We start from the raw sequence: 53741 nt of genomic DNA, 5'->3' as shown, positions 1-53741 counted from the left end.
GGGACAAAATATCAAAATCAAAGACCACGAATTTGAAAACGTCCAAACTTTCAAATATCTAGGAAGTACTATTAATTTAAAAAATGACCTACTAACAGAAATAAAGGAAAGAATAGCAGCAGGCAACAGGGCATTTTATAGCACCCACCATTTACTTAAGAGCAAAACGATTTCAAGGAAAACCAAGAAAATAATATACAAAACCATAATAAGACCAGCAGCAATGTCTGGAAGTGAGACCAGGACATTGACAAAGACATCTGAAAATTTACTTAACACTTGGGAAAGAAAAATTCTTAGGAAAATCTATGGTGCCATACAGGATGAAACAGGGTGGAGGACAGCACTAACCATGAGTTATATCAATTATATGAAGACCCATCAATAGTGAACGAAATAAAAAAGAACAGACTACGTTGGGCAGGTCACCTTGAAAGAATGTCAGATAACAGAGGGGGGAAAATCGTATACAGGCAGAAACCAAAAGGCAGGCGACCCAAAGGCAGACCCTGAATGCGATGGATAGATGACGTGGAAGCAGATCTGAAGCAGCTTGGGGTTAGGGCGTGGAGAAGAAAGGCCCAGGAGAGATCTGAATGGAAGGATGTGTTAAAGCAGGCCAGAGCCCTCCATGGGCTGTAGTGCCACTGGGATAGATGGATGGAAGAACTGACTACTAAGTAAGTATGGCTTCTTAGCAGTGTGGTCTGTGCTTTGGTTGTCATTACAATGGCCCTGGGTTCAAACCTGTCATCCTGCAGGATGTTTGAACTAGGAGGTAATATGCTAAATTTCTGAAGAAAATATATATAAAACAAAACTAACCCAAGACTTATAATTTATCTAAATTATGTTAAAGATTTTAAAAATATTTCATCAAATAATTTCCTGGCTCAGAAAGTGGTCAAAACATTTTCTAAGTTGGCCCAGATTGTTAACAATTTGTCTATTGCAATCCCAAGCTAGAGCTTATAAAAATAATGAATGATGATAACTAGAACAAAGTATTATGTGAATGAAATCTTACTTCACAGAAACTATCTGATATAAACTTTTCACAGGTAAATTATAAGTGAGTCTGGTGTGAATGTACATTTTGGTTTTCTATAGTTATAATGTTTTGTTTGAAGTAATGCACAAATTGTAAGACAAGTGTCTTTACGGATAACAAAGATTATTATTATTATTTCATATCCACTGTACATTGAACACTAAAACATTTGGCAAGAAAATATAGAATGTTTCATTTCTGACAATTTTTCTCACATAGCCAAATAATTGTGAGGTGGAAGGAAGCATCATCTTTAGGGTTTAATCCACAAAAGTGAAGGGGGGCAAGAGATCCTTTTTAATACCACCAGTTTGGAACCTACACATATGAGAAAGGCTCGACCCTTCAAAAGTCTTCAGAACAGGCAGCAGATCAATTCCAGCAGTAGCTCTAAAGTCTGACAATCACAGCCCTTAAACCAGACAAGCATGCAAGAACCATGTAAGCCACAGCTCATTGCTATCCCCAAACACTAGCATATCACCAGTTAGCCTGCAGAGGCCAGCGACTGTCAGATGTTTCACAATGTTAGCTCTTTTCAAAACATTCAAGAGGGTAAACTCCCTCAAGTTACCAGAAGGCACCAACTGGAGTTTGGCAGGCAATGTCCCCCATAGAGGAAGAAAGTAAATTTGCATACATTGCAAATACAATAATTATTCAAAGGAAGTATGTAATCGTTTAGATTTGTCATGTTCAAATGAAAGTTTCTAGATACATGTCTTATAAAGACTGCTTCTCCTCTTGTTTGTTGGGTGGTGACGGGCAAAGCCTACATACATTTGCAATAACATGCCTTGATATCCCTGCTACAATTGAAAAGACATGGCAATGGATTTAATATTTAACAAATTAATCTTGATTTCATATTTTCATAACTCATGAGGAGCATTTTCACTTTCAGTTTTTTGTTTATTTCAAGTATTGTTTTTTACAAACCAGATGAAATAAGAAAAATGATACAAACATACAAATCTATCATCTGTGATTTTATAAGTATCCCACTAACAAACCATATAGGCTGAAGATAAAAATTCATACGAGGCTGTATAACCCTACAGACTTGTGTTTAATCTGACCACACCAGGAAATGATCATTTTGGTGCTAATAACTGGCTGGTCCAATTACACAGTGACTGGTTATTTCATCCCTCTTACTTTTGGTCAGATCATTCCCAATTAAAAATGTTTTTAGTCATTGTATAATTGTGTTGTTAAGGGTTTGCCTTTAAGCACTCATTTCATATAATATATAAATATTCTTATTTAGAATTTTTTTTTTTTATGTTTTGAACATGTTATTATAGTGTTTATAGTGTTCCCCCTATATATTGTAAAGCAGGGTTTGTATTTAGTTATATAGTTTCTGTTTGTTGTAGGGATGTCAATATTATCCTGTGCATATTGCGTGATGTAATGACAAAAGGCCAAGGCGTGGTGGAAGTGGGGAAAATCTTTTTAGAAATAGAAGTACAATTTGAATAATTATGATCATGCCACTCTGCTCTCATAAATTATCATCAAAGGCCAAGGTGTGGTGGAAGTAGTGTAAATCTTTTGAGAGATGAGAATAGTTAGAATACTTATGACCATATCTCAGATAAAGTATCACCTGACTGCCATCTTTCACTTTATCAAACTTTTTTTTTTAAATATGTGCGTGTCATTTCAAACCCTAATATATAACATTTTATTTATTCTAATAAACGCTGACTTCAAGACATATGCCACACTGGCCAAGAAATTAGAACAATGTACAGCAATAGAAATCAAAAGATCTTCTTCTGTACCTACTATCAATAGACTATCTTATTGATTTCAATTAACAAGCAAAAACAATTTTTATATTGACATTATACTTTATTCTTATTTATTAATGTGTAATTATTATATTTATTATTATTATACTTATTATAATTATTATATTATAATGTGTAATAATAAAAATAAATATATGAAATATTGTTAATTTCATACTTTTTACAATTATAATTTGATGGATTAGAGAATGAAATGACTAGCGGATGAAATGACCATGGGATGAAGTGACCATTGGATGAAGTGACCTGGAACCAATTAAATGATTATTCTATGTGATACAAGAACACTTTGGCACTTCAGTCCTGATTAGTGGACTGGTGTTTAACCTTCGGTTCAATGAAATTTATATGGTTATGTCTTTTATTATCAAGATGGGGATTATCACCGCTGACACTGTGTGGAATAAATAATTGAGTCATGATCAAACTACAACTTTGGAAGACTCCCACTGACACAGTGTGGATCAAAGTAACAGGGAAGTCAGGATTTTACTAAGATCAGTGTAGATAAGACCTACATAACTACACAACAAAAATGGTCATTTAACATTGATACAATATTTTACTATACTAACCTTTGTATTTCTAAACTTCTTCGGAGCATTGGTCTTCTCTGGTGACTCATTTCTTTTTTCTATTCCACTTTGGAAACAGTTGGTCTCTAAATTTCCTAGCGTATTGTATCCTCTAATGTTTTCATAACTCCTTTCTTCATCAAATCAGATTCAAGAATCCTTCTGGAGGGGCTTCTATTCTTCTGTCCCCTCATATCCTGACTGCTATGTACACGTTTAAAGCCAGAGTTGACAGCCAGAAGTTGATTGTTGAAAGTTGTATTGTTGCACAGACTGTGTGTTGTTAGAGTTGGTAGTAGGACTGTCTTGGAGAGATTCCTCAAGTTGACCAGATGTTAAATGACAACTTTCAGTGGCTGAGCTATTGATTAGTAATTTAAATTTTCATATGAGTCTTTTTCTCGCACCGGATTTGATTGATCCTCCAGTATGTCAGCAGGAGAGGTAACTGGTGAACAAGAACATGAACCTGACCCAGTTTCAGGTCGGGATGAGAGGTCAATATCCGGAGAGGATTTTTCACTCATAGTTTCAAAGTTCTGTTTTGGGCTGGACAGAGGGGATAGGTCACATGTGCACTCCACATCTGCACTGACTGGGATGAGCATTTCTGCTACAAGTAGCATCACTGCAGCCACCATCACAGCCAAAGCAGACATCATTAATGTTATTGTCTTGATAGGATGAAGAGTTCTGTTTTGATGCTGGTGTTTACTTACAGGTGAGTGTTTTGAGATAGGCAAGTGCCTGGTGGCAGAAGTGGATGAGTTTCTGCTACAACACTCCTGACGTTTCTTCATGTTGTTTTCCATATGAGTTAACCTTGTCTCTTGGCCATTAGCTTCATCTTCACTTCGATACTCCCCGATTGCAGTGGCAGGTCCCAAAAATTTAAATGTCCCAGGATAGGGTGCATGTCAGTAGGATGAAGCCCTGCAGGGTTAAGTTTGTCTGATGTTTGGGTGTCCAGTGATGCTTCATATGTAGATTGAGATTTGAGCAGAGGTAATGTCTTTCATAGACCCTCTGCTGTTATTCCGACGATGACGAGACTTCCTGGTGCGCAATTTCGTAGGAGACGGTGGTACCAGCTCAGAGCTAGTTGTCATGCTCCCTTCTGTGTTTTTCATAGAGTCTGGCCTAAAGTCAGAAGAGAAATAAAAAGTCTTTATTTTTATTATCTCATCTCCATCTCTTGTTATTCATCTTTTAAAAACCACATATATATTCTAAAATTAATTTCTTTTTTTCTTTGTCTAAATACCATTTTCATATAGGTCTAATGGCAGGTCATTTATCTGTACATAACTCAGCCTGTGCATCTTAATACCATTTGGTGAAGATATTCTTTATGAGTGCTAGTTAATATTTACTTAACAGTGTTATAGATTACAATTCTTTCCAGTTCCTCAATTAATGACCCTGACTTTGACATTATGTCTACCTTGTCATTTCCCTCTGTAAGACTGTGCCTTGTCATTTCCCTTTTTGTCCATAAATCTGTCTCTTTATTTCATTCTATACCTAAATTCTATCTTTTCATTTCTCTTTATGCTTTATGTCTACATGGCCAAGGATCCCTTGCAGTATGATAGTGGAGTGTGAGCTATAGATTGTGGATATAAAGATACACTCACACAACAAGAAAATTTACTTACGTCATGACTTCAGACCCTGACCTACGTATACATTTTTTACCAAGTCGATCTAACTTTTCTTGAGCTTTTATGATTGGTCGAACGATACTCTATCTATGTTTATTGTACAAAGTCAGTTGTTGTTCTCGTCTGATAAAAAAAATATTTCATGATTAAAATTGAATGTTTGCCATGATACAAAATAATCATACAGAAAATATCAACACCATGCATAAGTAACAAGAGATAGTCTCAACAAAAAAATAATAATAATGAATGAAGAGCTGAAAATGATCCAAAATTATTTTATATAACTTGAAATCAATCTTGGGTTCAAAATTCATTTTTAGCATTGAACTTACCAATACTGGGCCTGATTTAAATAAGATATGCACTTCAAGGACCCAAAATCATGTAGTCATTTTTTTTTTTTCATATTTTAACCCAATAGCTTCTATTTCCAGTTAGAAAAAAAAACCTTTCAAGGCCCTAATCAAAGAGGGATAACCCTGAATCCTAAAAAATAAATATTTTGAAAAAGTAATCAAACTTAAGATCTAATACTAAATAAACAAACAACTTTAAAAAATAGAACAATATGTCTAGTTTAAAAAAATATATACTTTTAATACCTTTAGAATATAAAAAAAGCTTCAAAAATACTCATTTTCTCTTGGGGGAGCTACCACCTTCTACCAAGCGCGTCCCCAGGTGGCGGATAGGGGAAAGACCCTTAGATATAAGGGTTAGCTGTGAATAGCAAATAAACAGCTGAGGACCAACTGGTTTGCAGTCATGGAGGATGAGGTGAAGAATTCCAGTGGTTAGAATATTTACTAAAAACATCTCAGAAATCCAGGGAAATGATTGCAAAAAGCGAGTATAGGGCGCTCTAACTTTAAACCCGGGTAGATGAAACCCATTAGCTAGGGATAGCAGTTCATCTAGGAGAGAAAACTCAGAAAATAAACACCTGCTACCTTGCAGATGATCTTGGATGATCAAAGGCTATGGGAGCACACCCAGAAAGAAAAGCAGGCTGAAGTCGGAGTCAATGGGCCTCCTGGCGCATAACACATTGACACGCAACTTCATCTATGTAGGAGTTCAGTAACGATTCTAATAGATGTGGCGTCCTGCCTGTGGAATCCCGCCTCGCAGGTAGGGGGCCAGGCTCTCCCCCTCGAAGGAGCCCACACAAGCGAGCTGGTGGTTCTTCTATCTCTGCCTGTGGAGCCAGGAGCAGGGACAAGAAAGTAAATACTACTGGCCAACACTCCAAGACCAAAAGTCTAAAAATCTTACAATGGAACGCAGAGGGCATCCAAAAGAAAAAACAAGCTCTAAAAATATTTCTGCATGAGAAAGAAATTGATGTAGCTTGCATCCAAGAAACTCATTTGAACAGTAATCTTCGTTTCTCCATTAGAGGCTACACCTGCATCAGACAAGATAGAGAAATCAGACCCAAAGAAGGAATCCCCACCCTCATTAAAAATGATATTCCTACCACAGACATAACTATGCCCAACTCCTCAGAATCAGAAATAATGGGAACTAAGCTAATTCTCCCAGATGGAAATATTTATCTATTTAACTGCTACTTCCCACCAGACAAGGAAATCGAGATTGACCACATACAAATACCTGACCAAGAAGACTGTCTAATCTTAGGAGATATGAATAGTCACTCTCAGAGCTTGGGATACCCAGACCTAAATGCCAGGGGAGAAGAAATTGAAGAATGGCAAGCAGAGAACAGACATATCTTGCTTAATAAACCTGAGGATAAACCAACCTTTTTCTCAAGAGCCTGGCTAACATCAACCACTCCAGATCTAGCCTTTGCAACTGACAACTTATCCAAAAAGTGCACCAGAGAAGTTGCAGACCAGCTAGCCACCAGTGACCACAGACCCATATTGATCAGTATCGATACCTCCTTCAAAATATCAGAAAACTCCACCATCCCCAGATGCAACTACAAAAAAGCCAACTGGCACCTATTCTCAAAGCTCACAGACCCATACACAACTTCAATAAACTGCAAATCAAATCAGGTTAATAAGTCATTCTCAGCTTTCTCCAAAGCAATCCTCCTAGCAGCTAAGGAATCAATTCCTAGAGGAGCAAGAAAAGATTATATCCCCAACTGGTCTGATCACCTTCAACAACTCCACAATGACACTATTGAAGCCAGAAACAGTAGAAAATAACCCTTGTATAGAAAATAACATAAATCTAAAAGAAGCTAACGCAGTTTTCAGGAAAAATTACCTTTCTGCCTTGAGGAAAAGTTGGCATGAAAAAAGAGAACAACTAAACATATATAGAGATGGTCACAAACTCTGGCGTAAAGCCAAATGTCTCAACCAGGAAGAAAACAGAACAACTCCTATAGTAATAGAAAAGGACAACAAACCCCTGAAAGGCCAAGAAGCAGCAAATGAATTCATTAAGTTTTTCCAAAGCGTAGGACAAATACAAATTAATGAAAGTAGAAATAAAGATGTAAACTCAGAAATCCCAGATAAAATTAAAGAAAACAATCCAGCTTACTCCTTGGGAATGACCACTAATCTTAAAATGAAGGAACTAGATGAATCCCTAAAAGTCCTCAAACCAAAACAAGCCCCGGGCTCGGACAAAATATCAAATGACATGCTTCTTCACTTGGGTCCTCAAGCCAAAAGAAAACTGCTACAAATATTCAATGCTAGCTGGAAATCTGGCAGAATTCCAAACATCTGAAAAAAGCCATTATGATCCCTATACTAAAGCACGGCAAACCAAGAAATAAACTGGATAGCTACCATCCCATCAGCCTCACTAGCTGTAATTGCAAACTGATGGACAGAGTGATAAATAGAAGGCTGACATGGATCCTTGAGTCAAATAATCTACTCACTGAAGCCCAGGCTGGCTTAGAAAAGGCAGATCAACAGAAGATCAAATTGCCTTCATCACACAAGAAATAGAAGACGGCTTTCAAGAAAAGAAACCAACAACAATTGTGTGGGTTGACTTAGAAAAAGCATTTGACAAAGTCTGAGAACAAGGTCTCTTGCTCAAGCTAATCCAGCATCACAACTGGATAAAGGAATATCTAAATAATAGAAAAGCCTTAGTTTGCATGCAAGGACAAAGAAGCCACACAGTGGGTATAAAAAATGGCGTCCCCCAAGGAGGAGTCCTATCCCCAACACTTTTCCTAGTATTCATAAATGATCTAAATCAAAACCTACCAAGAAAAGTTAAAAGCAGCATGTATGCAGAAGACCTTGCCATAATTAGCACAGAAGAATATGTAGGAACATCGAAATTTCGATTACAAGATGCTCTTGATAAACTCAATAATTGGTCCAAAGACTGGGGCATGTCCATTAACACAAAAAAGACCACATATACCATATTCTCACTGTCAACAAAACAATAAACAATAAAATTAACATTACATAAAGAAGCTTTAGAAAAAAATGACAGCCCTACTTATCTTGGAGTCACCTATGACCCAAGACTAACCTGGAAAAACCAAATAGATAAAACACAGAGTAAAGGCATCCAGAGACTATCCCTCTTGAAAAAATTAGCTGGCAGAGATTGGGGAGCTAATCACAACATCCTGAAAAAGACCTATACCAGTTATGTAAGACCTGTACTAGAATATGGTGCCACAGCATGGGGCTCAGCAGCCCAAACCAACCTAAGAAAAATAGACAAGGTTCAAAATATTGGTCAAAGGATAATGACAGGAGCAATCAAAACAACACCCATTAGAGCTATGGAGGAAACCGCTGCCCTGATCTCTCTAAATGAAAGAAGAGAAATAAAAATCCTTTCCCAATTTACTAAATTGGAAACCTTGAAGAAGCACCCATTCATAACAAAAATCCACAAAACTGGCACAAAAAACCGTCTCAAAAGAACCAATTTCATACAGGAATCTCTAAGCCTAAAAAAGAAACACCAACTTGAAAAAATTACTCTGGAATCCTCGATACACTATAATGAATCTCCACCCTGGGACGAAGGCCCTCTTCCTACTATAAGGGACCATATTGAAAACATAAAAAGAAAATCTGATTACAGACCAACAGAGCTCAAGGAAATAGTGAACTGTTTTCTACATACCAATTACCCTAGCAATCAGTGGATCAGAGCTCATCCCATAAAGCCACCACAAATGGAGGAGCTGGAATACTTATCGAATGGCCAGATGGAGGAAAACTAGAAAAATCCATTGCAACTAGAAAGCTCTCTGACAGTCACAGAGCAGAAAGGGAAGCACTAGCACTAGCTGCTACCATGCTAGCAAATCATCCAAGTTCTCCTCACAGTCAGATTGTCTTTCTAACAGACGCGAAAACAACCCTCCAAAGCTTGCAAAACTCTGATTCCCCTTATATTAAAAACCTCAGAACAGCACTTACAAAGCTCAACAACAACAGCAAAAAAAAAAACTGTTATTCAATGGATACCAGCTCACATACAACTAGCAGGAAATGAGAAGGCTGACACACTCGCCAAGAGTGGGAGAACAAACTCACAAGTAAACTCTGCACTCTATCCAGAAGAAATGAAGAAATTAATTGTAGATAAAATAAATGAGAAATGGACGAGCTCCCATCCAAATCACAAGAAAGATGACGCTTACTATAAGCTATCCCGACAAGACCAATGTCTAATCTTTCGACTCAGGACCGGACACAACAGAATACAACAACAAATGTACCGGAAGCTCAAAATTGGAACCAGTGAAATCTGCCCATGTGGAGTATCACCAGAAAATTATTATTATTAGCTTTTATACAGCGCTACTTTCATGCTTATAGCATGCTCAGAGCGCTCTGGTCCAATCTCATTTGTGGACCGGTGGGGGGTATCTAGGAGTTGGTTTTCCGTGCTGCCTTTAGGCGCTCAGTAAACGCAACTCTGCCCGAGTCGGGTGTCGAACCTCGAGCCCCCTTCTAGGTAGCCAAGTTCAAGCGCACTTAGCCCCTCGACCACGCTTCCCACAAAATGCGACCATGTCCTCCAAAACTGCTCTCTCTACCAAGAGGCCAGTATAAGACATTGACCCCAAATCACCCCAACAGAAAGAAAATTATATGGAAACCACTGCGCAGTTCATCTCTAGTCATATGAACACTACAACATAACAATGAGAACGACAAAGAAGAACTCATTTTCTCAGGTGGGGGCTTATACACTGGGGTTTATGGGCCATTTCATTTGAAAAATTATTTAAACAATAAAAATCTTCCAGATTTTACTAAAAATAGAATCGATAATCTTCACAATGATTTATAGTCATGCTTGCAACAAGACTAGGAGAAATCTTCTATTTAAAAAAGTTTAAAGCAAGTAGGCCTATATTGAAAAAGGGGATTTTAGAAATGTTCTACAACAGTTTACGACAACAATGACAGGAGAAAACGTTTCAGATTGCAGAAGGAACTAATGGGTTAATTATAATAACAGTTTATCTTAGCATAAATTCTAATACAAAACAGAAAGTGTTTTACAAATTATATATTTTAAATGTAAGGAATATTCTACCTTAAAAATAAGATAAATATTCAGCTAAATTTTTTTTCCAATGTGCAATATTTATATTCCAATATTTGGGAAACACTTATTTAGATACATCTATAATAGAATATACTGTGCTTATGCTGTGGTTCATACAAAACATCTATATCAATAGTAAAATAGTAAGGCTTTCCAAAGTGGTAGTATACGCAACATTAAAGTTACTTTACTTGTATCTAAATGTGTATCCGTTGAAAAAGAACATTTACAACAAAAATTAACATAAATATAATATAAATAAAAATAACTGACATATAATCTTAGTAAAATTTAATTGTACAATATAAAGTAATTTTATTAATACTGCCATAAGAAAGTTTAAAAAAAAAAAGGGACCAGATATGTGACTGCTCCTTGTCAGCAATTTGTGGGAGAGAATTAGACTAAAGCCCATAGCCCAAGACATCACAAAGCCAAAGTGGAGCTGGATAGGACACACCCTGCGAAAACCAGCTACCGATGTTGTAAGGTACGCACTTGATTGAAATCCGCAAGGAAAGAGGAAAGTGGGCAGACCCACACAAACCTGGAAGAGGTCAGTCATCAGTGAAGCTGAGGGTACTTGAATGACAAGTGAAGAAAGCTGCTCAGAACTGAGTTTGGTGGAGAGGTGTGATTGTGGCCCTATGCTCCACTGGGAGTGCACAGGAATAAGTCAAGTCCTTGTCAGCGGGTCCTTTTGTGATATGGCCCACAGGTTGAGAAAAGCACCCCTAAAACATTGTAAAGCATGACTAACATTAACACCAAAGAACATGTCCTTACTTGATGAGCTCCCGTTCTCTCTTTTCCAGTTGCAGCATACAAGCTGTTAATTCCATATACAAATTGTTCAACTTGCTTTCATAATGCTCTCTGACATCCTGTGCATGTTTAAACAAAATAATTAACATATTGAAACAGTTAACACTTCATAGCAACAAATAATGGAAATATCCAAATTTACTATATGTTTAGTCAAAGTCTATATAGATACAAGTCAGGGCATGAGATAATTAAAAATATAATTGTCAAGCTTATATGTCTTACTTAAAAAAATAAAACAAAGTACTTAAAAGTCAAATGAAAAAAAAAATTCAGTTGCATAAATAAATTATCTTAATTTCATGAGAAAGAAAAAAAACAACAAATACTCTCCATACAAAATACCTTAATTCTTCTTTTCTTCTTTTTATAAGCTCTTCTTCTAGCTGGGGTAAATTGGAACCTTCAGCTTTCATTTTTTGGAAATTTTCACAAATCTCTTTCCTCCAAATTTCCTAAGCAAAAAAAGGTTTAAATATTTTCTTAACATTTTTTAATATATATAGAAGAAAAAAAAAGTATCATGAAAAAATATTTAGATAGGAATTGGTTCACTTTAAGAACTAATGACATTAGAAGATAAGCCAGAGCTGGAACAGAAAGGAGTTAAATTTGCTTTATTTCTGCATTAGGTCAAATTATTTCAATGTCATTCTTGGTCAGAATAAGAAGTTTGAATAGAGTCTGAAAGAAGGTCACCATTACTACCATATAGCAGCAGGGATACTTGCAGTGTAAAAGTTTTCTCTCTCAGAGTGTAAAAGAAGGCTAGAAAATAAGAGGCTGTCTCTTTTTTTTTTGTATGAAGAAAGGTTAAGCTTAGAAGCTTTGCATTGGTTGAAAAAAGTTTTTTTTAATCATTCAAAGCACAAGTTCACTTCTGGCTCTAGCATTGTTATCACACAGCTACATTAAGTACAAAGCCAGCTTCTGATGACAAACCAAGATGCTGATACTAGAGTAATATCAATTCTTTGTACCCACCTAGGAGAAGGAAACTTCTGAATTGAAAGCTCTGCTGCCTTGCAGCTATACCGAATCATGGGAAAGGTTTTGAGAGTTGACCCTGAGAAAAAATCAGGAGACCGCAACCCTTAGGCAATTTGCAGAGCCTGCAACACCACTGATACCAAACTGTATCAGCACTTGCCACTCCTTTGGATACATCAGCTGCATGGAGAAAGCAATATCATTCTGACCACAGCTGATGCCCAGGCATTTATCTTGTTTCAATGAGATGATCCATAGTTGCTTTGTGACTGAAGGAGGCCATGATGTATTAAATATGTACTGTTAAACGTTAAATGCCATAAAAAGACAAATTTTCTAGCAGAATATGACAAGTCAGGAAGCCATCTGCTCTTTACTCAAATAATAATATATGCATTATGCACAAAGGCAGGTTTTTCATCTGTATATTTTAATTGGGAAAATGAGAACACCTCAAATCATTTCTTAAGAGTTTCTTGTTGATAATGACAGAATCCATAGTGTCAATCAGTAAAGGACTTACTTGAGATTCAGAAAAGTCCTCCCGACTGAACCGAAGTAATTCAGCAGAGGCAATCTCAAGGTGCATGAGAATTTGTCTAAATGATGGTCTATTTCTGGGCTTTGCACTCCTGAAAAAAGAAAAAGATATTTTCCATTAAAATAATTCTTTGGTGATATATCTTTATTTTTTTAAAGGAGTAGGTTGATGATTTATTTTTAAAATTTCATGTATATAGAGAGTGTGGTAACCTATGCATACAAATTTTTGCCAGTAAATACAAAGAAAAACATTTGAACAGTTTACATTAAGATATAAAATGTTGATTAGATTAAAAACCTGAATAATAGTTATAAATTAATGTAAGCAATAAATTAATGTAAAATATACTACAACAATGCAATGAAGTTGATAACCAGTTCCCACTTCATAAACTTTCCTCAAGATCTTACTGTGTGTAATGTTATTCCTTGATTTATTGTTTGTTTGTTTTAAGTGGATCCTGTTAATTTTTTAACATAATTATACCATAAGAGATTATTAAAGTACCCAGAGTTCCAATCAACAGATCAACATAGCTTTATCTTTTTGGTATAAGGGGCAACTGCTATAGTCAAGGCTGTGAATTTTTTGCCTGATGTGTTTCAAATAATAAAGTCTGCTCTTGTGTAAATGTAAATCTTTTATAGTAACCTTTATTTCAATATATGTGGACTTAACTAAAACCTTTGACACTGTGAACAGAGAAAGTTTCTTGAAGATCATGTCAAATTATTATAAATGCACCAAAAAAACAACAACATTAAACTATGGTGATACTCTTTCGTTATAAATTTGTGTGGATTGTTCTTTCAGAATTGAAGATTACTACATCCTAGCCCAAATCTCCTGCAGGATAGTGGGGGATGGCAGCTGGCAGGGCTCAAACCTGGTCCATTGATATGACAGTTCAGAGCCCATGACCAAACAGTCCTCTCAATGGCACGAAAGCATGTGTTCAGGAGAGAAATTCATCAAATATTGATTTGCAAAACAGTATCCAATGGGTGCATATATACTTAAGGAAAGTAATGTATGGAATAAATATAAGATTTAAATCCTATGATGGTTGTTTCAACTCCAGACATCACAAAGTAGCTAATGATTGTTATGAAGGTTTAATTTACTCAAGATGAATTATCTAATAGAAGATTGTATTAATTTAAAGTCTCGTATTAGTATTATTACTCACAGCTTAAAAATAGAATAAAATCTGCTAAATTTTAGAAACAGTATAAAAAAATCCCAATCAATAAAGTAAAAAAAAGTTTGTTGTACTCCTTTTCAGACGTTGTGATCTATAGAGCAGATGATGTAAGTATCATCTAATTCTATGGCCAACAGTTAACAAGGGTGTCAGGTGGCCAGCACAACAACCAACCAACCAAATTTACTTTCCCCAACTAATGTCAAGTAGGCCTACCCATATGATTATGGTTGGGTGGATTCAGAGGTAAGTCCAAATTTCAGCCTTTACTGAGATTTGAACCCAAAACCTCTTGGTTCAGAAGCCAAGCACATTAAAACTCAGCTACCACACCGCTCAATTATAAAATGTCTAATAAATCTAATGAAAATTGCAATTTAAAAATTAATCTACTATCATATTATCTAGACCTAGATCTTGGAGTATCCTGTCTAGTCTCTACTCTAGATTTTTCTACTAGATCTAGAATCATTTAGATTACATTTCTACAACTAGACCAGACTTGAGACTAGTAATATTTAATATGATTATGAGTATGAGGCTAGTAGTAGTACTACTACTCACTCACAGTACTAGATCTAGTAAGTAGTACTACTTAGTTATTAGTAGTACTACTAGATCTACTTAGTATTTAGTTTATTTAGAGTAACTTACATCTATCGAACACCTTCGTTTTAAGGTACTTATCGAACACCTTCGTTTTAAGGTACTTATCGAACACCCCATTGTATTTTTTTAAATTCTCCTTTATTTTGATGATTAGAAACTAGTCCATTCCTATTGTGCATCGTCCATTTCTTTATAGTTTAGTTATATTTAGTTTCATTTTCACCCGAGGATAATTTTTTTACTTATATTCAAAGTGCATTGGTAATATTGGTATAAAAATTTCACTTTTTTTGACCTCTTGGGAAGAGTGAAGTGAGTCTCGGGTGAAGGGTATTTTTTAATGCCAATGATGTTCAGCTCAACAAAACCTATATAATACGCTTCTAATTAGGCTGAGAAATATTTGCAACAATTTTCATTAAAGTGTCCTTTGCTACCTAAACATGAAAATTGAGGTTTAAAAAGGGGGTGTTCGATAATAGCAGTTTTTATATAAGCAATCTCAGCTTCGTAAGATATCGAACGCCATTTTAATGTTAAAAATAAACATCAAAGGGATATAACCCAAAGAACACAAAATATTTAAATTATATATTTTTTAATTGTTATTTTTAAAAATAATGTAATGCAAAGTACATATATAAATTAGCCATGTGTTACAATTTGTATCAGCTATTTGTGGTTTACCGTAAATGTGCTATATTTTTCTAAGTAAATAGATTTACATCGATATGCACTAATTGTACCCATTTTAAAAGCTTGATTTTATGACACATATAGTTTGATGCTATTATCATCGTTGTGCTACCATAGGTGTAAGGAATATAGAATATATTATGAACAATGAATTTAGAATATATCCAGTTGTGTTTTTTTTTTAGATGCCCCATTCTATTAACTTCTGAATTATGTTTTATAAACCAATACCTAGCGCATGTGCTTGATGTGAAGAGATATTAATAAAACGAAAGGGCTCAGGGGGAGGTATAGAATGTAGTTATGGTATTTTGAAATAAAAATGTCTTTGGTAGGTACAAAAAAAAAAAAAGGGGGGGGGGGGGAGAAACAGTCCAGACACTGTATCAAGAGATCATCAATAATTGATCGACCATTAAAATGTGACGTCAGCCTCAAATACATAGTCAGTTGTGCTTCTCGATCTAGACGTGTGGCGCAGGGTCTAAAAAAATTATATATAAAGTACCATATACCATAAAATATGATAAAGCTCATAATGCGCTACAAAGACACTCCTTTGAAACATCACAAATACTCAAAATAATAACAATAACACATTTAACCACTCTCTTATTGCCTACACCCCCTTACCCGCGCTTTCTTCTTACGCAATTCCACTCTCCAACATTCACTCTTTTTCAGTGCAAAGTAACAACGTAAATTTCAAGACTCAATCCAAACGCAGCCACCAGATTAACACACAACAAAAAAAAAAATGGTCAGTGACAGCCCAACACACAGGTGTAAACCAGGCCACCAACGCAGCCCCAAAACATTGTTCAAGTTGTAGTAAGAACAATGTTGAGGGGAAAGGGGGAGGAGCCATCATTCGAGTACCTAAGGTCAAGCCGCTAATTAGGTCACAAACACTAGGCGTGATAGATATATAGATATGTTGTTTGTGTGTGTGTGACAAATACTAAGCGTGCTCTAAAATACGGTGTTTTTTTTTTGGTCAACCAGGTGGTTTAGGGAGGGCGGATCTATCTACATCTATAGGTAACACAGCTCGCAAGCTACCATAGCTTTTCAGCAACCCCCCCTTCCCCGCCCAGATCGAAAAATATCTAGCACTGACTTTTGGGCTGTTACATACACTGAGCGTGCTAGATCGGCGGCTAGTTACGTAGGACCGCGTACCGTATGTTTTGTCTTTAGGTGAACCAAGTAAACTGTTGTGTCCTGCAATGACTTGGGGAGGATTATCTATTGGCTACCAAAGCTTATTAGGCTCTCCCTCAAATAGATAATATCTGGATTTAATTTATTAATGGCCTTATGACTCAAAATAGCTTAGACCTAAATAAGTACTACGATAATGCGTTACTGGGCTTAGCACCGTCAGTTTCTAAGCAGAGCTGATCAGTGATAGATTATAGATTCCTTCGATGTGGACCATGTGGAAATGACTAAAATCTGTCTGTCTTGACATGGCGTAAAAAGAAAATGATATAAATAAAAAAAAATATAGATTATAACACTTTTGAAACACCATACTTTTCACAAAATTTTAAGATTATTTATAACACTTTTAAACACCATACTTCTCATGTGTTCGATAAGTTCTTAATATGTTCGATAAGATAAGATAAAGGTAAAAAAAAGTGTTCGATAATTTAAGCTTTTGAAATCATCGACCTGACTCACTTTAACATCAAATATAAGTTTAACTTTGAGTAGTAATAGAATAAAACATATCTACTTTTTAAGAAAAATGGATGAGGAGTTCATAGATATAATCAGTTTTTTTCTAGGTCTAATTTTTACGGAGATAAAACAAATTCAAACATAAAAAATGTCGGCGAATGAGCTTAACTTGTTCGATAAACGTAAGTTACTGTAGATCTAGATTAGATCTAGAATCTAGTTACTACTACTAGAGTCTAAGAGTGCTACTGATAGTACTACTACACACTGAGTACTACTCGGAGTACTAGTAGTAGTACTAGGCCTAGCTCAAGAGACTCAAGACGTCAAGAGTTAGTCTAGAACTAAGAAATAAAGAATACTAGAGTCAGAGTAGTAGATCTAGAGACTAGAGAGATGTCTAGAACTTATAGAAGATGATAGATCTACCAATCTACCAGATTCATTTAAAGTATTTTTAACTATTTATAAAAATTTTAGGTTACCGAAATCGTCAGTTAGAATCTGTTTACTAATTTCAATTGCAAGAGAATCAACAGAATCATCTAGATCTAGACTTGATAGATCTAGATCTAGATATCTATATGGGAATTTGAAATCTATCAATTTTCCCTCAATTTCTACGACAAACATTGAGTGTTGCCATTTCCGTGATTTCAAAACAAATGAGTTGACTGTACGTAAGCTTAAAAAAGTTTTTTTTTTGAAAAGCCACGAAATCAAATAAACTAAATTATCAGTTACCAAGGATATTTTTCAGTTTTCTGTAGTTCTATTCTTCTTACATAGATTCTAGATTTATGGAGCAACTAGATCTAAATCTTCCCCACCCCCATTTTTTTCCCCGCGGAAACGCTTCAAAGACCAGCTTAGGCGTCAACTTTCCTTGGCTGACAGATGAGAGCACCTGGTTGCATGCGGCCTCAGAACGAGACAGCTGGAGGTCACTTACGAAGGCCGCGGGATACACATTTTAAAACCAAAAGAAAATCTGCTGTCGAGAACAGACGGCGAAAAGAAAATCTAAATCGACCACCTGCGGACAATGGTTATGCTTGCCCTGGATTTGGCAAAATATGTAGGTCACAGCTGGGACTGCGCATCCACGTGAAATACTGCATTCCTCACTGATCTTCGGACTCGAAGACTAGCCTTATTATTATTAGCAGGATCTCTAAAGAGTGGCCTTTTTTCGTTGTGCAGCCAGCTTTGCTTTGGACGACAATTTCTTTGTGCTCCCTTCAGTGCCTCTCGACTTTCGACCCATAAAAAATGTTTTGGATCTGCCTTTGAGCTGCTTACAAAATTAGTGCTGAATGTAAAGTAAGGATCCTGTTTTGAAAATTTCGATTTCAGCAATGCCCATTGTCCTTTTCTTTTTAAAGCTATATTATAGGCAGCATTACTTAGGGAATTTAGGTGCCCTTACTACCAAGGCATCAGCATGCCTACTTTTCAATGTTTACCTGCAAGTGTTTTATATGCTTGTGAGTCTTGGACGCTGACTGCAGAGCTAGAGAGGAGGATCCTAGCAATGGAATTGAGCTGCTACAGAAGGATCCTAGGTATCACATTTTAAACCACATCACAAAGATATTAGAGGCAGGGCTACTGCAGCGATTAGACCCCATGATGACCTACTATCATAAAAAAACTTGAGCTAAAAATCTATGGCCATATTACAAAGTCTTCGAGGCTCGCTAAGACCTTCCTTCAGGGAACAGTACCAGGAAAAAGAAGAGGCAGACAGAAAGCGATGGAAAGATAAAGTACATAAAAGAATGGATGGCCCTGCAATTGAAAGAGGTTCTAACTAAGGTAAAAGACTAGTAGAATGGAGAAAGATGATGAATAAATCTTGCGTGGTGCCCCAATGGTCCAACAGACTAAGGGATAGGTAAAGAGTTTTTTTCAGCAGCAGGTATCAAAACTCTCATGTTTCAAATTAAATCTCTTTTTACATGTTTTACAACTAAGAAATGAAAATGAAGATTTATCATTCCTTTTTGTAAAATAAATCTAAAAAATTACTTGATATTTGTCTGCATTTAAAGATTCCTTGCTTTGTGGTTCAAATATTTAATTGGTAAAAAGAGAATATTACTTTCTCATTATGATGTAGGTATGAAATTTCAAAACACAAGTCCACCCAGGTCTAAGAGCTATTTGATCTTGATTATTCACACTGCACTGTCAACATAACCTACCCTGACATTCATTAACTATTAACCAGGTATTAATTTCTTAACCTCAAGAGAAGCATGTTATTATTTTTTTTTAAAGCTAAATGATCAAGTTTTGTTTTATCTCAAGATTAGCTTTAATAAAGTCAGTCTGAGGGAACTTAAATTGTGTCTAAGCAGGTATGATTGACAGTTTCATAATGGTGGATTTATTCAAGTCTGGTCATCTATTTAAGAAAAATGAAACAACATAATGAGTTTAATATTTTGTATTTTATTCTCTATACCCATAACTGTTACATATGATCCCTTACAATACATCAAACATGTCCACGTTTTCTATGCTACTAACATTTGAGAAACAAATGACATCACTATTTTGAAAGTCATTGTTAGTCCCATTTTATTTCAGAGATTAAATTTACATTGACTCTGCACCAGGTGTTTTTAGCAATGAACTTGTAAACATGTTTCTTGAATCTTAGCCACATTAAAATCAAATTAAGCATTATGCTCAGTCATTAAATAAAACATTATGTAGCACTGTCAGATGTTGATTACAATTAAGAACATACACAATAAAAAAAAGAGCAAAGTAAAAATGAAATGCTCTGAATGTGGTTAGTTTAAAAAATCTACAAACTTCTATTATGACTGGGATACTTTTTAAATTTCTTGATTTCTAGCACTCCATAAAACACTCCATAAAACACTCTAAGTGCAAGGTGGAGTACAATGGAAGTCAATGAAGGATGAGAAATTTTTACCAACAGCATAGAACCAATGTCTATCATACCCCACCAACAAGAGACAATGTTGATATAGATATCACAAAACAACATTAACATGACATCAATAAAGTAGTACAAATATTTTGAACTTTCATTCACTTTTGATTTCATTTTTCACAACAGACAAGTTCAATTTTTTTTTTGTGGCAAAAACAAAATGGTTAAATGTCTCCACCAGATAAAAAATTGATAAACCTTCAACAGCCTAAAAAATAAAAGTAAAAAATAAAGGCTAGGGCTTAATGAAACTGTACATAAGTAAGTTTTGAAGTACTAATACAATACTTTAGGGGGACCATCACCAGTTGAAACAAATATCAAACCCATTTAATCTTACATTATGATTAGTATAAGCATTAGTATTTGAAAGAGATTAATAGAACTGCTTTAAAAAAGTTAAGTTATTGACACAGTGCAGCATAGAAATCAAGAACAAAAGACTAAATCAAAGGCAGACAATGGATTGATGCATTGAACTAGCAGTAAACAGCTTGTTTATCAATGTTTTTGATTTATTTTAAAATTTTAGTTTGAATTCCAAAACTCTGCCTTAAAAGTCTAGCTGTGTCTACCATGCTATCATTTCCTCTGAGTGTCTATAAATCTTTGCAGAAGTAACATCAAATGGGTTTGAGTATAAATATAACTATTACCGAGGAAAAAATTCTGATCAACAGATTTAACTTGTGCTAATTTAAAACAAAAATTGGTTCAAATACATAAAGATCACACAAAAAATGATTAAGTTGTAATTTCAGGCGAACAGTGTATAATCAAAAAAATTATTTTTTTAAAACTTTTATCACAGCCCTTGAGCTGAAACTAAAATATTCAAACAGCAGATCATTTCCAGAAAGAAATAAAAAAATTACATAAATTAAATGCAGTTGCCAAAGATCAAGTGGAATATTTCATGATACAAATGATTTTAATAAAAAAAGACATTAGTTCTTAGTACATGTATGTAAATACATAAATACATAAGTAAGAACTAAAAAAATGTGGGTTGAAATCTACGTATGTATGCACTAGAACTTTATACCCTAAACATGTAGAAAATAAAAACAAAAACAACTCATAACATAGCCAAAAGATTGTATGTCATAAATATAAATATATGATAACCTCTTAAAATGTAATCAATTCATCTGAGGTGAAACAACAGTCAACAATCTTTAATTGAAATGATTTTCAGTTTCTGTGTCAAATTAAAATTATGTGCTAAAGTTGCTAACATAAAAAATTCTATTCAATATAACTGTAACTAAATTTACAAAAAATACATTTTTTTTCATTCATAACATTTTTACTTTGTAAAAGTTGAATAAGAATAAGTAAATAAAACATAACTTTGATAAATTATGATACAATGAAAGAGAGAGATTAGCTATTTATAGTTAAACCAAGCTGAGTTTTGTTGTCACATGAAATAGAACCTTACATCTGGTACATTCCACATTTCCAACAAATCTCAAAAGCAGGACCATTCACAGCATACAGTAAACCTCCTATAGAACAAAAAAAGAGCTGTTTGACAATGCAGCAAACTACTGACCAAAATCTACAATAAAATATTGATGGTGATATTGTCACATTTTTCTTTGTTTACAAAATAATGAAGAAACAGTAGAAACATAGTTTGAACTTTATAAAATGCTGATAAGGGGAAAAACCTACCAAGCTAAGCACATTTATATAACCTAATTTATTTAGCTTAAAATCTTTATTTTGCTTTTTTTTTTAAGTTCTGGATGTTCCTTCAGAACTAAACATAACTACGTTCTAACCCAAACCTCCTGCAGGATGACAGGGGATGGCAGTGTTAAAACTCAAAACAATCCTGATGAGTTTGAAGTGCATACCACAAAATGTGGCTAATGTGGCCATTAAAATTTTTTTATGTTTTATATACATCAATTTGTTTGATCTAAAAAGAGTGTGCATTCCCCTTTAATTCTATTCCAAATATAACATTTTCTGATAATCAACAAAAAAAGTTATTAAAATTTAATCATAAAAGGGTTGTGAAATACATATGAGCAACGAATAATTCCGTTGCAACCTGAAAAATAATTAGAGTTAAGAATTTTGACATATATGATTGTTTAAAAAAAATAATTTTACTACTTGTAATCATTCCTATAAAAAAATATTTTTTTTATAATCACATTAAAAAGTGTCTTGAAATACATACTATCAAATGTAAAAACTTAAAAAGCTGCTCTGGAGTGGTTAAATATTAATATTTATTTTTTTTAAAATTGTATTCAGACTTACTTGCCAGCTCCAAATTTTTTAATTAGGTGACCCGAACTAGTCATTACAGTAATGACATCTTCAGTAATTGGAGAACTTTGATCCCGGAAGTCATTGTTCTTGCACCTGTACTCCTTAACTCTTTCTCTCCTAATTGACGATACCAGCGTTGATTCCACCAGGATGTGGTAAATAATTACAGAGAGAAAGAGTTAATCCTTAACAATTAGCTCAGTCAAATCCATTATTTCCCCCCTTTTTCTCTGTATAACTTTGATTTAGAGGTTAAGCCTACAAACCAGTTTTGCATTATTACTCTCTTTTTTTTTTATTTTAAAGAATAGAGGACTCCCATTAAAATAAAGAAATCTTTAATTTAGCTCTTGATGTGATCGTTATAGATCTGTGACAGGAAGAAAACACGATCAGGTTCCAACACTTACTGTGCAGTCCATTTTCTTGAGCCTCTGTGAAAAACATAAACATTGCCGCTTGTGTCAATAGCCACACCTCCAATCTGACCAAATGTAATAGACTCTTCTGGCCATGATGAATTGAATATAGGTTTCTCAAAATGAACATCTGAAGAACAGAATGAGTTAAAAAGAAACGAGTTAAATAGCTAATATAATCCATTATATCTATTATCTACCAAAAGTGCAAGTGTTGTTTTTTTATTCCATTTTTAAATGACCTTAACATCATCTGCCCTATAGATCAAAGGTCTGAAAGGGGAACTTAACTTTTTACTTTACTATATTTTAAATGATATTTTGTCTTATTACCATTATCTGATGAAGTTTTGTAACTTTAAACATTTATTGCATCCTAATTTGATTTACTTAATTTTCTTTTTTTTTTTAAATTCTATGTTAAGGTATGATATAAGGAAATCACAAAAAAGAAAACAGTAAACGAATATCATTCCAAAAGTTCTATTGCTTGTGCAATTAATAAATCTACACAACAGGATCACAACTATGCAGCTTCTACATACAACATGTGCTAAATATTTTTTGCTTACAACATTGAATGATTAAGGATCAAGTTAAACATCCACTCTCCAAACAAAATACATGTAGAAAGTAAACAAATGTATCACACTACAAAAGCAAAAGATAAAGGAGAACTCATGTGAGTTTTTAATATTTCTATAATAAGAGAGAGAGAGAGAGACACCAGAGTCATAAGCTAATAACATTGACTAAGGTACATGTAACATATCTAATGGAAGTGAATCACAGGGTCTTAAAGTTGGACTTAAATTTATAGGAAAAGTGTGTATAAACTATCTGCCTTAGTCTATCATCAAGTTACCAGCTAATGATAATTATGAATATAACTAATACCACACCAATCTACATATTATTCCAAACATATTTTGAAGCAGGACACTAAGGAAAACAAAATTAAGCTATTGAAATGCATGTCAGTACTCATTTTCCTTCTATGCAGCAATGGCAAATGGCAACAAATTAATATTAGGGTTTCAGTTCACAAATGATTGATCATTTATATGTATTGAATCAAAGTATATCACAATGAGTTAGCTAATTTAATATCACCCATTGTAATGTGTTCAAACATTATTTAATCTATATTTCACATTTGAAAAAATTATGTTTCTGTTTTATACAAGGTAAATGAAATCTTGCATGTTATTTTTTCTTTCACCAATGTCTTACAAGAACTAGCTAATACAGAATTTCTATAAAGTTCACTATCAGTGTATGCTAGAATAGCAGAAAGATGCCTTGAGATATGTGTATGGATGGTGAACAGCAAATCTTTAGCTTTCGATTATCTTCAAAAAGCTTAATGCAAATTTGTTTACAGATGGAGTCCAAGAACTAAATCATACAAGCTGCTAAAGGTTTGAAAAGATTTACTATATAACAAACAAACAGTGCTAGAAATGTGCTCTGCATGTATGAATCTACAAAAAAAAATTTAGATGATAAACTATGAGGAATAACTGAATTTATACTTGAATTGAAATAATTATTTGAAGAAAAATAACTCAGTGAATTTATGTTGCAGCTTAAAACTATACACATGTATGTCCTCTGAATGTAGACTAACAAAGGGCAATCTTTTATTTTCAGATATGTTATTAGCATTCTTAAGGGTCAACATATCACTACATATTCTCATTATTATACAAGTTAAAAAGACAAATATTTCCAGTTTAATTTTTAACCACAATATTCACTTTGCAGTGTGGCTATTATTGCCATGCATTTACTAAAAAACTAGATCTATTGGTGTGCTACACTCATATAAAGCTTAGAATAAAACAACAAGACATATTGTGTAAGTTACATAATACATACAGCAAACATAAATGTGTGAGCACACTGCAGCTGCTTACTCATGCCACTTACAGCTGTGGGAACATAGTCAACACACAATGACAACATACATAGTGCAGGCCACAATAACAAAAAAAGGTACAAGATAATGTTGAGGTGAACACAACTTCTAAATCACTCACAACTATGTGGTTTATGGACTGCTTCTGACTGACCAACTTCTATAGCTCTAACTGAGTTAGGGAGTTTTCTGAGCTCACTGTTTTGTCTGTTGATTGAGGCATGATTTGTGTTCTCTGACAGAGGCTGTTTCCCTTGATTCTGATCCAAACGCTGGGATTGATTGATCCGACCAGCTGCGTTCTTGCGAGGGAAATGCTCTAGCTGTTGAATGATGGCTTCAAAACCCATACCTTCATGTAAATACAATAAGAACTTATCCTATCCTAAAACCAATCCTAACAGAGTATCCCACATAATTATCAAAAAACACATTAAGAAAATATATACGTTTAGTAATGAAATGAAACAGCAATAAAAAAAAAAAAAGAAGGGACTGACTTATTAAGAGGAGGAAGTAGCTGAAGATACTGGGGCAGGTGAATCTGGAGAGGCAGCTAAAGTAGAGGGCACAGACATCAGAAGAGTTGGCTGTAACCTTGGGAGTCATATTAATGAGCAAAAGGTTAACAAAATCAAAACACACACATGATAGAGAGACTGACAAAGCAGCAAGCCAAAGTTGCCAACAAAGCGACTGGGGTGATGCACAGCTGCATCACTGCGTATTCTTCCGCTGCGCACACCAACTAGTTTTCGCACATGAAGTTTGCATTTACAATGTGATTTTTTTACTAATGTTTCAACTCAATTCAACTAAATAAACCAAGGTGTATTCATCAACTGTACAGGGCTGTCACTATGATGACTGATAAGATTTGGATGTAATGAATAAATGAACTAGACTGGACAATATGGGGTTGATAAGATTTGATTCCTGAAAAATAAGGATGGTGTATGTCGCACCTACTGAATTGGTTGCTTAGCGCCGCGTTCATCACTAGGCGATGATGTCATTTGCGCTAATTAGTTTTTGTGCAGTGGAATGATCTCCCATTGTTGCTTGTCATTATTTCTTGTGACGTAGAAAGAGTGCGCATATGACTTTCGTCATAGATCGTCTGTTTCATTCTCTCCATCTTGTACTGTAGAGACAAGTTGTATTTTGGGGAGCTCTTGAATTTCTCCTTGTGCTTATGTTACTGGACAGCCTTAGCATTTGCCTTGGAAATAGATCTATTCTTAAAGGATTATCTTGACCCCTGTTTCGGGTGAGTTTATTTTCACATTGTATAGTTATTACTATTTGGATTCGATCTATTTGTAATTCTATAAATAGACTAGAAGATTAGAAGAATCTTTTCTTTTGTTTTTCTATAGGGTCTTAGTTTTAGTGTCAAGACTCAGTTTCAAATCTCAGTGATAGACTCAGTGTCAAGTCTCAGTGTTAGACTCAGTGCCAGTCTCAGTGTCATCTCAGTTCCAGTCTCAATTTTTCAATATTGAGATTTCAGCTTTAGTCTACAGGACAGAGGTCTTCATCTCGGTTAGTCTGTCTGACATTCAGGTATGTTTTTCACGAGTCTGAGGTTCCAGATTCCAGACTGCGGGTCGTTATCTCAAGACCTGGTGGTACAGTGTGAACTATGAACTTTTTATAAATAGTCCTCGGTGAACAGTATCTGAGCCAGAAGCTAGATCTACGGGGATTACCAGTTGTTGTCTTGAAAGTCTATGTGGACTATTGTACTGAACCATATAATTAAGGTGAATTTTCATATCATATTATATGCACTTACATTTATTTATCATTTCATAGATCAGATGTCATTATCATTTGTAAATATATCATTAGATTAAATTCATAATTTTATTTAAATCATCATACACCTCGTTTATTTCTTCTGTTATGTTGGAGTGTTCATATGACTAGACCAATACATGAGATGAACTGCGCAGTGGTTTCCAAATCAGGGAGCTCTCCATATAGTTTTCTTTCTATTGGGGTGATTTGGGGCCAATGTCTTATACGGGCCTCTTGGTAGAGAGAGCAGTTTTGGAGGACGTGGTTGGCATTTTCTGGTGATACTCCACATGGGCAGATTTCACTGGTTCCAATTTTGAGCTTCTGGAACATGTGTTGTCGCATTCTGTTGTGTCCGGTCCTGAGTCGAAAGATTAGACGTTGGTCTTGTCGGGATAGCTTATAGTAAGCGTCATCTTTCTTGTAATTTGGATGGGAGCTCGTCCATTTCTCATTTATTTTATCTACAATTAATTTCTTCATTTCTTCTGGATAGAGTGCAGAGTTTACTTGTGAGTTTGTTCTCCCACTTTTGGCAAGTGTGTCAGCTTTCTCATTTCCTGCTAGTTGTATGTGAGCTGGTATCCATTGAATAAGTTTTTTTTGCTGTTGTTGTTGAGCTCGTTTATTAATTTATGTATAACAGAGTGTGTATGGTGTGACTGTCGAGCTGAACTTGGGCCGAAAATATTACAAGTTACAAAGTAATATATATAACACACATTTGTAATTCAAAATTACTGTAATTTCTAGACACATTAATACATTCATAATAATTCAGTAATTGCATTCAACAAAGACCTGACAGTGTATTCATGTTCAAACAGTGATTTTTCTGCTGAATAGCTTATTGTCCAAAGCAGTTCAACATTTTGTTTGGTTAAACCTGGTTCCCTGACAATATTTTTCTTGTAGCATTTACATCAACCGCAAGTATTTCAAATAGCTTCTTGATAAAGGAAATAATTGATAAAGGAAAAGATCCATAAGACCATCCCACTTTTAAATGTAAATAACACATTCTTCATTTATCCCATATCCACATGACGGAGGGGAGCATTGGGGCACCAATGTTAACTTTTTCACATCTTCATGTTTTCTGTTTCAATCCTATACTATTTTCAAGTACTCAATAAAACACAAGTCAGTCCAAGATGTTCCTTCCCATCTTCTTTTGTCTTTCTCACTTTCTTCCATCAGAACCTGTGTCTTAGAGCAGAGCTTCCATCAGAACTGTGTCTTAGTCAGTCTTAGAGCAGAGCTTCCATCAGAACTGTGTCTTAGAGCAGAGCTTCCATTAGAACTGTGTCTTAGAGCAGAGCTTCCATCAGAACTGTGTCTTAGAGCAGAGCTTACACAGATTGGAGATTGAATACAACAAAATCACAACTATTTCAAAACATACTCATATAAAAGACTCTCAAGATAAAGTAGTCAATCAATAAGAAAAATGTAATATGATTGGTTTAATCTACAGTTTGACAATGTATATATGTATTGTGTGGCTTGTTTCTCATTGTAGGATACAGTGATCTTGATAACATCAAGGTGGGTAGTTCAAGAAACCAGCTTAAAAGTTTTAAATCCAAATTTCTGTTTCAGGTAATAATTTGAATCTTCTGGAATTGTTCTAGAACCTTTAGATCCAGTCCTTAGCCCAACGGATACAGTCCAATGCATACTAACGAACATTTAAGAGCTATTACCAAAACAATTACCTGACATACTTCAAGTTTCATAAAAGTTCATACACTTAGGAATTTATTTGTTTTTCATGAAATCTAATTTACTTACAAGCTAATAGTCACTTTCTGTAGATCATTATTAATCAGAGTGATTTTTAAAGTTGCACTTGTTAGCCTAATATTGTATGGTACAAAAGAAAGTTATTTACAAATGTAAAATATTGTATGATACATTAAGAAGCCACTTTTTTTTTTCTTTTTTAGTAAACTACATTATTATTAAATGGCTATAGCAATAATTCAAATTTGCCCATGAATGCACTAATATAGCAAATCAATAAATGGACTACTGGATCACTCCTGAGAAGAATCTAAATAACAAGGGTAGCGCGATTCTTCATATGTTTTCTGGTCTGTGCAGTATAAATAGAGTAACTAATTAATAAGTCACTACATCATAAAAACTCACCATTGTTTCCGCCTGCCATGCCACCATGATGGTTGTGAACACCCTTGGCTTCTTCTTCAAGGGCAGGGTTTGGCGGTAATGGAACACTCACATCAGCTGGGAAGTTGTTGCCAGTTAAATCTGGTTCTGAATTACCTAAACATTCTCCATAAGGCTCCTGCACAGAGCTGTCTGTGTAAAACACGATGTAGAAATTACACATCTCATCATTGCCAGTCGACCTGCAACAGCAAATAAAAAAAAACAGTTTATATTTGCAATCTTTGTCTGGTACTTTTGATTCTGAAATAAACTTAAAATTGTTGTAGCCTACCCCACATTCACAGGACAATCCATGGATGTTGAATCATAAGTACATCTTCCAAGCTAAAATAGTGAAAAAAAAAAACAAAATTAAATAATTTTTTATTCAAAAATTGTTACAATAATATGTAATAAACAATATAAATTTATATTTTAAAAACTTCTATTGTTTTTTTGAAACATTAGTAATTAAAAAAAAAGCTTATTACCAAATAGTCACCATTTTTGACCTCAATTTTATTTGTGACTGGATAGAAAGTCTGCAAGAAGGAAAGTAGACTCAATAATAAATGTAAGTTAAAATACTGTTAGCTTGGAGAAAAAAAAATCTTGTGGTAGGAGAAATAATCAATGATAGGATAAGTCTTTTTTTTCAGAATTAAATCACAGCTTCTTCCAATTAGCAGTTTGATACTACAATTCAAATGAACCAAATATTCTCTGTATTTTAAGACATAAGATTGGAAACCTAATTATTATAGTGCTAGATACATATGATTGTTGTCATGTGCTATATGTTTCAGGCTATCATCACAATGGTCCTGAGCTCAAACTCAGCCCTTCCATCAACCCATTATATTAAATGAAGTTTGACCTAGGATGTAAAAGATATAATAGTCTTCATTTTTGAAGCAATGTCTAAAACATATTAAACAAACAAACCAAACAGCAGTCCAACATAAGGGTCTAAAAAGACTGTAATTGACTATCACAATTTGAAAAGGTCACCAAGTAATTTTTTTTAGTTTCCCATGACAATGGTTTCAATTAAAACTAACTGCAAGAAATAGTTAATTTTTACAAACTATTACAAATTTACAGGGATACATTGAATGAAGTATTTAGATAAGTGAATGGACTAGTACTGACCTGTGGCCACTGAGGGTGTCCTTTGTCAATCTCATGGTAGGATCCATTATATTGGTAGCCTGTGATGTCTGGGGCTAACAAAATATGACAGTTAAACAAGAACAAGTATATTTAGAATTGTCATTTTAAAGATAACAAAATTTGACATGACTAAAAAAACTTAACACCATTGTGTCATTAGTACACACTGAAAACCTAAACCAAGGGATTTACATTTCTTACAGAGGCTGATTAGCCTAAAAAATGGCATAAAACAATGATGAAGTACATTTCTGAGTCTTGTTTAATGCTGATATTCTACATTATGGGAGAAGTTTAAAGTGACCAGATAAAACCATGCCACTAGCGAGATATATTGATAGAGACACAACAAACTAGGCTTGTACTTACAGGAATGTCCTTGAGGTATCGGTAAACGATGCAGATGCCAAGAAAAAAACTCCTGCAACATATGGCTGCCTGTGAAAACACAAAATGAAGTTTACAGCCAAGTTAGCTCTAAAAAAAAGTTCTAATTACAACAGCCTATAATTAATTATTTTTATCAGATTGACTTACTTTTTGTGTGTGACATAAATCTTCAAACCTGAGTGGTCTTCATCTTCAGCATCTGTTCAATTAATAAGAAAGACATTTTGGTTTTTGTTTTCAGTTATTTAACTAAGAAACAGAGAGTTGATAAAATCTCTTTACACCAAACAAAACAGTATAACTATACAAAATAAAAAGTATTGTAATAACTTAAGTGAGGCAACTCAACGAGGACATAGATGTTTATTTACACGAGGACATCACAAACACTTAGTAACGTCTGCCTTGAGTACAACATCTCCATATTGGCTCTAGACTTGGGCGGAAATCGTTAGTCTCTTATGTCAACATCCGACTTGTCTGGTCACTGATAGTGCGCACCTTCTTTCTGCACTATCTTGGATGGCGGTGCGCATGGCAAAGTCATAACATTGCCCCCGTCTTAGCACTTTTCGTCCCGAAAAGAAACACTGCAGCTGAGGTTTGACAGTTCAGGTGGAGGTCGATCAGTGGGAGCCACAGGCGGCAGGGAGCGTGTTCCCCATGAGGCCATCCGCATTGTTTTCTTCCAGTGCCGCTTTCTCTTTCTCCAGTTGACCAGGCTGTTGTTGCGATAATGACGTGGCCGTTTGCCACACAAAGAGATAGGGTCGAGCACTGTTTTCTTCAGCACAGCCGTTGATCGGACACGCTGTCTCAGCAGACCTTCCCGACAGACGCCTCTCAAGGGAGCTTCAGGTTCGCTTGCAGCCACGTTGCAAGCAAAGTCCAATGCACCGAAGTCATCCTCAGACAACAGTCTTACGTCCAGAAGATAGGTCTCTTCAGGTTCAAGTGGAAAATGTCTTCCTCTTGACGGCTCTGATTTAGAGTGGTCCGATTGACATTCATCTATGCCAATGTCGATGATGATGGTAGAAGTACATATGCCCTGTTGGTGGTTTTCTTGGCATCTAAATTCTATGTGTGATGCGCCGCACGTACAATTCATGGTAAACTTCTGGATGCAGTTGTCGAGCTTCGAATTTCCTTCGTAGGCACCGGAAGATAGACAGAGGTCTTTAAAGTCCACAGCAACAGGCTTGAACGCAGTCCCAACGTTGTCTTGATCTGTCCGGCTCATTGAGGTACTGGTAACAGGTACAACAGGAACAAACGCTTCAGGCACATAACAGACTTCAGTTAAGGTACTGGTAACAGGTATAACAGGAACAAACGCTTCAGGCACATAACAGACTTCAGTTAAGGTACTGGTAACAGGTATAACAGGAACAAACGCTTCAGGCACATAACAGACTTCAGTTAAGGTACTGATAACAGGTACAACAGGAACAAATACTTCATTTGTCTCTTTCCGTTTGACTCGGTACATCTCGTTGAGATATCACAGCAATCGCCATCACGTTTCTCGTCTTGAAAGTCACAACCACAAGACTTGCCCACAACACAGACGGCGCTCAAATCCCCAGCGTCTCCGTCACCACTGTTTGAGCAGCCACAGTCTTGACCACGCAACTTCTTGACCAACGAGTCTACAGGCAACTGCTCCATTACCAACGAGTCTACCCCTTCTTTCATTCGAGACACCATTTTATCTACCTTGTTCCCCATACTGTTAATTTGTTCACACATTGCTTCATTTATCTTGCCAATAAGCTCATAAATCTCCGGTTCAATTTCAAATAAGTAGGTATCTGGATCTTCGTCTTCATCTATCAAGGCTTGCCGGAGACGAGCTGTAAGCACCTCCTTGGTACCACCAATTATCTCATATCGGTTACGAAGTTCCTTCCTAAGCTCTCTAACTGAGAGTTGGTCTAATCGTTTCAAAGCTGCCATTGTAAATCCTACCTCCTCTCGTTGAGTTGCCTATAATCCCACTTCTGACAACCAATTGTAATAACTTAAAGTGAGGCAACTCAACGAGGACATAGACGTTTATTTACATAGAGACATGACAAACACAAAGGGCATCTGCCTTGAGTACAGCATCTCCATATTGTCTCTCTCCTTGGGCGGAAATCGTTAGTCTCTTATGTCAACATCCGACTTGTCTGGTCACTGATAGTGCGCACCTTCTTTCTGCACTATCTTGGATGGCGGTGCGCATGGCAAAGTCATAACAGTATAGACAATACATGTTACAAAGTTTTCTATAGTGAAGTATATGGTTACATTCTCTTTCCTCACCAGTAAATATCCTAGCATAGTGAACTTGCAGTACTAATGTTTAGTAATGTTTTTAATGAATGTTCTGTTGCCAAATCTCAAACCAACATCTAAGATAATACAAAGAACATTAAGTAACCAAAAAAGTTTCAATTGAATGTATTTCTCTCAATACCAATAACTAATAATTAAAATAACAATGAGTTTATTAATGTACCTTTAGGCAAGATAGTTGGAGGATCATTTTTAGCCCGAGCAAATAAAATCACAGGATGACTTTTCTTGCACATTGCAGGACAGTTCCTAAAAGAAACATTTTAAAAAATCTTAATGAATAATGAACAGATATAATAGAACACCATTTCACCACCGTATCACAACCAATACACCACTAAATCAACACACTACAATGACTATCCTTGCATTACCTATCATGCACAAATGAAAATATTTACCAAACTGGCTACTGAGAATAGGCTTCACCTTCACATCCATACAACAGCATGTGATGAGCTCTGTTGGCGTCAGCTACAGCTTCAAACTTATCTGAAATAAAAAGCACCAAACTCATAACAGTAACTACAGAGTTCCCAGAGTTAAAATAGGTCTTCAAAACTAACTTGAGGTATCAGCAAAAAAAAGGCCTATGACATAATGTACATAAGATCCTATATTAAGTATATACTTGTTTCAATTTTCGCTAAGAAAGATGTTTCCATTATACTTAAAAAAATAAGCCAGCAGTAGGTTTGTAAAATGTTTTACATAATTCGGATGTTCCTTCAGAGTTGAAGATAGTTTACTTCCTAGTCCAAACCTCCCGCAGGACGACGGGGGATGGGAGCGGGCAGGGTTCGAACCCTCGACCGTTGATAAATCCGAACGACAGTCCAGCGCGCAAACCGCACGACCAGGCAGTTTGTCTGGACAAACAGCAACTTCAGGGCAAGCGATGATTTAAGCTCTTTACTATACAGAATACCAATAAATGTTTGTAAGAGAAGTTTTATATTCTTGTTGAAGAAATGGGAATGATGGGGAGAAGGCTGGCTTCAGAGCAAAGATACAAACTTAGGCACCCAAAAGTTAATGCAAAACAAGGAAAAAAGAAACATATACTTTGAATATAACTCTCTATTTCAACAACAAATCAGACTTTATGCCTTCATCAATAAAGAAAGTCAATTGCTTTCATCATGATTTTTTTTTAAATAACATTTTCTGTACTTAATAACCTTTCAGTCACTTGTTTGCTGTATTGCTCAACATACAATTTAGCCTATACTGTATTATATTAAATTAGTGAAATCTTCTAAAGAATAGAAAGAGGCTATGTTTATCATTAAAAAAATGTGGATTATACACTCACAAATATATGATTCCAAATCCTGTGCAGGGTAAGCTGTGAATAAATAAAAATCCGGCTGAAAATGTTTAAACACAATAAAGATTTTGTAGAAATATTTGTTTATTTATAAAGGCAGAAACTAAAAGTATGAAAATAGAAACTAAATTTGTAAAGATATTCAACTATTTCTCTTTTGTTGACAACTCCTAACTCAGTTGTGAAATTACACATTTTGATTTCCTTATTCAATTTCTTAGTACTTTAGAGAAATATGACTAAATTGATCCAAAAGGTTATTAAAATAGAATCCTTGTAAGCATCTTCACTCTCTTCTTATGTCCCATGAACAATTACAAAGAGTTTACCTTTCTAGGGCTGGCTCCCAGCATCAATATCTTTAATATCTGTGTGTCTTCAAAGTCAACTACAGATAAAAAAGAATCAGAAATAGTGAACAACATTTTAAAATTTGCTCTGTTCATGTACAACACAAGCCAACAAACAATAGACTGAAAACATTACAAGACTATGCAATCTTATTGGAAATATTGTGTTTAAAGCTTTTGAGAAAAAAATTACCATTGGCTTCACCTGGATGATTCATGCCAGCATGATTATGGGATCCTATAGCTGCTTCTTCTAGGGCTGGATTGGGTGGAAGAGGAACGCTGACATCTATGGGAAAGTTTTTTCCAGTCAGCTGTGTAAGTTCATTGAAAGCACATTCTCCTGATGGGTCAGCCACAGAACTGTCTGTGTAGAGCATGATGTAATAATTGCACATCTCATCATTGCCTGTTGACCTGCATCAGAAACTATCATCAGTAAGTGAACAATGCTAAATTGGTTTAATTGAAATAGATTAATCTTTCTTATGGTTAAAGTTAATATTAGAGATGAAGTTTTTCAACAAATATATTTTTCTTTACTTTTTTTTTTAGTCAATTTTGTTTCTTTCTCCAATTATTTATTAGGTGTCCATATTACAGATGAATGTTTTATTTAAAAAAAAAATATGTTGCTGATGACAGAATTTGTAAACAGAAATCACATTTCAGCAATTTTGACTACTTTTAGTTAGTTTGTTTGATTGTTTTACATGTTTCGGATGTTCCTTCAGAGTTGAAGATAGTTTACTTCCTAGTCCAAACCTCCCGCAGGACGACGGGGGATGGGAGCGGGCAGGATTTGAACCCTCGACCATCGATAAATCCGAACGACAGTCCAGCGCGCAAACCTCACGACCAGGCAGCCATAGTTTGTTTAAATTTTAGAGTTAAAAGCTAAACCTTCAAGAAACTCACCCAACACCAACAGGATGATGCATCGAGCTTGAGTTATAAGTGCATCTAACAGCCTGGAACATAAGTCACATTTCAAATTTAGACAAAAAACACCATAAGAGCTTTAATAATAATTCAGAAAAAGAAAAGCTGACATTACAGTTGGTAAATATTTATATCAGACTTACTAAAGCATCTCCTGGTTTGACTTCAATTACTTCCTTCACTGGATAGAAGGCCTTTAGATTTATTTCATATCATAACCATGTGGCACTTTAAGTGTAAGTTTGTATAAGATCATATAATGTTAGAATAATTTAATATCAAATATGGTAACTTTAAGACTTACTTGTGGCCATTGTGGATTTCCTTTACCGATTTCATGATACGTTCCATTGTATTGATAACCAGTTATGACTGTACCTGAAGAACATTACAATTAATAACAGAAGAGATATGATAAAATCTTAGACATTACAAAGAGATATTTTAAGACAGTGTTTTGTCTCCTACCTAGACCATGTGCATGTGTTCTAAAAGCAAAGGGGAAGATACTCTTGTCCATCATGAATGTACAGCTGATGTCTACTGGATACACTGAAGGACAAAGAAAAATAACTTCTTTAGATTTTATGAAGGGAAAAGACAAATAAGTTCTTTCGATTTTATGAGAGGAAATTTGATTGACCAGTCAGATTTTAATCAGGCTATCATCAAAATATGATTGGAAGACTATGTGTTGAATTCCATATGTTTTCTTGCACAATTTTATTTCACTTCCAACACATGAAAATTAATGTAATCTGAAGTAATTAGGTGAAAGTTATGCAATTCATCTGTGATTAGATCCTTAAGTTGTATGAGAAAAATCATAATAACCAAAAATACGACTACACAGTTCCTTATTAAAACCACATTTGAATAAAATTAAAAGAAACTTTTGATTCTTAAAATCTATAAATATAAGTAATCTATCCTTAAAAAAAAACAGCAATTAATAAAAATTATAATCTTTATTTTTTTTTTAAGATTATTTTTGTTATGATTAGAAATGAGTTTGGCAATGTTCATAGCAATCTATTGGCCATCATCATACATAAAGGTTTAACATAATTTACACACACACACTATCTTCTAATACAATTCAAATTTAATAAACTAGTTGTTAAGCAGACAATGTAATATTTGTAAAAAATTATGAAAACTTACAATTAGTATGTAGAGGAATGGTGAAGTCCCCAGAATCTAATAAAAATATACCAGCAACATACTGAGGCCTAGTGAAGATGACAAATACAAGGTGTCAAAACATGCAGTTTTTTTTTTGTTTTTCCAGGGGGGGGGGGGTGAGGAGGGGCAAATCTATCAATAATAATCTAATACAAGAGAATTATTTCAAGATGAACTACTTACTTTTGGTGGGTTGTGTAAAGTTTAAGTCCAGAGTGACCTGCAGGTTCTGAGTCTGAAATATATTGGTAGTTACTAAAGAAAATAGATTGAAGTGTTACATAAAACATTATGGAATAACATCACTGAATGAAATATTGTTTAAGATAAACATAATGAAATAAAATGTTAGCAGAAGGAGAAATAATAACAATTTAGTTGACAAAATGACATCTAATCAATTTCTATGACTAAGTTCATATAAGGAAAAAAATCTGAATTTGAGTTTTCAAATCATTTCAATGATGCATTCTAATAAAGAAAAGTTCCCCTTTCAGACCTTGTGGTCTATAGAGCAGATGACATAAAGGTCATCTGTTTCTCTGGCCAATGGTTAATGGGCAGCACAACTGCCTTGACTTTCCCCAACTAAAGTCAGATACCCATTAGAGTTGGGTGGACTCAGGGGTGCCCTAAAAATCCCGAAATTAAAAATCACAGTCTTCACTGAAATTCGAACCCAAGACGCCAGGTTTGGAAGCCAAGCACTTAACAACTCAGCCACCGCACCCCCATAATGCATTCTAATACATTGTCTAAATTTTTTGTCAATAATTCCATAGAATACAATTTTATAGGTTCATCTACATTTATATATTAGTAAATAAAACTAACCTTCAAAAATCTTTGTGTAGTGTACCTGGAGTACAATAGTCTTAATTGATGTTTTCCTGCGACCCTGAGACCTACACCTTTAAAGAAAGAACATGACATTCTTGATAACATTTTAATTCCTACATTCTGTGTGTGTGCATTTTGACAAGTAAAGGTGGAGACAGGAGAAATCTGATCTTCAATGACTTTTTTACTGACTTTAAAGTCTAGATTTTTTTTTTAGCAATAGTAAGGAATAGGTGAAAAGGAACCTTTTGTAAAGGTGATACAAGCAACATGATGGATTATTAATAGAAAGAATTGCAGAATAAGTTCTCCCTACTTAAACGTTCCCAATGAAACACTCAGTGTATCTTGTTGAGGTGTTCTATTTCTTTTGTCAATGTTAACCCAGATGTTCTTAATGCATTACTGCCAAACTATTTTGTTCACTGCACTGCATATGTTAATGAACCTCCTTTCAATGTTTTACCACTAAGTTGGTCAGGTGTTCCTAAGAACACAACTCAGAACTTTATCACAGATCATGCAGCTTATATCTTGGGAATTACATTTGCTACCTTGAGCCCTTACTTGTGTTAAAATACTTTCAATGGAGAGCAGGTGGGCATAATCTGATCTGTAAAGTTTCAGTAATCTTCTCATTTCAACAATAGTATGCCTAACTCAAATTCTTCACAGATAAATCCCTCTGACCTGTCATCATGTGATGATGATAATATAAAAGGACTACTGAGAGCTTATATCTGAGTTTCAGCATGCTTGTAATGTTCTTAGCCTAACATAGTTCTTGACAGGTCATTAACCTATTGTTAAACCTTTCCAGCTGGTTTTCACCAATTGCATTTATGCTTAGTACATGCCTCAGTGGCAGCGAGAGATAAACAAAAGAATGCATGTCTTGAATGCCACATTAAAAGTGTCTGTCTCAGGTATTTGTGCAAGACTCTGGAAATAAAATGGCAAGGCGCAGTCACCAACACAAAAGTGCCAAGAAGAAAAAATACTAAAATGGTTTATCAAAGATCTTAGAATATTATGTAATCATTTTAAATTGTCAGCTTGCTGAAGAGAAATATAGCGTTTTTACAATAATTATTTTGAAATATATTTTATGCAGGTTTTAAAAAATGGACCATTACCAGGCTCTTTTAAGTCCATTTACTGTCAAAAACATAAGCAAAGATCCTATCTGAAAATCAATTTCAGGTACATAGAAAAAGATATCTAGGTTATAGTATTAAATTTTTAAAAAGTGTTACATATTGATGGGGTGAGAGGATATTAACATTTAATAACAAGTTCAGAAATGCAATTCCACCATCAATTAACAAGTGAATTGCTCAAACAGAAGTCTTCACTCATCACTGAATTTTGAAAAAACAAACTTGTTTCTTTCTAGTCAGTTTGTTAAGCTTAAAACATGTCAACTGTTTATTTGTTACCTTTAGGCATAACTGTTGGAGGAGCATTCTTAGCCCAGGCAAACATTATTGTAGGCTGACCATTTTTACACATTGGTGGACAGTTCCTGAAAGAGAAAAAGTATAATTCTAATACAGCAAAAGCCGGAGGCCATTCTTATTTATTTTTAGCTACAAACTAGAAGGTCAAGCACTTTGTCACAAATAAAATATATTAATTATCTAGAATCATTTTATTACTATTTGGATTTTATTAAAAAAAAAACAACTTTACCATAAAAAAATTAAAGCTTCTTACTTACCAGATGCTGTCTGTAGGAAAAGGTTCACCATCACATCCATACAGCAACATGTGGTGTGCAGTGGCAGCATTGGCCAGAGCTTCAAATTTATCTGATTAGCAAGATAATTGAATAGCATTAAATACATTAAATGATTTTTTTAAAAATTAACTATTCAGTGTATGTCATATACACCACTGTAACTATAGTTTAGTCACCAAGACTTGGAGATGACTTACAAATATAAAGCTCCTCTTCTAGAACTGGATAGGTTGTACATAGATAGGCGTCAGGCTACAGGACAAGAGAAACAATATCATCTCACAAACACATTAATTGACTAGATTACTGACACACTTGTATTAATAATTTTTCATCGCTAGGTAGGACTTCAATGTTTATATTGTTATAAACCTGGTGGTGGCACAGATGGGGGTAGTGGTGTGAGTGTAGTCAGTCGACGCAAATCGCCCCAGGCCAGCGCTAGACGAGCGGTCAACCGTGACAAGTTACGACGATCGGCCGAGACGAGTGTCAACAAGAGGGTTCGGGAAGAATCGCCGTCGTGAACAGAGCTCATTAGCGTCCCGAGAATTGTAGTCATCTGACCACCTAGAAACGTCGAGCGGCGTTCTGTCTGGTTCTAGAAGGCCAGTAGGGACCCTATATAAAGAGCGGAGGTGTCGCAGTCAAGACGGTTCAGAAAGCGGGTTCACGACAGGAGTTCAGAACACGGTCGACTACAGCACAGTTCAACGGTGTGGTTCTGTACGGAGCATTACGACGGTTCAGTGCGGAGTACTGTCAAGTACAGTTGAGACGACCGGCGTCTTGATCTTGGTCTGTGATCGAGTCCGACACATCGAGCCCAAGTGTGTGAAGTCAGTCCCGAACTGTTGAACCCAGTGCAAGCCCGGAACGAGACGGAGAGGCCAGTGCAAGACTTGATACGGCGGAGCGGTGTTATCGGAGAGATATTTGTTATCGCAGAGCTATTTGTACTGTTCTACGTGCTGCCAATTGTACAGTATTGGCTGTTATTTATGGACATTAAACCTTTACGTTATTTTGGAGCCCTGACTTGTCAAGTTCTTTAAGTTGGTGGTGTATGGTGCAGTTTGCAGAGAGCCTGGATAGTGAGATTCGTAACAATATATTATATACATTTATGTTTAAGCAAGTTTAATAAAAATATTAATTAATATAACACAATGTTTTTATGATGAGAAATGTTCAGATGCTACTGTAATAAGTCCTTTAATTTAAACTTCAATATCTTGATTAAAAAAAAATGTTTTCCAAAGTTAGCCCATGTTTTAAAAATTTGGTTTTGGATAAAGAATTGTTTAGAAAAAACACAGGACTGAATATAAAAAATACCAGCAACCATCACAATATTTTCTTAGTACATCTAAAACTTGAATGTCAGCTTAAATATAGCTTTTATATAGCGCTACTTTCATGCTTATAGCATGCTCAGAACGCTTTTGGTCCAATCTCATTTGTGGACCAGTGGGAGGGGGGGGGGTATCTAGGAGTTGGTTTTCCGTACTGCCTTTAGACGCTCAGTAAACACAACTCTGCCCGAGTCGGGTGTCGAACCTCGAGCCCCCTTCTAGGTAGCCAAGCCAAGCCAAGTTCAAGCGCATTTGGCCTCTCGACCACGCTTCCCACTTGTGGGATAAGTTTTTTTCTTTATATTTCATAAACACTTACTGTATTAGGCTCAGCACCAGGCATCAATATGTCTTGAGTTTTTGTGTCTTGGTACAAGTTCTCTGGAAAGTGACAGTGTATTCAATATATCACTTGTAATACAAATAAATGATGATTCTAATTGCTCAAGAAAAAAGTCTATTTACAACAAAACAAAATTAAGGTTTAACAATGCAAAACAATTAATTGAATTGCTTCTATATGCTACAAAACTAACCTTTGGCTTCATCTGGATGATTCATGCCAGAATGGTGGTGAGATCCTATGGCTGCTTCTTCAAGTGCTGGATTTGGTGGAAGTGGAATGCTGACATCTTTGGGAAAGTTATCTCCTGTCAGTTGTGGAAGTTCATTAGTGCCACATTGTCATGAAGGATTAGCCACAGAGCTGTTCGTGTCGAACATAATATAAAAAATTGCACATCTCATTTCCTGTAGACCTGTAAAAGGATATATTTATTGTCAATAAGAATTTTAAATAGTTGGGTTTATTTAGTTTGCTTCTAATTATGGTATACAAACTACAATTTCAATAGTACATTATTAATTTACAAGAGGATCAGAAAAAATAAGGTCATGTGGCACATTTTTTTAATGAGTGAAGGAACTTAATGGACTGTCAATCATTAGATTCATACAAATGCTACAGTCAAGTCCCTTACTAAGTTGTATATTTTCTGAGGACTAATTCTTTAAAGTTTTTCCTACATAAAAATGTAGTGCCTTTCAGACCTTGTGGTCTATAGGGCAGATGATGTAAAGGTCATCTGTTTCTGTGGCCTTTGGTTAACGATGGTGTTATGTGGCAAGTATAATGAAAACCGCCTTTATTTTTCCCCAACTAACAACAGGTATCCATTAAAGCTGGTTGCCCAAAGATCACAACATTAAAAATTCCATTCTTCACCAGGAGTCAAACCTGGGATTCCCTGGTGCGGAAGTCAAGCACTTTATCACTCAGCCACCCTGCTGCCCCCTCTTTACTTGTAAACCTTAAATTAATGATGATGACTGGAAAGAATCCTTTCATGACTTGTTAAACACAGTATAATACATTTAAAAAGAATGAATAATAAAATAATTATTGAACTAATGGTTAAATTATTATCAGCACACATATTTAGAAAATAAATACAAATGAGGTGAAAATACAATACAAAGTCAATACACTAACCCAACACCCAACAGTATGATCCATTGAACTTGAGTTATAAGTACATCTAGCAGCCTACATAGGAAGTGAAAACAAAAAAGAAATTAGCAAATAAATATCACACATTTGTTTACCTATGAAAGAATGTGATGTCTTGGGAATAGCAATCATATTTTTTTATTTGATCATTCAATGTAAAAAAAAACACAAAAAAACATTAAAATGTGCAGTGCCTTAAAGTGTATACTCTCTAAAGAGATGGAATAGGTTGCCTAAAACAGACATGAAAACCAATCACTTAGTATACAAGAAATAAACAACTATTTAAACATATGAACATAACAATATAGTGTTTTTTTTTTTACATAAAATATCAGTACGTTCTAGACATTGCTTAGTGAACTTTTCTTATAAAAATTCTTTAAAAAAAACAACAATCTGACTTTTACCAATTTTCTAGAGAATGAATGTGATGTAATTTCTTAAATGATTAGGTCCAACAATTCAATTTTCAACAAATAAAAAAAACACATTAACTGAAAATTTCATTATCTTATCTTATATAATACAGACGTTACTTCAAAAAAGAAGATGATTACGTCCTACGCGTCATGCATTTAGTTATGCATATTAACCAATGACTTAAATTCTGCCAAGTCACTGGTTTTCCTGGCTAGCTCAGGCAACCCATTCCATGCTCTAATAGCACTAGGGAAGAAGGAGTATTTGTACAAATTTGTCCTAGCATTATAGAATAATGAATGTACAACAAAAAATAAATGTAGTAGGAATTCTAAAAACATACCAAAGCATCTCCAGGTTTGACTTCAATAATATCTTTCACTGGGTAAAAAGCCTATACAAAGGATATAATAGACAGTGCTCGATATTGTCTTGAAAATATTGCTTAGTCTTTACATATAATTTCTTAATGTTAATATAATATTGTCAAGCTAACTCACTTGTGGCCATTGTGGATTTCCTTTGCCAATCTTATGATAAGAACCATTGTGTTGGTAACCAGTGATGACTCGACCTGGAACAATAGTTAGGGTGGAAGAGAACTGAAAGGCACAAGGCTGTTACCTAGATCTAGTTTGAAGACCCTAATCCATTTTCTAGTTAGTGTGTGAAGGAAGTGAAATAGTTTATCTTGAAGAGGAGAAAAGAGAGAAATTCTAACTCTTACCTAATCCATGAGCATGTGTTCTGTAGGCAAAGGGAAAGATACTCTTGTCCATTCTGAATGTACAGCTTATATCTACAGGGTACACTGAAATTTAAAAACAAAATGTATGTCCTTGGGTGTTTATAATGTTTTAAAAAAAAGATTCAACTATTATTAAATTTCATTAAACAAAAAAAAAAGCTTTTTCTTTGGAATAATATCTACTGAAAATAGTCTATGGAATTTAAGAATTCTTACAATTTACATGTGGTGGGATGGTGAAGCCAGCAGCCAACAAAAATATACCAGCAACATACTGAGGCTGTCACCTGATGCACATACCTTGCCGTGGTGTGACAGCTTGAGTGCCTCAATGACCCTCAGAGCTATACCGGCGGGAGCTCATCACTCCTGGCAGGTACTACCAAGCTGGACAGGTCTGTTAGGAAAGAGGCCAGACAAAAGGTGCCTCCCCCTCCCCGGGACACAGGGGTTGTGCAATAGGCTAACAACCTGTCCATGGAAAAAAAATAGTGTTATAGAAACCAGAACAAAAACACAAACACTAAACATTGTCAGAGGCGAAAGTAGAGCTCCACAAAGGAGACTTATGAAGCTATGCAGGGAAAGTCGAACGAATCCTGTAAGGCCGACCACTCTACTTAAACCAATGAAAAAGAAACACTTCCTTATTCAGAAGGCAGCATTTAACTTGGGAACATGGAATGTCCATACTTAACTAGAACCAGGTAGATGTGCACAAATTGCCAAGGAAATGGCCAACTACAAACTACAGATCCTGGGAATGAGTGAAGTTCGATGGAACACATTCGGTGAAACAAGACTGCAATCAGGAGAAACCCTTCTCTTCTCTGGAAAGGAAAAAGAAGATGACTTACATGAAAATGGTGTAGCACTACTACTAAACAAGGAAGCTTTCAAAAGTCTTTTAGAATGGGAACCAGTTTCAGAACGAATAATTAGAGCCAAATTTTTGTCTAAGTTCAAAAATGTTCACATCATTATGTGCTATGCTCCCACCAACCTTGCAAGTGATACTGACAAAAATACATTCTATGACCAACTGCAAAGTATAGTTGACAAAATACCTACAAGAGATGTTTTGATCGTCCATGGGAGACTTGAATGCCAAAGTGGGAAGTGACAACAGAGAGAGAGAGAAAAGTATGGGCACCCATGGACTTGGCACCATAAACGAAAATGGAGAAATGTTTGCAGACTTCTGCACATTTAATGAATTAGTGATAGGAGGCAGCATTTTCCCCCACAAAAAATGCCACAAAGTGACATGGGTTTCACCAGACAATAAAACAGAGAATCAAATCGACCACATTACCATACGGCGGAACTGGAGAAGCACATTACTAGATGTACGAAACAGAAGAGGAGCAGATATTGGCTCAGACCACCACCTAGTTGTTGCCAAACTAAAAATGAAGCTGGCCAGCAATAAAACAGAAAGAAACAAAAGGAAAAGATTTGACCTAGACAAGCTCAACAACACCCAGATTAAAAAGGAATTCCAACTATCCCTTCAAAATAGATTTGCTGTGCTACAACTAGATAAGGCCAAACAAAGCGTCGATAAATCTTGGCAAAATTTCAAAGAAATTATTACTGAAACAAGCAATGAAGTACTAAGCCTTAACCCTAAGAAGAAAAAACAGTGGATTAGTGACGAGACATGGAAATTAATCGAAGAAAGGAAATGCGCTAAACAGGCAAAAACAAGAAACCACAAGCAACAATCAAAACAAGACTACCAAGCAGTTTCACAGAAAGTCACCAAAATGCTTAGACAAGACAAATGATCATTTTACAATAATCTGGCAGAACAGGCAGAAGAAGCAGCAGGTAAAGGAGATATAAAACAACTATACAAAATCACCAAACTTCTCAGTACCAAAAAGGCTAATTGCAATGTTCCAGTCCGAGACAAATACGGAAAACTACTTTCTTCAATAAATGAACAACTTGAAAGAAGGAAAGAATATTTTCAAGAAGTGCTCAATAGACCTAAACCACGAAATCCACCAGATCTAAATGCAGGACCAACACTAGACATAAACATGGAAGAAATAACAAAAGAAGAAATAAGGAATGCACTCAAACAAATGAAGACAGGTAAAGCGGCTGGAATTGACAACATACCACCCGAAGTCCTAAAAGAAGGAGGAAGTGAAATAGTTGACCAAATGCACAAACTATTCAACAAAATTTGGTTAACAGAAACACCTCCGGGTGAGTGGAAAAGGGCTTGCTAATAAAAATACCAAAGAGTGGAGATCTATCACAATGTAAGAAATGGCGAGGCATCACTTTGCTGTCAGTACCAAGCAAGATTTTTAGCAGAATCCTACTAAACAGAATAAAGGGAGCATGTGATGAACACCTAAGGGAAGAACAGGCCAGATTCAGAAAAGGGAGATCTTGTGCTGACCAAATAGCTACACTCAGGATAATTGTAGAACAATGTGTCGAATGGCAATCTCCTCTCTATGCAACTTTTGTCGACTTTGAAAAAGCTTTTGATAGTGTCGACAGAGAATCTATTTGGACTGTAATGAGACATTATGGGATCCCCAATAAAATAATAACCATAATCAAGAACCTTTATGATGGTTTCACCTGCCAAGTAACCCACTGTGGCAAGCTGTCAGAGGAATTTCCAGTCACAACAGGAGTCAAACAGGGAGGAATCCAATGGACTCTCACACAAAAGCTGGAAGATCTGGAATTCGCTGATGACATAGCCCTATTATCACACAGACTACAGGATATGCAAGAAAAGGTCACAGCTTTAAGCGAAGTAGGAAAAAGAGTAGGCCTCAAAATAAACCATCAAAAAACTAAAGTACTTAAAGTAAACAATAAACAAATCGGAGACATAGTATTGGATTCTCAGACAATAGACCAAGTAGAAAATTTTATATACTTTGGGAGTGTAGTCAGTATATCAGGTGGAACAGATGAAGACATTAAACGCCGTATAAATCTAGCACGTCAGACATTTACACAGCTAAAACCAACCTGGAAATCTCCTTACATCTCAAACAAGACTAAACTAAGAATCTTTAACTCTAATGTCAAGGCTGTCCTACTGTATGTTCTGAAACATGGAGAACAACTGAAGCCACAACAAAAAAAATACAGACCTTCATCAACAGATGCCTGAGAAATATCCTAAAAATACACTGGTATGACAAAGTAGAAAACACCAAACTGTGGGAGATGAGTGGACAAAAAAATATAGAAGTGCAGATCTTAGAGAGGAAGTGGAGATGGATTGGTCACTCCCTTAGAAAAGATACCAGCAACAGAGCTAGGGAGGCCTTAGAGTGGAACCCCCAGGGAACAAGACGCAGAGGAAGACCAAAAAGAACATGGCGACGCAGTGTACTTGAAGAAGCAGAGAAGACCGGGAAGAGCTGGGACACCATCAAAAAGCTAGCAAGAGACTGTGGAGAGTGGCGTGTTTTTGTCGAGGCCCTATGTTCCATGAGGAACTCAAAGGAGTGATGATGATGATGAACATACTGGGGCCTAGAAGTGAAGGTTGTAAGTAAGCATTGAAGAGTATATAATAAGAGAAATGGAAAAAAAATCCTTGATTAAATTAACTAGATTTAGAACAATTTGAAGATAGAACTTTAAAAAGCAAAATGTTAATTATGCTAAGAGCCTTCAAATGCTAAAAGCGTTTAAAAATATAAAACAAGCTGTTGAAAGCTCTAATGATTTGTTTGATTTCTAAATTAATTCCATAATATGAATATAATATTATAATTCCAAGGTATTTTGAGCTTTGAGATATTGGTTTTGAATAATAAGGATAAGCAGTTTTCATTTGTTTTGGTTATCTCTATTAATAATAATAATAATAATAATATAATAATAATAATAATCTTTATTGTCCGTATGGAAATTGGTCTTACAATTTGTGCATTACACCAAACAAAAACATTATAACTATAAGAAACCAAAGTGTACATTCACACCAGACTCACTCATAATTTACATGTGACAAAGTTTATACCAGATTGTTCTTATTTAATGATTTGATTGCCAGGAGAACAAAAGAGAGTTTGTGTCTGTTAGTCTTTGCTATCGGTGTCTTGTATCTCTTTTGTGATGGTAAAATCACAAAATCCTGACAAAAAGGGTGATTCTTTATTTCGAGGATCTTGTTAGCCTTTTTATAGATGTTTGTCTCAAACAACTGACTAAATGGGGTTTGCTTTTTGCCAATGATTTTACCAGCAGCATTTAGGATTCTATAAAGTTTATTTTTATTTTTAATGCTCAGATTGCCATACCAGGCAGTGATATTGAAACTTAAAATATTGCAGATATGAGCATGATAAAACATAGCCAAGGCCTTTTCGCTAACATTAAACGAGGACAGTTTTCTTAGTAATCATAATCTTTGCTGCCCTTTTTTGCTGATATAATCAGTATTTGCAGTAAAATTTAGTTTATTGTCTAGGATAGTACCAAGGTATTTAAAGGTTTGCACAATTTCAATAGTCTCTCCAGCTACAGAAACAACATCATTTTCCTTCTTTTCCCTACGAAAATCGATTATCATTTCTTTGGGTTTTTTTACATTTAATAATAAAAAATTATCTTTACAGTATTTTTCAATGTGTTCTATTTCTTTGAAATACTCATTTACGTCTGAGCTCTCTGAGAGCAGGGCAAGAAGAGCCGCATCATCAGCGAATTTTGTGAAGGAGCAAAAAGGACTATCGGATTGAAAATCATTGGTGTACAAAATGAACCACAATGGCGATGTCACAGCCCCCTGGGGCGCACCTGTGTTAACTATGCATTCAATTGAAATAACATTGTTTACCCTCTGAGATCTCTGGGTCAAAAATTCATTAGCCCATAGTATTATGTATGGACTAATCTTCAACGCTTTCATCTTTTCAATCTCTCCCTAGATATAGCTTTTGTTTTTTAAACAGCAGTAGGTAGGAAACTACACATATTGAAATTTCTTACTTCTGATGTGTTGTGTAAAATTTTAGTCCAGAGTGATCTTCAGGTTCTGAATCTGAAATCACAAAAGTAGTAAAGCAAAAAACTATCTTGACTTGATATAAACATCAGTATATCTTTATTCTTTACTAAATGTTCTTTAAAAACAAATTCAAACATGTAAACACAAAATTTAAAAAATCATCAACAACTCAGTGACTTAAACAAAAAAAATTCAATTTACATTAACATTAGAAAATGAAATGTACCTTTAAAAACTTTAGCATAATGTACTTGTACAACAATCATTTGAATGGAAGTTTTACTGCCAACTCTCAGACCTACACCTAAATAGAAAAAAAACAAACTTTGGCATAATTTACTTATAAAACAATAGTTTTAATTTACTTATTAATAATAATAATAAAGCTTGTCTTCGAGTCTGAAGATTAGTGAGGAAGTTTTACTGCCAACTCTCAGACCTAAATATATTTTTTTTTTAAATTCTATTATAGCTCTATTTTAATTTCCTAAACATTTTTTGTTCATTTTAAGTTCACATGGCACTAAGAAGCTGCAACACATATCAATGCATCAGTAAAGCAGGAAAAAAAAATCCCACACATTCTGGTCTTCATGCACCAGTTTATCAAGTAGCAATCAAATCAAAGGTGTAGAAAATAAAAATATTAATACAAGTTATTACTGTTATATTATATAAGGGTCTTTAGTTAGATGATGACCTGGAAGTAAAGAAAATGTTGCCTTAATGGTTTCAATAAAAACATGTAGATAGCTAACTATAGAACTAAGGAATAGTCTTATGTATTGTTACTATTTCTGGCTAGCTTAGACCACTGAGCTATGAATGTTTTTGTGGCAAAACCAAAGCTGTAAATATCAAGTTGTCACTCTAAATTAGTTAAGTCTGATAAAAAGAATTAGCGTATTGTTAAAGGGTTTAACATGTATAAATAAATGGATGGATTATAAGACCTCAGTCAGTCTTCCCTTGTTCAATTCATACAAAATGTGGTTTGATAGAGCACATTGGCATTAATAATTAATTAAATAATTCATCAACACAAATATTTATTTTAAATTTTCCTTACCTTTGGGCATGACAGTTGGAGGAGCATTCTTAGCCCAGGCAAACATTATTGAGGACTGACCATTTTTACACATTAGTGGACAGTTCCTGTTGAGTAGAGTAGAATAGAAACTTAACATCCACCAAACTTTTCTTTCTAAAGATTATTTCTTTTATATTTAAAACTTTTACATTATTCAAATAAGTCAGACTAAAAAAAATAATAGTTGCTTTTAAAGTATGGAGAGCTCATTTCACAGATGAATGTGACATAAGCATTGCAATGGTTTGAAATGAATACAAAAGATTTGCAAGACCATCAATAGACTTTTTGATGTTTAGTTTTTATGAATAGTTTATGGAAGTCTCAAGGAAAAAAAAAGTGCCATTTAATAATGTCCACCACTTAGAAAGCCAACTATGTTCCAGTAGGGGGATTTATATTTATAAAAGAGAAATATTTCTTTAAAGACAAATAAAGGTAGACTAACTAGGAGAGAAAAAGACATCAAAGTATTAATACTAGTAGATAAATTTGAGACAAAAAGAAAACAAAAAAATAATTAAACAGTAATGAAACACAAAATTATTAGTGGTTTAAGATCATGTCCATTTTTGTATAAACATTGTTGAAAACAAAGTTCTGTTGATTAATTGTACATTTTTGTTTGTATTATTATTTGTATTATTTGTGTTAAAGAGTGTTGGTATTTTTGTAAGAGTGTTGGTATTTTAAATATCTAGAAAATTGCTCAAAATATTAAGAAGTCAATAAGCCTTTCAGTAAGTCTCTTTTACTGAGCTATGCCACTGAAAGAATCCTCTTAATGTCTCCAATGTATTCTGCTTCTCGAGAAGAAGACTCAACTCCAAGGTCTTTGTGTGCAAATAAATTACATCAAGTTCATCTTTTCTTAAAGGAGAAAGCTTCATTCTTTTATAAATTGCCTTTATATAGTGCTTGCAAAGCATGCTTAGTGCACTACTGTCAAATTTCTTGTATGGACAAGGGGGGGGGGGGGAAGAGAAGGTATTATGGAAGTTTTCATGCTGCCTTTAGGCAGTCAGCAAACACAAAGCTCAGTTGGGATTCAAGCAGACACTGCTAAGATATTAATCAATAAAATCCAACTGACCATTGTTTTGTTCTGGGGGATTTACTCCTAGATGGTTGTGAGATCCTATGGCTGCTTCTTCAAGAGCTGGATTGGGTGGAAGTGGAACACTAACATCTTTGGGAAAGTTATCTCCTGTCAGTGGTGTAAGTTCATTGAATTTACAATCTCCTGATGAGTCAGCTACAGAACTATTTGTGTAGAACATGATGTAATAATTGCATATCTCATCATTGCCTGTTGACCTGCATCAGAAATTATCATCAGTAAGTGAACAACTCATCATTTCCTGTTGACCTGTACAAGATTAAAAGAAAAAAATGTTTTGAAAATCAACAATAATACAATTGAGAAAAAAAAAAGTGTTTACTTAAGGTTTAAAACTGAAAGAGTTTTATAATCATTATTTCTTTTCTTTAACAGATGTTTTGAGACTATCAGATATGGAATCAATTTAGACTGGTTGAAAAATGGAATAGTAAAATAGAGAAATTTGTGGAGTTCCCACTAAGACTAAAACTGTTCAAAGGGTTTGGATTTATATTTGTAAACATGTGATAACTTTATTTTTAAAGAAGTATCATTGTGGGCCAATAGAATGTAGACAAATGAAACTCCTCTTTAAATACATGAGGCTTAGATGTAAAAATTGATCTAAAAAGGAAAACTTTTTAAACAATAATTTTTTGTTAAATAACCTAAAAAACTGCTATTGCAAAAAAAAAAAAAAGCAAATTAATATGTGGATTCATTTTTTTTGTTTTTAGTATCCAATTTTTTTAGTGGTTTTTGTTGAATATTTAAAAAAAAAAGCAACTTTGTATTTTAAGATTTATGACTAGAAAGTAATTCAACTTCATGTACTAGATAAAGAAGTAAGAGTAGCTTCTTCAGCCATAATGATCTTTCTTAGAACTAAAGCTATTCAATAATGATAATAATAATAATTTTATTTATAAAGTGCTGTTAACAAACAAAATGTAGGCTCAAGGCGCTGTAATAAGATTACAAACACAAACACGACAGCTAAAATGACAGTTAATCTAAAAAAGTTTTAAACAGATAGGTCTTAATGTTCTTCTTAAAAGTGGTGTAGCATGTTGTCTGTCTGAGATCAATGGGGAGTGAGTTCCAAACCTTTGGTCCGTGAACTGAAAAAGACTGCAGACCGTAGCTTTTGAGGGAGAAACGTGGCACTATTAAAAGCGTTGAGTCCATTAAGCGCAGGGCTCTCTGGGGGACATATGGAGTAATCAGTTCGCTAAGGTACAAGGGCATCTCGTTGTTATATATACACTGATGATAAAGTGTGGCGACCTTGTAATCGATTCTCGCTTTCACTGGAAGCCAATCGAGCGTGCGCAAGAGCGTAGTAGCAGAATCTTGTCTAGTTTTTTAAAGGACTATTCTAGTGGCGTTGTTCTGTATACATTGCAGCTTGGCTATTTTGTCATCAGGTATACCTGCTAGCAAGGCGTTGCAGTAGTCAAGGCGGGAGAGTATGAATGCCACAGCTAGCGTTTTTGTTGAGTCGGATCTGGCCTAATCTGCGCAGCTGCAGATAAAGAACTTTGCAGAGCTGACTTATGTGTGGGTCGAAAGATAGTGTTGAGTCGAAGAAAACTCCAAGATTCTGCACTACATGGACAAAAGGAACATGGCAGTTCATCATAAAGAGAGAATCTGTGCTTTCAACTTTTGAGACATTGTTCCTAGTGCCAATCTTAATTATTTCTGTCTTGTCTTCATTCATCTAAAGTTTATTTTCAACCATCCAATCGCTCACCCTTGCAATGGTACCACTGATTTTCTCTGCCAGATGCAACACCTCTGAGGGTACTGATGAATCATATAACTGTGAGTCATCGGCAAAGAAATGGTATAAGATGCCGGTTGGCTGTATGACACCGCTGTAAGTTTACACTTGCAGACTTTTGTAAGTTTACACTTGCAGAAAATAAATCAAACTAATGTTGGTGTCACTAGTAGTGTCAATATTAGAACTAACTCACTTGTGGCCATTGGGGATTCCCTTTGCCTATTCATGATAAGTCCCATTGTATTGATAGCCTGTGATAACTTTGCCTAAGTTTAAAAATAAAAATATTTAAGTTTAAATATTTTTTATTTTGGAGTTTAATTGTTTTAGGTTAAAAAAAAAGATAATTTAAAAATTATGTTTTACCTAGTCCATGTGTAATAGACTAAAACAACACGAGCTTCAATAAACACAATGTTTTTATTCGTCCATCTTTATGCTCTTTACTCCAGCCACTTGTTCTCTATACTCTGACTTCCTTTTACACACAGTCCCTGACACACTGCTGTTCACTCAAGCATGTACACTCAAGGTCCACTGGTCATTTCATACACAGGCACACACACTGCACTACCAGCCACGCAAAACACATACACTTACTATCACATCTCCCTCCTTAAAAGCTTTGAGATATCAATTGACTATACAAATGATTTCTGTCTCACTATAAACAAATGAATAAACTGAATACATGTTTAACACAACAGAATGTTCAATTGTTAATATTATCAATAGTAACAATATAAATTATAAAATGTGTAGTAAAAAAAAACAACAACAGTCTAAGTTTACAAATAGACATTAATTATATACAAATTGCATAATAATAAAAAGATATATATGTATCTAATTATCTGCGTCAGGGTAACATACTTGTGGCCGAACTTGCCTACCATATCGAGTTATTACAAGCGGCAGATTGGTAGTGTTAGTCTGTTCCTGTTGCACATTTGTATCGCTCACGTTCTCTGGCTGTGTGGTTTGACCATTAATGACTGTCTCTGGGGTGTACATTTAAAAAATATCAGGCATGACCCTTGATTTTGTACATGTGTCTCTTAACATCCTTCTATTTCTTCGGTAAGTTATCCCATTCAGTGTTTTTACCCTGTATGATCTCGGGGTCTCTGCTTCTGAGATGACTACTGCTGGTTCCCATAAATCGCCAGGCTTCTTTTGCATCCACACTTTGCTCCCAGGCTGAATGTGTGGTCGCTCGGTGCGCCTCGCTGTTTTGTTGTAATATTTTGCTTGATTACTTTTTCTTGTTTTCCAAGCATTTTCTTTTTTTTCTGGGATTTGAGGTCTGAGATAGGCCTCCGTTGTCGGAAGATTCGTCCTCAGACGGCGGCCCATGAGCAGCCATGCAGGTGAAGGTCCATCAGGGCATGGAGCATTTCGAAATTGCAAGAGGGCCATATATGGGTCTTGACCCGACGTTCTAGCTTTATTTAGAAGCTGTTTCACTGTTTGTATGGCCCGTTCTGCCATACCATTAGATTGTGGAAATCTGGGGCTAGACGTAATGTGCTTAAATCCCCAGCTTTTAGAAAATTTCAGAAATTCTTGACAAGCAAATGAGGGTCCATTGTCACTAATTACTTCCCTTGGAATACCATGTCGAGCAAATTGT

The 53741-nt window shown here is 35.0% G+C and overlaps 1 long non-coding RNA gene and 1 pseudogene across 1 annotated transcript; both read right to left on the bottom strand.

Annotated features, from left to right (window-relative positions):
- Positions 1-10640: 10640 nt before the first annotated feature.
- Positions 10641-18290, bottom strand: LOC129924178 (uncharacterized). The gene is made up of 4 exons (XR_008776153.1): positions 17697-18290; positions 12993-13101; positions 11825-11934; positions 10641-11538 (listed from the first exon to the last, which is right to left on the bottom strand). It is a non-coding gene; the product is annotated as an uncharacterized LOC129924178 (long non-coding RNA).
- A 3133-nt stretch (positions 18291-21423) lies between these two features.
- Positions 21424-53004, bottom strand: LOC129924208 (uncharacterized; annotated as a pseudogene).
- Positions 53005-53741: the final 737 nt, after the last annotated feature.

This window comes from Biomphalaria glabrata, unplaced genomic scaffold (assembly GCF_947242115.1).
Source record: "Biomphalaria glabrata unplaced genomic scaffold, xgBioGlab47.1 scaffold_19, whole genome shotgun sequence".
NCBI lineage: Eukaryota > Metazoa > Mollusca > Gastropoda > Planorbidae > Biomphalaria > Biomphalaria glabrata.
Note: the sequence above shows the minus strand (reverse complement) of the source record. Positions and strands in the feature narration are given on the sequence as shown.